This window comes from Oncorhynchus keta, chromosome 12 (genome assembly GCF_023373465.1).
Source record: "Oncorhynchus keta strain PuntledgeMale-10-30-2019 chromosome 12, Oket_V2, whole genome shotgun sequence".
NCBI classification, from domain to species: domain Eukaryota; kingdom Metazoa; phylum Chordata; class Actinopteri; order Salmoniformes; family Salmonidae; genus Oncorhynchus; species Oncorhynchus keta.
The window spans coordinates 11235591-11289733 of NC_068432.1; the positions used below are offsets into that span (position 1 = coordinate 11235591).

Consider the following 54143-nt stretch of genomic DNA (forward strand, 5'->3'; position numbering starts at 1 on the left):
CACATTACTCCCATGGAGAGTTATGTGTCAAAATGGGGGAGGGAACAAACCTTTAAGGTTTTGGATTGAAGTTTACACACCTTGAGTGATGTGTAAGAGTGTATGGAGTGATATGTGAAGGAGTGTATGTATTGTTGTGTTGTTTGTTCTGTTCTATACCCAATGGGTTATAGGTCTAACTTCCTGATCCTGTGGCTCTACGATGAAGCTAACAGTGTGATGGGGAGTATAAGCCAATTTGAAAGAATAGTTTCAATAGAATGTGTTATTCTCTTTGACATATGTTTAGACATTTGTATTAAGAATAACTGGTAAAAGTATTAATTTATCATATAGTTAATGAACTGAACTAAACTGTTGTTCTGATCTGTCCTCTTGAGGTTATCATGAAAAGTGACATCAGACGGCATCTTAATGCATGGAAGAGATAATTGGACCGAACAGTGTGTGTACATCAAACACCCCTCTAACTGGCTGAAGAAGAGTGACAAAGGCGTTCAATATGGCCCTGTCCACACCACTTCTACCGAGAGAAATGAGTCCAAGCCAGCAACCGGTGTACAGCATCCAATCTAAGCTATCAACTGCTTTTCTCTCATGTCTTTTCTCAGGAGTGCGAGAGGAGTCCACGTGGAGTGAGCATGGGGAGAGATCTGTTCTAAACTTCTCTTATGTTGCTGGTATACTGGTTGACAAATGGACAAGACATAATGGGTGGTAAAGGTGATGGCGGTTCAGGTGAGACATTGAAATTGGGACATTATCATGGCCATCCACTTTGAACTGTAAAGCTATCTGAAGAAATCTTGCTTGTTTGTAGTTGACTCGTGTTTGGAGGACAAAGAATGCTGAGTTGCATCCAAAGAACACCATACCTACTGTGAAGCATGGGGGTGGAAACATCATGCTTTGGGGCTGTTTTTCTGCAAAGGGACCAGGACGACTGATCCGTGTAAAGGAAAGAATGAATGGGGCCATGTATCGTGAGATTTTGAGTGAAAACCTCCTTCCATCAGCAAGGGCATTGAAGATGAAACGTGGCTGGGTCTTTCAGCATGACAATGATCCCAAACACACCGCCCGGGCAACGAAGGAATGGCTTCGTAAGAAGCATTTCAAGGTCCTGGAGTGGCCAGTCTCCAGATCTCAACCCCATAGAAAATCTTTGGAGGGGGTTGAAAGTCTGTGTTGCCCAGCAACAGCCCCCAAACATCACTGCTCTAGAGGAGATCTGCATGCAGGAATGGGCCAAAATACCAGCAACAGTGTGTGAAAACCTTGTGAAGACTTACAGAAAACGTTTGACCTCTGTCATTGCCAACAAAGGGTATATAACAAAGTATTGAGATAAACGTTTGTTATTGACCAAATACTTATTTTCCACCATAATTTTTCTGATATCAGCTATGTAAGCTAAAATGAGAATGAAGCAATTTGCATGACAATGTTGGTGCTCTTTCAAAAACAGGGCTAATTCCACACGCACGGCAAAAACACCATTCAGCACCTGTCCCCGGGATAACCACCGAACGTTAGAATGGTACAGAAGTACCTCGAATTCAGAGCCCATTTCTTTACACAGCTCACTGAAGATGCGGTGCCTCAGAGCACTAGTTCGCACATAGTTCACACATTCCACTACAATTTTTTATACGTTTTTGATGCCAACGCATGCCTGTGCAGGATACAATGCGTAACAATGATGTGAAAGCCGATGCACCACACTAGCGCACCAAAACCAGACTTTCTTCCCAGCATGACTGGAGCTCCGTCCGAACAAACTGCAGAAACCATATCCCACGAAAGATTGTGGTCTTTGAAGTCATCCACACGTTTCTTCACATCGGATGCTTTAGTTGTTGTTGTAAGAGGCTTACAAAATAAAAATAAATCTTCATTTATCACATCGTCTTTCACATAGCGCACGAATACAGCAAGCTGGCTTAGATTGGAAACGTCTGTGGTTTCGTCGAGTTGAAGGCTGAATTTTGCCGGACTTGAAATCAGATCTGCAACTACTTGAGCCTAGATGTCTTTGCTCATGTCCTCTATTCTGTCGCTGATGGTGTCATTTGAAAGAGGAATTTGGGATAACTTAACTTCCGCCTCTTTTCCCAGCATGATATTCACCATCTTCAACACAGCTGGTTTTATGAGTGTTTCACCAATGGTGTGTGGTTTGCCCTGCCTTACGATCAGGTAAGCTACTTCGTACATGCTGTGAGGATCGGTTTGTTGTACAAAGCCGAAAACAGGCAGAGTAGCCTTTTCATCGAATCTGTCTCTCTTCACCTTGAATTCAGCGAGCTTGTGTTCTTGTATTTTCCATCTCCATGCAGCTTAAGGAAGTGTTATCTTAGTTTTGCCGGTACTAGACTAGAATTGCTCAACTTGGCATTACAAATCATGCAGTTAGGACGCTGACTCCCATCACTTTCCGTTATACATGTGAATCCATATTGTACATATTTGTCCGACCACTTTCTTTTTTTGCTCGACATAATAAGTATGAAGGGATTCAAATATTAAGAAAGAAATCACAAGACGTACCAACCATCAAGACAGTCACAAGTCGACTACTGAGCGCACCAAATTCCCTGCAGCACAGATAGGCCAAGCGATGTAGCGTGATCACCTGAAGCCAATGATGGCCAAGCGGGGCGTGTCATCACGAATCATATGAGTCGGATGTGTGTCTTAACCTCCGCCGAACCCCTGAGACTGACTCACCGAACCCCTGGGGTTCGACCGAACCCAGGTTAAGAACCACTGTATTAGGGTTTAGTTTCTCTAGTGTTTGGTTCTTAAAACATTTAAACTGGGTGTACACAACATGACCATCAAAATCCTAACGTCATTGAGCCTCTCACATTAAACGACCGTATTTCCTGTATTTTTATGTTGTCTTGCCAACACTAAAAGATGTGGCACAGACGGGGATGACACACTACAAGGTTCTTCGCTTGGTCGTGAGGATTGTCGATTGCACGTTGTCTCGCTAAAACAATGATGTGATACGATTTAATTTAGCTACAACGAGCTGTGGATCAAAGCAGCCTCGTTAACGTTTTCAGCCAGACATTTACGCTTGCCACACAGAGTTGAAATGTCTAGTCAACATTTTGAATTGAATAACATTGCTTGTGCACTTCAGAGCTGTAACGATTTGATGCTTTGGTTATTTTATTTTTTATTTAACTATGCAAGTCAGTTAAGAACAAATTCTTATTTACAATGACGGCCTACCCCTACCAAACCGGGACGATGCTGAGTTAATTGTGCACCGCCCTATGGAACTCCCAATCACGGCCGGATATGATACAGGCTGGATTCGAACCAGGGACTGTAGTGATGCCTCATGCACTGAGTGCCTTAGACCGCTGCACTGGCCTCTTCTCTGGCTTTGGCTGATCACCGTTTTCAAAACGTGTCGTTGTACATCTCACTCTACAAGAGCATTGCAGATTTTTGTCCGATAAAATCAAACATGTTTGAAACTACGGGACATCTAGGCCTGCTCACATAGGAGATCGGAAGCCCTCTGATTGAGTCTTTGACTTGCTCACATTTAACGAGCGTCGGTGACGGCGCAACAACATGGTGATTTTGTCTCCGATCTTAAAAACTTGTCTGGGACAGCTAAATCGGGACAAGATCGTGTAGTGTACTCCCGGTGACAACACACTCCAGTACAGTAGGTGGCGGCATGCACCTATAATGTTTGCCATAATATTCTAGAAGAAGAAGACAACATGGCTGCTGCAGCAGGTCGCTATTACAACGAGGGTGGCAGAGCAACGAAAAGACAGAAAACCGAAGACGGGATGACGACGGTAAGTATTGACTGGCGAATTCGTTGGGGATGAAAAGTGCATGCATCAGTAAAACATTTCCTACCCCCAGCATTTTGGAACTTTCGAGTGTGCAACAACATGAATGCTGAACACTAGCTAGCCTGAACCAGACAGAACTAGCTAACGTTAGCTGAAGGTAACTAGCTAGCCGCACAACCGGTATTTGTTTTCTAACTAAACTAGTTAGCTATGTATTTCTCCAGTTTTGTAAACTGTATTTAACGTAGCCAACATTGCTATCTTGCGTAATTTTATCGTCGAAGATGTACGGCTAATGAGATAGTAGGCGTTAGCTAACTAGGTTCCGAACGTTAGTTAGCGTTGTATGATGGAGGTTAGTTTAGTCACCATATCCAAGCGGGAATACTTGGTGACAAAATGTAATTCATTTTGTGGGGTGGGTATAATTTGTGGAACGTTCCAACAGGAATCTGTTCCGAAAACTTCGTAAATAACAAGGTTACCAACAAACAACGCATACAAAGTTGTATAGCGGCCGAATAAGATACCGGGTAGGGAGTGTGCTATTTCAAAGTTTTTCACTCACCACGTTTATTCCGAAAAATGTCTGTCCTCACTCTGGTAACCTATGGACAAACATGAAGCATAAGCTACGTAGTGAGTTATGCCTATTCGGCAGCGAGTTAGCAAGGTGAATTGATCGTGCTACTTTGTATGCGTTGTTTGTTGAGTAAACCTTGTGAGTGGAAAAACACATTGCCTACTCCTTACCTGGTATCTTATTCTGCCGATATACAACTTTATATGCATTGCTTGTTGTCAACTTTATTTACAAAGTTTTTGGCACAGATTCCTGTTGGAACGTTCCACTAATTATACCCACCCCGTTTTGTGCGCTTGTTTCCGAGTATTTTCTACCTAACTTAGTTAGTTAGCCAGCTAACAATCCTCAGGCTGACATCCATCCTACTCACTTATACACGGGATTGGCTTTTCAAGAAGATCAGGCACTTTATACAAAGCTTTATACACCCTTTAAATTATGTTTATGATTTGGTGTTCTACTTAGTACACACTTTGCTTGCCAACACCATCATTGTTTACTTCAGCTAGCTTGGATTTGTGTTGTACTCTTGGGTGGTTCCTCTGTCGCTCTGTCATCAATACAGGTTGGTTTTAATTGGTAACATACACCCTGGGGATGTCTTTATTGCATTGGTAATCTGTACTGGTTTTCTCAACTTTTTTGTCTTGTTTGTAAGGAGGGCTATGATGACCCCCATAAAACACTCCCTTCCCCAGTGGTCCACATCAGGGGCCTTGTCGATGGCATCATGGAGGCAGATCTAGTGGAAGCCCTGCAGGAGTTCGGGACCATAAGGTAATTATCCTTTTCTTTGACCAGATTTTTATTTTGCACCATTCCACATTCATTGGTGAAGTCTTTTGTTCCTGTAGGTTTATCATGCAGTGCATAGAAACCAAATTATTCCATCTTCCATTCTCTTCACAGTTATGTGGTCATGATGCCCAAGAAGCGCCAGGCCCTGGTGGAGTACGAGGACATGAATGGATCCTGCAATGCTGTGACCTATGCAGCCGAGAACCAGGTCTACATTGCCGGGCACCCCGCCTTCATCAACTACTCCACCAGCCAGAAGATCTCCCGGCCCGGAGACCCAGACGACTCGCGCAGCGTCAATAACGTGTTGCTGCTCACCATCATGAACCCCATCTACCCAATCACCTCGGTAACACACCCACTATTATACAAGGCAGCTGTTTTGTTGCTGTGACAAGGCACAATTGTTTGGCTCCCTGCATTGCATTGTTAGTCATACCATTTGGCTCTTTGATTTGCAGGATGTGCTGTACACAGTCTGTAACAACTGTGGGCCCGTCCAAAGGATTGTCATCTTCAGGAAGAATGGCGTTCAGGCCATGGTGGAATATCCTTTGCTCAAAATCTCATATTGTTGAAAATGTCGTATCGTGCCGGGGATCTCGTCACCACACACAGGTTCACATTCTCCACTGTGCATGCCACACAACCTTACTTCACGCCACAGTCAGCTCCTGTCAGCACCACTGACTGTTGTCATTTGCAAGTGGTGGCTAGTAAATATTTGTGCTTGACATATCTAATTGTGTATCAAGTGCTCATTGTTTCATAAATAGAGCTTTGAATTACAAGAGAAACATATGTGGAAAGTAGGCAGAGTATGCATTTAATACCCATAGTTTCCATAACTTCCCATACATTTGATGCTGTACAAAGTGCCCAGAGGGCGAAAGCCTCTCTAAATGGGGCAGACATCTACTCTGGCTGCTGCACACTGAAGATTGAGTATGCCAAGGTGAGTGGTTACATGCTTATCTTCAATTGTCCATCTAACCACTAAGGTCATTTAACTGAAGGAACACTGCAAATGGGCAAAATAATCAAATGCTCAAATGTCTCTCTTTACAGCCAACCCGCCTCAACGTGTTCAAAAATGACCAGGACACCTGGGACTACACAAACCCCAACCCGAGTGGCCACGGTAAAAAAAACAACACACCCCCGCATCCCTCCCCTCCTCTCTTCCCCTCCTGCTCTTATGGCATTGTGGGATGGGTAGGGTCCCAGGCCTCCGGGCGTAGTGCCTTTGAACGCCCTGCTCCGTGGTGACTTTGGCCATGACGAGCAGTGATGCGGGTGAGGCACTACTTCTGTGACGCATCACGCTCTCTCACAACACGACAGACAGTAAGGGCACAAGGAGTGACCTCGAGGGGTAGCCATTTTGCAGCACATGCTCCTGCACGGTGAATCGTCTGCTTGGCTAAGCTGATGAATGCCTCGTTATGTCACAATGAAGCACCAAGGTTCTCGTCACACAGGTTCACATTCCCCGCAGTGTGTGTCACACCTCACTCCCTCACGTCAAGCTCCTGTCTGCACCCAAGCACTGTGTTAAACCCAAGGTGTCTTGCTTGGAATGCCCCTGCACCCATTAATCTCAAAACCATATTGGAGATTTTTTTGTTGTTGTTGAAAAATAACACTTATGGTTCTTTTTTTAGTCTGACCAATCATGGCTAAAGTCAGGTTTGGCATTCAAATGTGTTCCTTGAGTTTAAAGTGTCTGTAGGTTTTTGTTCCAGCCAGTGTGTGTTAGCAACCTCTGACCCTGTAGCTCGCATGGACCAGCTTTCCCTGCCTTTGGGGTGGCCTTTAATTAAAATGTTTATTTCATTAGGAATCTCTATGGTAACATTGCAGAGGCAAGTGTTAAAGGAATCCATGGTATTCCTGGAACTTTCAAGAAGTCCAGTTTACGACCTGTCAATCAGTTGTTCATTCTGACTATTTGTGGCAGTTTTGAATCCAGGCAGGGTTTCTTGTGGCCTTCTCTCCATTTGTATATGGTGTGCTGCCATGAGTGCCAAAATAAAATCATGGTGTTCCACTAATGTATGAAGCTTGGTAGATACATTAATCTAACATTGCTCTCTTAGTTCAACCTCTTACAGCAGATAATATTTGCCATCCAATAGGACACAGTGAAATTGCAGTATGCCATTTGCCTTGCTTCTAGCTGTATGCCCTGATCCCTTTATGCAAAAGGGAACACATTTCTATTTGAGGGGTTAGTCCATTTGACTATCAGATTCTCATATTTTAGCCACGATGCGTTTTGGTCTTAGTAGTTTCATCCACACCATGGCCACATCTTCATTTCAGACATTTGACATATCGGAGGTGTAAGAGAGAAAAAATACCGGCAGTGTTTAGACAGCCCCTGTTAATGTCCGGTTGTTAAGTGCGGCCGGCGCTGCTCCTCGTGTCCTCACTGTGCACAGTCATACAGACTCACCTAAAGCCCTAAGCAGACACATGCTGTAGCTTAAGACACATCAGCTACAACAGCACCCACCCACAGGCATTCCAAACCAACCAGTTCTTCGGTTAACATCGGACACAATGGGGGCAGCAGACACTGGAATTCACACAACCTGATTTTCTTCCTAATCCAAATTTCCACCACTACTCTCTCCACTTCTGCAAGGAAAACAAAGTTCCTGTTTTTATCCCACTTTTGGTGTGGGGAAAATAGCCATCATGGTGAGGGCCTGAGACTCCCAAGAGTCTGTGAGCAGACACCCAGCATTATCCACCACCACAGACTGATCTGATAGATTGATATCCATCCATCCTCCTCTTACAAGTACAGCATATCCAATCTCCAGAGCGCTGAAGATCTCACCTATTGACACAACACATTTTGTTTGATGGGGGCAGGAGTCTGGTGTGTGGCCGATAAGGCCACTCCTCCCAGCCCTCGGGATCCGACTGTCAGACACCAACCACTAAGCGAGCAACAGAGGAGTTTTCAAAACACACTTAACAGCCCGAGAAGGGAACAGATGACACTACATACTGAGACAATATACAGAGGCAGCGGGAACACTTTTTCCTTTTGATATCACTCTCCCCTCTTGTGCTGAACAAAACACCACCGAACTGAATACTCATGGCAACAACACACCAAGTTGAATCGCCATGACAACACACCACCACGCAGACAATGCCATTCCAGATGATTTTACTGCCAAGCACTAGATGCCTCACTTCGCCATTGGGGGGACCACATCCATTGTACAAAAAAAACAAGCAGCACACTGCGGCCCCTTACATGAGAAGACGCACTGCACAAACCCAAACGGGGACCACGAAGACACAAGCATCAAACACCCGCCAAGCATACAAGCACAGAGGCAAACTGATAGAAACCTCAGCATTTCCCAAACTTCTCTCTGCATTGATGGACTTTGGGTGCTCTGTTTTTTTTCCCTTGTACCCTCCCCTCTTCTCTCTGTGCTGTTGTGTTGATTCTACTACGTTGTTTTTTTCCTTTCTAAACTGGCCTGTAGTGATGCCTCTTAACGCCTCCCGTGTGATGCAGGTTTGGCTCTGTGTCTGACGACAAGACACGCCTCAAACGGTGCAAATGTCCTCTGGCTTTGCGGTCAAAGCACGGTAAGCTGGAAATGTGCCTCAAATGGCAACACTTAAAAAACAAAGCAACCAACTTGGAGCGAAGCTTGGAAGATTGGTGTATACTCTTTCTCTGGTGGGGAAATGTGGAAACAGTGAGTTGAAGCTGGAGTCACAGGTTTGGTGGGTAGGATCCTCACCTACCAGTGCCCCCTACCAGCCTTCTGCATCCTGTGTTCTCCGTGTCTGGTGCTGTAAGTACATGTAAAGAGACGTGACTGACCAGGTGATAGAGAATGATTGAAATGTACATGTCTGCTTGTTGTGATTGACTTTGTCAACCACATATGTAAATTGTTGACTTATCAAATTAGTTCTGGAATCTCCTCACTGAGATTGCTGCTAGTGCTCTTTAGGCTATATTCTGTAATATTGCTTTAGAAATGTGTTGTCTCACAGCAACAGAAAAGGGGAAGAAGGAATTGAATTTCTAGTCTCATATTTTGATGCAGACCACTGTTAGATGTATAAGTTAAAGTAGTTTCTAAAATCACAGGAAATATTTCTGGTTGTTACTCAATATTATAGCTAGCCAATGTAATATATTCACTCACACGTATACAATTCCAGGCCATGTTTTTGTCAAATGCTTTTCAGACTTGTCCATGGGTGGGGTGCTATGCATTTGTCAGGCTATGAAACTTGAGTCATGCTAGAATCAAATAAACATTAAGCTTAGCTACTAAGTGATATTCAATGTATTATTAGTGCTATATCACATTACTACTAACTGGGGAAAAGGGCTGCTCCTTTTAACCAATGTAATGACTGTACATTTTAATAGAATTGTTCTGATTTATAAAAAATCTTAATACATGTAGCCCGTTAGTGTTTGAATTAGTTTATTTGTCAGGGGGTTCTAGTTTTTCCTAGATGTCATTTTATGTTTTGCAACATGTTACTGATTAAATGTTAATTTGAGGTTCTTGCTTTTGGTTAAACTATAAACAAATATTCAAGTTTGTACATGATTTGTTTTGACGTATGTACCTGCACAGATGCTGATGCTGAAGGCAATTGGAACAATTCACAAGGTGTGTGTGTGAGTTCGTATGATAATGATTGAGCAATAATGGAATACATTAGTGTGACTCTGTTCCATTAGCTATGCTGCTGTTAAATCCTTACATGTTGTTTTAGTTATGGTAACATATAGTATGAGGGCCTGCATAAGCTTGTAACGTATGGTTTTAAGACAGTAAATATCTTAACCCAGCTTCTCGTGCATGTTAATCACAACACTGCCCCATAGCTTGTAGTTGTGCCTCTTGATACACTGTCAGTGGCATTCAGTGGCTAACTTTATTGCTATTTCTTGCTCTCAGATCCCAATGCCAACCCCAACAAGCGTGCGAGGCCGCCAGCTCTACTAGGAGACCACCCTCCAGAGTATGGTAAGTATAGGAGTTGGGATGTCTAGAAGGACTCCAGTAGCTATTTGAATCGGTTTGCCCAGTAACCACCACTCTGTCTATCCATTCCTCTCACAAGGCGGGCCGACTGGTGCTTATCATGGCTACCATGATGAAAGTGGCTATGGGCCCCCTCCTCACTATGAGGGCGGGCGCCGCATGGGGCCTCCGATGGGAGGGCGTGGCCGCGGACGTGGTGGAAGCTACGGGGGACCTGGGTACGGACATGGCCCACCTCCCCCCGGTGACTACACTGCCCACGCTGACTCCCCTGTTGTCATGGTGTACGGCCTGGAGGCCGCGAAGATCAACGCCGACAAGGTCTTCAACGTCTTCTGTCTCTACGGCAATGTGGAGCGGGTGAGTCCAGACAGGGGAGCAGTGTATTATTGAGGCAGAGGTTATAGACTGTTCTTGTTGGGGGTATAGACTGGTGAAAAATCTGTTCTGTGGCCATGTTGGAGGTGGGTAGTAGGATAGTGTTTCTGAACCCTGTCCCCCTCCGTCCTCAGGTGAAGTTCATGAAGAGTAAGCCGGGGGCAGCCATGGTGGAGATGGGCGACTGCTACGCTGTGGACCGTGCCATCAGCCACCTCAACAACAACTTCCTGTTTGGACAGAAGCTCAATGTCTGGTTAGTGCTGCTTTCAAACTCTGCATACACATTGACATCCAAAGAAACAGACTAGTAACAGACGCCTCACAGGTTTGTGGTGTTAAGGTACACTCATACTAGTGTTGTCCATCCACCGTCCACAGTGTGTCCAAGCAGCAGGCCATCATGCCTGGTCAGTCCTACGAACTGGAGGACGGCTCCAGCAGCTTCAAGGACTTCCACGGCTCCCGCAACAACCGCTTCACCTCCCCGGAGCAGGCGGCAAAGAACCGCATCCAGCATCCCAGCAACGTCCTGCACTTCTTCAACGGGCAGCCCGACATCTCTGTGGAGGTCTTCAATGGGGTAAGACAACTGGAGAGGATTTGGGGGCTGTGAGCTTTGGATTGGGTTGTTGGTTTTCTTGGAGAGTTGAATGTTACAAGTTTACTTACCTAGTTTGTGTGTGTGTGTGGGGGGGTGATCCTTTCAGGTCTGTGAGGAACTTGGTGTGAAGAATCCATCCAGCATCAAACTCTTCACTGGAAAGAGTGAGTGATATGAACTTTATTTGCATGAATATCTGGTCTTTAAATTAGAGTGAATTCCCATGGGTCAGGTGTTGCAGTGTCAATAAATTAGAATGTGTGTCTCGCCTCGGGTGGCGCGACAGGTGAGAGGAGCTCATCCGGGCTGCTGGAGTGGGAGTCTATAAACGATTCCATGGAGGCTCTGGCCATGATGAACCACTACCAGATGAAGAACCCCAGTAAGTACTCCGACTGCGATAACAACACCACCGCTAATGATACCAACGGTGAGCAAACACACTAGTCTGTCCTTCAGGAGTGACTTTCCCAAAAACATTATCATCTTCAGCGCTAAGATCACCTTAAGGCCAGGATTCATTCAAAGCCACGGTACTACCCTACCGACTATGTTCGCAGAGATCAAATTCATGGTAAACGCTGCAGATTTTGGCTCAAGTGTAAATGTAGGAACTATGATCTTAATGCTAACGATTCTTTGTTTTTGGGAATCCACCCCAGACTAGTTAATGTATTATTCCAGACTGACACAATCTTTCCAGTTGGCTAACCTCCCCCCTCCCCTCTCTTCCAGGTGGTCCGTACCCTTACACACTGAAGCTGTGTTTCTCAACTGCGCAGCATGCCAACTAGAAAGAACTCTGACCCCCCCCACAAATCTGTAATGCTCTGTGTCCATGCATAGTGTATATTGCATTCACATCTTCACTACAAGTCCCCTGTATGAATCAGAAACAACATGTATGAGACCGACAAGTGTTTTCCTTTAACTTAAGTGATAATATTGCGGACAAGATTTTGTACCAGTGAGTGTATTGTTTGATGTAGAATTTTTTTTTTTTTGACTTATTGTTGAATTTGATTTGTTCTGTACATTAGACCTTGAAAAAAAGAACCGCTCCTATTCTGAAATAAAAATTCCATGTTAATACAGCCTGTCTGTTTTAATAAAGTGAATGGTGAACTATAGGGCTGTGATCTTTTCAGTTAGTAGATATAAGGCCTTAAACAGGTTCTTCAAGCCTGGACCACAGCAGGTATACACAATGAAGCAGAAGAGGATTCCTACTACGGTGGCCAGGGTCATCTGGAGGAAGGAAACAACAGTACTGAAAGGGAAGATATGTCATTTGTGGTTATATTCTATTTTAGTCCAAGGTTGCATCCCAAATGGCACCCTATTTAGTGCACTACTTTTGACTAGAGCAAGTTGTGCACTGAATAGGGTACTGTTTAATTTATCTAACCATTTGAAAAATGAGCACAACTTGTAAAAGATATGCAAATAAGAAAAATCAGGATAGCAAACACTATGGATGTTAAAGATAACTATTTGGAACAACCCAGGGACCAGACTTACCAGCACGTAGAACAGGCCTCTGGTGTGGTCCAACGGGAATCCATGCATGTGGAGTATAAACTGCAATGCATAGTCACAGTATGTACTCTAATTCATACCCCTAAAGAATGTAAGGCCATGTCCAATTAACGTACAATCAGATTTTGAGTGCATACTTTCTGACAAATTAGAACCTATACACATGTAACACTTGACCCTTACTTGTTTGAGACTTTGACAAAGTATGTCTGGTGCTTCCAGGATCTGTGCTGCCATGTTGACACAGGGAGCGTTTCCCCTGACACATCCAACTGCACCACACCAGCCAGTGATGAGTATGTAGCCTGTTAGTGCTGTATAGCCAACTCAAGGTTTGGTATTGACAAAGACCACATGAGTTCAGGCTATACAGCACAAACAGGACCAGGGTAGAAACTATGCCAAGACTAAAGATGCACCTTAGTACAGTCAGGAATTCACAGCATTACACAGATGAGAGTGAAAGACTGGGAAGTGTATACTGATTATATGGAGTGTTACCAAATCCTTCCTCAGTGACATTGACATTTGTCCATGTCTTCAAACATCCAAACCAGTGTCCTCTGGGATAGACTGAGAAACCAGGGGGAATCCAACAAATATGCATCTCTATTGGTAGCATATATCACACCAACCTTGTTCTAATATACTAAAAGTATACATTTGGGTCCTCCTGTGTGTTTTCCAGTGCAACTCCGTCACCTGTAGTTGAGGCTGTTGTACATCAGCAGCACCTCTTGAGTGTAGAGGCAGATGTGATCTTTCAAGTAAGCACCTCCACCTAGCTGTCGTGTAACAAATAGAGACGGTATTATATCAAGCCATGGGCAGCAATTCATTCATGTATACATTTTTCAGTAAACAAAAGCAGGACAAGAGATGAGATTGATGTCCTCGAGAAAAGATAGAACACTGCAGACAGATACAAAACAGAGGACATGTAGAGGGCCACAGTGGTAGTAGATCAGTTCAGATTTAGGTTAATGGTCAAAACTTGTCTTTGCAAAATGTAACCATTTCAAAACAGGCTTTGTTCAAGGTCATAGTTTCACAGTCTGTAGTAGAAGCATGATGGGGTTGGAGTAGTTAAAATAGCCCTTGTTGCGGGCACACTGCTCCACGGTGGTGGTGATGTCAAATGCCAGGCAGTTGCCAGGAAGGCAGCCGATGTAGATGGGTACCCTGTGCAGCCCTTGAGTGCTGGTGCAAAGCAAAGGGAATATATTTGTGTCCTTTAACAAAAAACTCATGGTAGGCTACTCTTCGCCATCTCATATCTGTGTGAAGCTGGATTCAGTGCTCTCGTTTGCAATGAAGCCAAATATCGATCTAAGTTGGATGTGACAGCAGAGATGAGTAGCGCACTGTCGACCACGCCCCATGACTTTGAGAAGCTCCGACACGACATGCATCAAGTACACAAATTTCATTAGTGGTGGTGAGATAGGAGACATTATGTCAGACTAATTTTCAATTGACTGCCTCACATTAAAAGTATGTGATGGTGAGTTGAGAAGATAATCAGAAATGCTGTTTTTCAATTGACTGCCATAGCCCCAAATATTGGGGGGAAATCGCAAGAATTTTCAGATATCAAAATGTGGTCGTGGTCCAAAAAGGTTTGGGAACACCTGGCGTAAACTGTTTGACCTGTGTGGCTCAGTTGGTACAGCATTGTGCTTGCAACGCTAGCATCGTGGCCCGTGGGTTCAATTGCCGCTGGGGCCACCAATTAGAAAATGGATGCATGCTCTGGATAAAAACATCTGCTAAATCACATATATTATTATATTACATTGAGCGTTTAGAAGTGCCAGTGAACAACTAAAAATATGTGAAGATTAAACTGTGTGTCAAATGATGTTCCCCCTGGAAAATGTTTCAGAGAAGCATGTTGTAGGTTGTAAAAGAAAAGTGGTGGTGATAAAGTGAAGGACATACTGAGGTATCTAAAGCTTGGTTTTTGCGTGCATTACCTTATATAACATGGCTGTAGTGGTTGTCGGACGATTCAGCCAAGAGCCAGATGTAGTTGTCACAACACATGACGTAAAGCATCAAAGAAATGCCAACAGAATGCTCGTGAACAGTTTATTAGTATTTTGAAATTATTTTCACTGGTGTAAGACCTGGGTTAAAACAGCATTTGTTTTCGTTCAAATACTTTGAGTGTTTGAGCGTGCCTAGAGTGGAAGATGGCTCAACAAGCACAGATGAAGAATTTCAAAGAACTGTCATGGAAATTCTAACCAGAAAGGAAGATAGACTGTAGATTCTTCAAACAACAACCTTTTATTATAAGAATTGCAATTCCGGAGCAGTTAACAGTCACTCAAAAGGTGCAGAGTTAAGAGCCCAATGAACAAGAGTTGGGTCTCAGCTTTTATAACCTTTGTCTACATGGCAGTTTAGCAGGTGTGTGAGATCATGATGGGAACATAGCGATCAAACAAGTGATAATGTCAGTTGTGTTACTCCTTTCTGCTGATAGAATTGTCACTGCTGCTCAAGCTAGCCCCTGTTCTCTTCATATCTCCACACAGCTGTGCGCTTGAAACATACAAAAAGAACAGGATGGATCAAAAACTGGTCACTCTCAGACAGCCCTTTGTCTTTGGCCGCATGACTAAGTTACTCAGAAACAAGAGAGGAAAAACACTGGCTTCTTCTTACATGAGAGAAACAGACAGTGGACATGTACAGGTTTAAAGCTCATTCAGTGCATGAGCATAACAGAGTTTGTATTTGTTCCACCATATTCCTCCCCTTTGAGACTAATCTCAACCTAATATAAAATTACAAATAAGCATGTAAGTAATAATTCATAATGTAAGAGTGGTTGTACATCATTGTCAGGCAGCCAGGCTCTACAATAGCCTGCCATTCCTGTGAGTGTTAACATACAGTCAAAGGTTTGGACACACCAAGTCATGCCAAGAGTGTGCAAATCTGTCATCATGGCAAAGGGTGGCGACTTTGAAGAATCTCAACTATAACATATATTTAGATTTTTTCAACACTTTTTTGGTTACTACATGATTCCATGTGTGTTGTTTCATATTTTTGATGGCTTCACTATTATTCTACAATGTAGAAAACAGTACATTTAAAGAAAAGACCTTGAAAGTCTGTATGTTGTTTTGTAACTGGCTGTGGTACAGATAGAATTGCAGCCAAATGTTCTCGACCTAATTTTCTACCTTTTGATGTAATATCATGTCCTAGATACTTAACGGACTGAGACACAAGCTGCAGATTTTTCTTAGAAACTTTGTGGCCAGTTTCAGAACACAGTAACAGGTCGTCGACATACTGTATGAACATACTCCCAGCAGGGGTATGAAACCCTCTAAATCTAAAATGGTCCAAGCCCAACGCTTGTTTAAAAATGTAAACGCGAATCAGAGCTGTGATTCTGGAGCGACGGGAATGCTAAAGAAAGCATTAGCCATATCAACAACTAAAAACCATTTACCAAACGCCGGCACGGCAGATAGTACTGTAACAGGGTTTGACACAACAGGTGCCCTTGCTCGAACAGCATCATTTTAACTGGTCTAAGATCTTAAATAAAACGGCAATCACCCGAGGATTTCCGGACGGGAATGTCTCCTAACTCAGAGGATACTGGGCTCGGCCGTGTCTGTGTGCTCTCAGGTGTGACGTTAGCGGTTCCACCCTCCTTATTTGCCCAATGTCAAACTTATCTTTAGCCCACAAAGAGTCTGGGAGACCAGCCAACAAGGGTGATTCAGTCTCAAAATAAACCACCTGTTTAGTTGCTTTCACATCAAGGCCATGGACACCTCGTTGAGCAGGTGCATTCCAAAAGAATGGCACACATAATGTACAGTGCCTTCAGAAAGTATTCAGACCCTGTGACTTTTTCCACATTTTGTTACGTTACAGCCTTATTGTATAATTGATGAAATCAAATAAAACAACTCAGCAATCTACAGACAATATCCCATAATGACAAAGTGAAAACAGGTTTCTAGAAAGTTTTGCTAGTTTTTCTAGAAATGTTTTAAAAATAAAAAACAGAAATACCTTATTTACATAAGTATTCAGACCCTTTGCTTTGAGATTCGAAATTGAGTTTCCATTGATCATCCTTGAAATGTTGCTACAACTTGATTGGAGTCCACCTGTGGTGAATATAATTGATTGGACACGATTTGGAAAGGCACACACATGTCTATATCAGGTTTTACAGTTGACAGTACATGTCAGAGCAAAAAATCAAGCCATGAGTTTGAAGAAATTGTCTGTAGAGCTCTGAGACAAGATTGTGTCGATGCACAGATCTGGGGAAGGGTACCAAAAAATGCCTGCAGCATTAAAGGTCCCCAAGAACACAGTGGCCTCCTTCATTTTTAAATGGAAGAAGTTTGTAACCTCCAAGACTCTTCCTAGAGCTGACCGCCTGGCCAAACAGCAATCAGGGGAGAAGGGTCTTGGTCAGGGAGGTGACCAAGAACCAGATTGTCACTCTGAAAAGCTCCAGAGTTCCTATGTGGAGATAGGAGAACCTTCCAGAAGGACAACCTTCTCTGCAGCACTCCACCAATCAGGCCTTTACGGTAGAGTTGCCAAAAGTAATATAATAATATATGCCATTTAGCTGACGCTTTTATCCAAAGCGACTTACAGTCATGTGTGCATACATTCTACGTATGGGTGGTCCCGGGAATCGAACCCACTACCCTGGCGTTACAAGCGCCATGCTCTACCAACTGAGCCACAGAAGGACCACAAAAGGAAGCCACTTCTCAGTAGAAGGCACATGACAGCCCGCGTGGAGTTTGCCAAAAGGCACCTAAAGACTCTCAGACCATGAGAAACAAGATTCTCTGTTCTGATGAAACCAAGATGTAACTCTTTTGCCTGAATTCCAAAGTCACATCTGGAGAAAACCTGGCACCATCCCTATGGCGAAGCATGGTGGTGGCAGCATCATGCTGTGGAGATGATTTTCCAGTGGCAGGGACTGGGAGACTTGTCAGGATCGAGGAAAAGATTAATGGAGCAAAGTAGTGAGATCCTTGATGAAAACCTGCTCCAGAGCGCTCAGGACCTCCGACTGGGGCAAAGGTTCACCTTCCAACAGGACAACGACCCTAAGCACACAGCCAAGACAACGCAGGAGTCGCTTCGTGACAAGTCTCTTACCATTTTCCCCAATTGTTTACACACTAAAACTGGCTCATGAGGCACAATGACCCAGATCTGCAATACTACTGGCACGTTTTGCTTTTCACTCAGATGGCAATTCTATAACAAACATTTGGCAAAACAAACAATTCTCTTTGGCACAACCTTCACAACTAAAATGAAAAGCAACACTGTTCAACAAGCTAAACTCAATTACCAATTGATCACTTTCTCTCTACACATGCAAACACTAATGGCAGAAATGTTCACTTTGCAATCAGACCTCTGGTATGGATCAAAAGGCCACATGTGAATACTCTTATGTTTGGAGAACAATGGAAGCAAACTTGGCAGAGAGAGGTGGAGGTAGAACAAGCAGAGTAATCTCTGATGAAATTTGGGCGACTATGGTGGACCATGTGGTCAACCATGGTTTGACCTTGAGAGGCTGGCAAAGAGTGCTGCCCAATCTGAGCCGCTTCACCGTAGCACCCATCATCTGGATATTCCAAAATCAAAATAGGTATTATAGCAGGCTCAAGGGTGTGGGGTTTCCACATCTCCAAGTTCAATAACAAAACATGCAGTAGCACAACTAGAACGCAAATGGGTAGTTTATTAGGGATTTTTGTACACATGGGGAAAAAGGGAGAATTCATCAATTACTTCACAGTCCACAAGCCGTTCTTATTGTCCGTTCCTTCCTCCAGGGGTAATCCTAAAACTCAGGTCCTCCGCCAATCTGGTTGGGGGGTAATCCAACAGTCCAGGTCACAACAGGTAATCTCACATATATTATTCTTTCTTCCACTCTTCATAACACACATTGCTTTCTCCTTACTCTGCCCCTTTGTGCAGGCTGCTTCCTCCTTTAACTTCAAGCATTCCCTGGCTTAACAATCCACAGCCTCGCCTCGTCGGGTCAGGAAGTCCATATAAGGCTCAGGGGTGGAGCCAGCGGACTGCAAGTTATCTCCCCTCAATAACCACTCCCCTCACCTCTCCCTGCCGTCTGCCACATTATGTACTGCAGACATTGGACCTATCTACTACTTTTACTACTTTACAGTAGTACAACATCAAGCACAGTAAAACTGTAGATTCCAATACATACATTAAGGAGAAAAAAAGTAAATGTTTTAAGTATTACTGTATGTATGAAATTGGGAGCTATACTAATAATAATAATAATAATAACTACTTTGTAACATGTTTATTTTGTATACTTTATTACTGTAGTGTTTACTCTACTGTATGCTATTTAGTTTTTGTAGAACTGAAAGACGTCCACCATGTACGTGGTGGTAGAAAGCGTCTATTTACAGACGAACAGGAGGCTGCCATTGTGCAAATGGTAGTTGAAAATAATGCCATAAGACTGTGGGAAATCCAACAACAGATTATTGAAAACTCTACCATAACATCAGAGCGAGTTTATCAACCATAGCCAGCATCCTTAAGAAACACCAACTCCGGATGAAGCAAATCTACAGAGTGCCATTTGAATGGATTTCCCAAAGAGTGAAAGATAAATGGTAAGAATATGTGCAAGTAAGCAATGTAGTAGTATTACATTTTTTAAACATTAGAGACTCATTGATGTTGCCAGTGAACCTAACTGTATAGCAATTACAGTATTTACAGTTATTTCAGAGAATAATGGAGTTGGATGCAAGTCCTATCCCCCAGGAACTCATATTCATAGATGAGGCTGGATTCAACTTAGCAAAGACAAGGAGGAGAGGAAGGAAGATCATTGGTCAATGCACCATCAATGATGTACCTGGCCAGCGTGGGGGAAATATATGTGCAGTTATGAGCCACGATGGGGTCCTCCACTGCCATGTCACCCTTGGACCATACAACACATCTCCTTAATTTCCTGAACACCTTACATGACAATCTTTTTCAGCCAGAGCAGAAAGGGCCAGGCGATCCTGAGCAGCAAATGTATGTTCTAATTTGGGACAATGTGAGTTTCCATTGGGCTGCTCAGGTCCACAACTGCTTCCATGACCAAACAACAGATATGACAGATTTTCTTTTCGCAATTTAGTATTTGTTTCTTGACTTATGATTTAGATTTTACTGTATTTTGATAGTTTCTTTATCTATTCTGTACAATCTAACATACAGTACAGTAGTACAAATAGGCCTATTTTCTTTCCTTTGCATATGTAAAATATATTAACTGTATGTTTGCATTTTTACTGTATGTTTGCTTACAGTATGCTGTTTGACATTATTGAGTCATGTTGAAATATAAAACTTACATTTTTGTAAGTTTGTCAAGATAATCCATCCACCTGACAGGTGTGGCATATCAAGTAGCTGATTAAACGGCATCATCATTACACAGGTGCACCTTGTGCTGTGGAAAATAAAAGGCCACTCTAAAATGTGCAGTTTTGTCACACAACACAGTGCCACGGATGTCTCAAGTTTTGAGGGAGCTTGCAATGGGCCTGCTGACAGCAGGAATGTCCACCAGAGCTGTTACCAGATAATTCAAGGCTAACTTCTCTACCATAAGCTGCTTTCAACATAGTTTTAGAGAGTTTGGCCAGAGTGGCCAGTTTCTACTCTGTTTGCTTTTTTATTTTACACAAATCACAACACACACAGACAACAGCTGCTTCTGTTCGCATACTCTGTGGTGTCCGTGTAGCCCTAAATCCAGCTGGCTGATACAGCCAAACAGCCGACCAGACCCAACCGCTCCGAGGCGTCCGCATGGTCCTAAAGCTCACAATTCTGCTTTTTGTATCACAGTGCAATGATAAAACTGGGTGGGGACAAAAATGCAATTTGAGAATATGAGGCGTCTCCAGGGAAAGTTGCACCCCTGGTGAGACTGGCGTAGAGAAAACAGGGGAGACTGATGTACTAACACTAATTGCTATTTGCCTTGCAGAGGTGGAGAGCACACCTCACGGTACTAATTGCTGATTGCCTAGGAGAGGAGAAACCACTCCCCCCCCAATAGAGCCATATATTACGAAGACAACAACAGTTGAAAATTGCCCTGCCCCTTAATCGTGGTTGATGTGTCAACAATCATCTGCAAGTTAATAGCAGTCAGCAGTTCACACACCTTGTAGGCTACTGGGAAGACAGGCAAAACTTAAAGTAGATGGCCCTAGCTAGCAAAAAGACAGTAATAGTATAGAATAGAATAGAATGAAGCCATCAGCTGCAGAGTCACAGTGGTGTTCTCCTGAGTTTTGGTCACCGCCGTGAACGAGTCTCCACTGCCTGCACACACAAACAGGCAAACACAAACACAGTTACTATCCTCATTAAAAATAAGTTAATATTTCACAAAATATAATAAATTATTCTAATGTGTTAACTGTGTCACGCTGTCGCTCAACAGTTTAGCTTCCTCATTCATGAGTCCACACTGGTACTTGATCTTGCAAACACACGTGACCGTCCCCTTGAAACCCCTTAGCCAGCTGCACCACTGAAAAGATAGCAATTACAATGGTGTGGGTGGGGGTACTTCAACTTGAGTGAGTTTAAAGCTACTCATCTCGGTCACAAATGCAACACACATGCAAGAGGGGCTAAAAATACCTTTTGGAATATACTTGGGGAAGATGTTGCCAACAACACTGCAAAGATCAGAAACAGCCTTATTATTACATGCCTTACATCTCACACTTCTTTGTTACATTGAAAGGCATCCAAAATGGCATCCTATTCCCTACATAGTGCACTATACTGCCCTGCCAAGCAAAAAGGCAGTAACAGCTCATTTGGTCAAAAATGTGTTAGTCATTTTTGCTACATTAAATACATGCTTAATCATGTGAACAAGTATCCTGCCTCTATTGTATTGTGTTTTGAAGAAAATTGGGGTCATGGTAGCAGTAACTGCATAAAGTTACTGTGAAACCAAGGTAAATAAAATACACTTTTATCAGTTCACGCTATGAGCTGTTACTGTCTTTTTTTCATGGTAGGACAGTATATTAGGGAATATGGTGCCATTTTGAACGCAGATATTAAGATTTTCAGATTTTAAAGTTTCTCTAAATAATCTGAAATAACATGTTACATACTGTACCTAATATGAGGAGATGGTAGGAGTGGGACTGACTGGCTGACTGGTTGATTGATTGTTTGACTAATTGACAGACTGCCTGCCTGCTTGCCTAACTAACTGACTGACTGTAGACCTGGGCCAAGCAGAGGGTGCTCTTCTGCCAGCCTCCTCCCAGGATGTAGAAGTACTTGCAGCCTCGGTAAGGGATGAACACAGGCACGATGCGAGACACGCACACTGAGCGCAGCACTTGCTGCCACGCCTCTGACACTGGGTATTTTTACGTATGCAGCTTGTCCAGAAATAGTTGAATTGAGCCTCCAGGTTCATGGCGGAGAACGCCACCTAGGGGCAGTTCAGGGAGCCTGACCAGCAGCTCTCAATGCCCAACTAAGTGTACACAGAACGGACATACACATACGTACCAGGGTGGGGGTCAAATCCATGTAAATTCAGGTAGTAAACTGAAATTCCAATGTTTTTCTTATGGAGAAGCGTTGAGAAAATGTTCAATTGGAATTTCAGTTTACCCCCTGAATTGGTGGAATTTAAACTAAGCATTTCCTTGAGCATGCCTGGAGAGCCAAATGGGCAGGGTTTGCACTTTTTGACTATTCCATTCGTTCCTTGCTATACTCAGCCTTGTCTCAGGATGGTAAGTTGGTGGTTGAAGATATCCCTCTAGTGGTGTGGGGGCTGTGCTTTGGCAAAGTGGGTGGGGTTATATCCTTCCTGTTTGGCCCTGTCCGGGGGTGTTCTCGGATGGGGCCACAGTGTCTCCTGTCCCCTCCTGTCTCAGCCTCCAGTATTTATGCTGCAGTAGTTTGTGTCGGGGGGCTAGGGTCAGTTTGTTATATCTGGAGTACCCCTCCTGTCCTAATTCGGTGTCCTGTGTGAATCTAAGTGTGCGTTCTCTAATTCTCTCCTTCTTTCTTTCTCTCTCTCGGAGGACCTGAGCCCTAGGACCATGCCCCAGGACTACCTGACATGATGACTCCTTGCTGTCCCCAGTCCACCTGGCCATGCTGCTGCTCCAGTTTCAACTGACCTGAGCCCTAGGACCATGCCCCAGGACTACCTGACATGATGACTCCTTGCTGTCCCCAGTCCACCTGGCCATGCTGCTGCTCCAGTTTCAACTGTTCTGCCTTACTATTATTCGACCATGCTGGTCATTTATGAACATTTGAACATCTTGGCCATGTTCTGTTATAATCTCCACCCGGCACAGCCAGAAGAGGACGGGCCACCCCACATATGCTCTCTCTAATTCTCTGTTTCTTTCTTTCTTTCTCTCTCTCGGAGGACCTGAGCCCTAGGACCGTGCCCCAGGAATACCTGACATGAGGACTCCTTGCTGTCCCCAGTCCACCTGGCCATGCTGCTGCTCCAGTTTCAACTGTTCTGCCTTGTTATTATTCAACCTTGCTGGTCATTTATGAACATTTGAACATCTTGGCCATGTTCTGTTATAATCTCCACCCGGCACAGCCAGAAGAGGACTGGCCACCCCACATAGCCTGGTTCCTCTCTAGGTTTCTTCCTAAGTTTTGGCCTTTCTAGGGAGTTTTTCCTTAGCCACCGTGCTTCTACACCTGCATTGCTTGCTGTTTGGGGTTTTAGGCTGGGTTTCTGTACAGCACTTTGAGATATCAGCTGATGTACGAAGGGCTATATAAATAAATTTGATTTGATTTGATTTGGAGTTGTGCTGGAATTTGGGGGTGGTCATCAGGACAGCCTTGAAACCAGGGATGCCTTGGTTGGGAAAGCTTTCCACCACCGCCCACAGAGGGCGAGATGAACTGCCCAAAACAACCGTGTCCTCCAGTGCTGGCATCTATAGGCATACAGATTGAGAGAGAGAGCAAAAGCATTGACTTCAGAAAGTATTCAGATCCCTTGATTCATTCCACATTTTGTTGTGTTACAGCCTGAATTCAAAATGTGTTGTATTAGATTTGCCCCAAACATAACACCTAGTTTTCAGGACAAGTTTTTTTATGGCTTTGCCACATTTTTTTGCGGTATTACTTTAGTGCCTTGTTTGCAAACAGGATGCATGTTTTGGAATATTTGTACTCTGTACAAGCTTGCTTCTTTTCACTCTGTCAATAAGGTTAATATTGTGGAGTAACTATGTACAATGTTGTTGATCCATCCTCAGTTTTTGCCTCACAGCCATCCAACTCTGTAACTGTTTTAAAGTCACCATTGGTGAAATCCCTGAGCGGTTTCCTTCCTCTCCAGCAACTGAGGTAGGAAGTACACCTGTGTCTTTGTAGTGACACCGTTCAAAGTGTAATTAATTACTTCACCGTGGTCAAAGGGATATTCAATGTCTGCTTTCAGATTTGTTTTTTTTACCCATCTACCAAAAGGTGCCCTTCTTTGCGAGGCATTGGAAAACCTCCATGGTCTTTGTGGTTGAATCTGTGTTTGAAATTCACTGCTCGACTGAGGGACCTTACAGATAATTGTACGTGTGGGGTACAGAGATGAGGTGGTCATTCAAAATTCATGGTAAATACTATTATTGTACAGAGTGAGTCCATGCAACTTATTATGTGACTTGTTTAAGCACATTTTTACTCCTGAACTTATTTAGGCTTGCCATAACAAAGGGGTTGAATAGTTATTTGTCAACATTTTGAAAAACATAATTCCACTTTGACATTATGTGGTATTGTGTGTAGGCCAGTGACAAAAAAAAGCCGGCTGTAACAACAAAATGTAGAAAAAGTCAAGGGGTGTGAATACTTTCTGAATTTTTGCAAATGTATAAAACAACTGAAATATCATATTTACATAAGTATTCAGACCCTTTAATCTTCTCCTTTCCCCCTTCTGATGACCAGGTGGCGAATCGCATCTCTGCATGTCTGGCAGACATATCAGTGTGGATGACGGATCACCACCTCAAGCTGAACCTCGGCAAGACTGAGCTGCTCTTCCTCCCGGGGAAGGACTGCCCGTTCCATGATCTCGCCATCACGGTTGACAACTCCATTGTGTCCTCCTCCCAGAGCGCTAAGAACCTTGGCGTGATCCTGGACAACACCCTGTCGTTCTCAACTAACATCAAGGCGGTGGCCCGTTCCTGTAGGTTCATGCTCTACAACATCCGCAGAGTACGACCCTGCCTCACACAGGAAGCGGCGCAGGTCCTAATCCAGGCACTTGTCATCTCCCGTCTGGATTACTGCAACTCGCTGTTGGCTGGGCTCCCTGCCTGTGCCATTAAACCCCTACAACTCATCCAGAACGCCGCAGCCCGTCTGGTGTTCAACCTTCCCAAGTTCTCTCACGTCACCCCGCTCCTCCGCTCTCTCCACTGGCTTCCAGTTGAAGCTCGCATCCGCTACAAGACCATGGTGCTTGCCTACGGAGCTGTGAGGGGAACGGCACCTCAGTACCTCCAGGCTCTGATCAGGCCCTACACCCAAACAAGGGCACTGCGTTCATCCACCTCTGGCCTGCTCGCCTCCCTACCACTGAGGAAGTACAGTTCCCGCTCAGCCCAGTCAAAACTGTTCGCTGCTCTGGCTCCCAATGGTGGAACACACTCCCTCACGACGCCAGGACAGCGGAGTCAATCACCACCTTCCGGAGACACCTGAAACCCCACCTCTTTAAGGAATACCTAGGATAGGATAAAGTAATCCTTCTCACCCCCCTTAAAAGATTTAGATGCACTATTGTAAAGTGGCTGTTCCACTGGATGTCATAAGGTGAATGCACCAATTTGTAAGTCGATCTGGATAAGAGCGTCTGCTAAATGACTTAAATGTAATGTAAATGTAATATGTAACTTGTCTTTGTTCGCAGGTTCAGAAATGGCTGAAGAATTGCAACATTTACTGGAGCTAACTCTGCAAATAGTAATGCTGGGTGATTTAAAAAGTCATCGTCAATCGATCATTAATAAAATATACTAATACTCTTAAAACAACAATGTGTGCTGTTGAGCGTCTGTAGGACTGGAGTTGGGAAACACTGATGTAGAGTAAGATGATGGAAAGGTTTTGCAAATCAGCCTCAGCCACCTGAAGATTGATATTCATTACAGTTTTCTTGAATGTGGAGTAATTTGTAGAACGTCACATGAACATATTCAAACCCCCGGTATTTGGGAAACATAGATCAGGGGTGGCCAACACTGTTGGAGAGTTAACTTTTGGCAGGATTTTCTATGGCCCAAATGAATTACATGTTTACATGTTTGTTTGCTATGGACAAGGAGAGATTGAAATCCATAATACGCTTAGCAACTGCCACCAACTAATAATATTAGCATTTTCTATCCCCCAAAAAAGTTATTCAATGTTCCCCAGTTAGCTTACTCTAAATGTCATGCCCAAATAATCTCAAAGGTACTTCAAAACAAGTCGTCGAATATTGAGTGTGTATTCAACTGTTTTTTTATTCAGCCCTGGTCAAGGGCCTAAGCCATGTGAAAATATGGAGAATTACTGGAAATTAGATTTAAAACATGTTTTTTTTTCTGGGGTGGCTCAGCCATGCACAATGCAGGTAGGTGATGGCTGCAGGATGAAGTTGGTGAAGAGCAACTGCAGGAATTTACAGTCGACTGCAGTCAAAATGTACGAACTTTGATCACCTGATTTTTGTCAAGTTCATGCATTTGCTCAATGCAATATACTTTGAAGCCGGTAACCAACGATGGTCAAGGACTTGACAAAGTGATCTGCTCGAACGCATCCTTTTACTTCTCTCGCCTTGGTTACCCCACGAGCACTCAATCGGTCACACGTTCAAGCTAGCCAATAATGAGTTAGTACCCTCTTTTGTCGTGTTGGTATCATGCGTAGAAGCACTGGGCACAGAACATTGCATGAATCACGTAGTTAGTTAGCTAAGTATTTTTTCTTAAAACGTTGAATGAGTGTGAGCCGGCCAGCTATCGAGGAGATGTTCCGACTTAAACTACAGCTTCCAGAATGCAACCGCAATGCAGTGTAGGTGCGTATATCCGGTGTCTTAAACACATTGTTACTTCCGCCCAGACAGACCGACACAGGCAGCCCGAAAAGGAAAACGTAGCTAACTTTTAAAAGCACCAATCAACAAGAGCTTTTTGAGCATAGTTTCATATTTTACAACACAATCAGGACATGTTTCTCGACTTGACTGAATATTGACGAAGCCGCTAAAAGCAAAGACAAACGCGTTGGCCGCTCAAGAAAGTTTGTGTGAGGGCCTGTAAACAACATGTCCTCCGCCTCGCAGGCATCCTCTAGACGGCAATGGTGCTACCTCTGCGATCTGCCCAAGATGCCCTGGGCCATGCTCTGGGAATTCAGCGAAGCTGTTTGCCGGGGATGCGTGAACTACGACGGGGCGGACAGAATCGAACTCCTAATTGAGACGGCCAGGCAGTTGAAGAGTAGCCACGGTGTTTTGGATGGAAGGTCCCCGGGCCCTCAGCAAGGCAAACCCAGCTCAGGTGGACCGATGGAAGGAGGGAGGCAGCATGCAGAACGTTTAGACAGGGGGAGAGGAGAGTATGGCGTTTCACCCCGCCTCCCCAATGGTCTGCACAGAGCTGAAGATGTGAGTATGTCAGAGGGGAGCAGACAGAGCCCCAACACTAGAAGGGCTATGGCTGGGGCCGCACCTGCTCTACATGGGACCATACCTCATGCTTTGATAGCCCAGGGGTTAGTGGGGGCCCCTCACGGCTTGTTGGCCCCCGTTTCAGGCACCAGAGCTGGGGGCCAGCAGATGGCTAGTTCCTCTGGCCATATAATGGGTGGTGATGGAAGGCGCCAGGTAATGTCAGCCATGTCGCTGGGGGCTGGTGCCTCCACTCTTGTGGGTCTGGAGGCAGGCTGGAGGAATGGTGAGGTCATGGCTGAGCTGGCAGAGAGTGCCAGGAGCCGGGCAGAGGGCTGGCCCAACCGCCCCAGAGCAGTACGAGATGTCCTGGTGACCCTCTGCGGCTGTGCCCCCTTCAGTGTGCGCTTCAGGAAAGACCACAACCTGGTGGGGCGCATTCTCGCTTTCGAAGCCGGGACCGGGCCTGAGTTTGAGCTGAAGGTGTTTGTGGAATACCCCAGCGGCTCTGGAATAGTCTTCTCGGGCATCCCAGAGCTTGTCAGGCAGATGTTTCGTGACTCAAACAAAGATGCGGGCAAAGCGGTGAACTCAGGGCTGCGTTACGTGGAATATGAGAGGCGACAGGGCGCTGGGGACTGGCGTGCGCTCACGGAGCTCCTTAGTGACGGTGTACGCTCGTTTAAGGAGCCACCGATGCCCGAGATCCTCCCACAGCCGTACACAGATGCCGGCATGCCCATGGCGCCCGCGGGCCGCTCTGCACCTACCAAGGGTGCTGCACGGCGACGCAAAGCATCACCAAGCTCTGAAAACGGAGAGAGTGATGGAAGGCCCATGGGGGATCACCCAGCCAGAGAGCCCTGGTCTCGAGGTGCATATCCAGGCATGGAGCCCCTAGGCTCAGGCATGACCAACCCCCAGGACGGCCTTCCCCGCTCACACAGTCAGCCCTCGCCCATCTCAGCGCTCATGGGAGTGGCCGACAGCCTAAGCTCAAGCCAGATGTCCCGAGACGGCCCCGGCTTGTCCTCAGCCCATTCCTCTGCAGCTGGCCGCCCAACCAGCGGCAGTCCCTCCTCTGCCTCCACCGCTGTCTCCCAGGCAGATATGGGCCAGGGTGCCCAAGGCGGGCCGAGCACTACCAGCGCTGGGGATTCCGGGAGCGGCGCCCTGCTTTGCTGCACCCTCTGCCGAGAGCGCCTGGAAGACACTCACTTTGTCCAGTGTCCGTCTGTCCCGCACCACAAGTTCTGCTTCCCATGCACGCGTGGCTCCATCCGCAGTCAGGGCCCTGGAGGAGAGGTGTACTGCCCCAGCGGCGAGCGTTGTCCCCTGGCCGGATCCACCGTGCCCTGGGCTTTCATGCAGGGAGAGATCTCCACCATCCTGGCCGGAGACGGCGACGTGACGGTGAAGAAGGAGAACGACCCCTGACCCCAATCAAGGTGAAAGGCCCATGACATCCATCTTTGTTTTTCATATATATATTAGAGCAATAGTTTCTGTTTCTAATAAATGTTGTAATTGTCTTTCTCAACAGCGGCTCAAACACTTTGAAAGCGCTTCCCTGATCTATTTATCTCACCCGGAAGTTCAGATTGGCTGCAGTTCATCACGTGCACCGCAGAGGTGCAGCAAGATATAACTGAATCACCACGCAACCCAGGAGGGAATAGAACCACCTTATTAAACAAGTTAGGAGGGCACCAGAACCATCAGTCCAAAAGTGGGCCACATGTCGGTCTGAGCTAGGCTCATCTGTTAGTAATAATTAAACTAGAGAAAATCAAGTCATTCTCCATGTCCAATGAAGCAGCAGAGGCTATTCACGAGGCCTTGTTTTAAAAGCCCAGGATTGAAAGCACAGGTCTGTTCTTTAATATGACAATCTCTCAACGTTTCATGTGTTTCTATATAAAACAATTTAGTTGCATACTGTGTCATATGTGAACGATACCAATATTGAAAGTCCATGGGTAGCCAGAAGCAGGCAATTATTTGGACAGGACAAATAGATTTTTAAAACAATGGCAAAACCAGTAGGTCCTTAAAACCAAGGTTTAAACATTTTAATCACACGTCTCTTCAATGTATGCTCCTTTATTACATATTTTATGTCAGAAATGTGAATTTACTTTAAATGACTAATTTCTATTTTTGATACAATAAATTTATGTATGCGTTTATAGTAAGTGATAAGACCAAAGATGGCTTTGTGCTCTAATTTTACTGTAGCTTTGTATGCTGTACTCACTGATAACTTTGTCAGTCACTCTGTTTCTTAATCTACCACAGAAGTAAGCTGGTTGTTTGTCTCTAACTTTTTTTGAATTCCCTGTGTGTGTGTGTATACACACACACACGCTTCAATGGTGAAACAACATACTCAAATGTGATCTTAATATGGGGTCAACTAATAAATTCCAGAATAGTCATTGCTCTTGTGTATTTTTTGTCTTGCTCCCTTTTTGCTAGTGCAATTCCTACCCTTTTGTTAAAAAAAAATCTATGGCACACACAAATACCAGGAGAAGTGAAGCATTTTTCAAACAATTAATCTTAGGAAAGGTATACAGTTGCACTTTCCAAAGGAGGAAAGTTCAAAACTGTTTCAAATGCTATTTTTACCCTGTTGAGAAATTATACCGTTAACCTGATTCCAACCAAATTAATTTGAATTTTGTATAATTTAGTCCAGGCCATTTGATGTTGAAAAATAAATTCCAAATCAAACGAACACCAAGTCCTAAATTACAATTTATTTAAGAAGAAAGTGAATTGTGAAAGGGTGCCAATATAAGACAGGCACATATTTAATAACTTTTTCCATGATTCAGCATTTTAAAACTTAATGAAATTCCAATGATACCACAGTAAACTACCTCTAACTGTAAACAATGTATTTGAGCAGCGAGATAGGGTATAAAAAGGTGACAGACATTCAATAAATGTCAAACGAGCTCACATTTCACATGCCTTGTATGCATAGACTGGTACCAAGCATCACAACCAATTTCCAGGATTAGAAATGGGCGGTATCTAGATTTTCAAACCGCTAAATGTTCACACAAGTGGCACCCAAAAGATGAATTGACAAAACAATTTAGGCACTAGGGATCTTGATCCATGAGGGGATTGAATGTCTCTGCTATAACCAAGAAGCTTGATCATGAGATCTAGCCACTTCACTAGCAAACCAAATGCATAGCTGGAGCCCTACGCTGGATATAATTTGACATCTTAGATTTCTTATAGCTAGCTATAAGTAGTGGCGTAGCACGGTATTGAAAATCATACCGTCGGTATTTGGCAATATCCCAGTATAACGCCCAAGCCTAATTAGAAAATATAAAACATATTGTAAACAAAACACCCATAGATTATGTATATTGTAATAACATTTTCATAAACAAAAAGGAAGCCTGAAAAATATAAAATTTGGTATTGATCTGGTTCATGAGGACCATGTTAATATTCCATTGACAAATATCAAGTGATAATGAGCAACTTGATGGTTAGCCATCAATGCTTTACATTGGAGTCACCCAGTGAAACCTCGCAAGGGGCTTTTTGATCCAACAACGTGACCCCTCAGAAAGGGCTTCCTGTGTCTCGGAGGGCCTCTTGGGCCCCTTTCAGTGTCTCCCTCTTCACACACTTCCAATAATCTAAGATGCCACGCTGGGGCTGCACCTGGGGAAATACAAACATCACATAATAATTAGAGGTTGACCGATTCATTGGCATGGCATATTTAGTTAAAATAAATTCACGTTAGCAGGCAATATTATCTAGGGAAATTGTGTCACTTCTCTTGCGTTCAGTGCAAGCAGGGTCAGGGTATATGCAACAGTTTTGGCCGCCTGGCTCGTTGCGAACTGTGAACTCATTTGTCAGAATTGTACATAATATTGAAGGTTGTGCAATGTAACAGCAATATTTAGACTTGGGGTTGCCACCCGTTCGATAAAATACGTAACGGTTCCGTATTTCACTGAAAGAATAGACATTTTGTTTTCGAAATGATAGTTTACGGATTTGACTATATTAATGACCAAAGGCTCGTATTTCTGTGTTTATTATATAATAATTCAGTCTATGATTTGATAGAGCAGTCTGACTGAGCCGTGTTAGTTAGCAGCATGCTCATAAGCATTCATTCATACAACACTTTACTGCAAGTATCTCTACTTGCACATCATCATCTGCACATTTATCACTCCAGTGTTAATCTGCTAAATTGTAATTATTCGCTCCTATGGCCTATTTAGTGCCTACCTCCTCATGCCTTTTGCACACACTGTATATAGACTTTATTTTTTTCTACTGTGTCATTGACTTGTTTATTGGCTTGTTTATTGTTTACTCCATGTGTAACTCTGTGTTGTTGTCTGTGTCACACTGCTTTGCTATATCTTTGCCAGGTCGCAGTTGTAAATGAGAACTTGTTCTCAACTAGCCTACCTGGTTAAATAAAGGTGAAATCAAAAAAGAAAACTGCCAGCAGCTCTTAGCAATGCTTGAAGCAAAGCGCTGTTTATGACTTCAAGCCCATCAACTCCCGAGATTAGGCTGGCAATACTAAAGTGCCTATATGAACATCCATTAGTCAAAGGTATATGAAATACAAAATGATAGAGAAATAGTCGACGCATCAAAATTCCTATAATAAGAACTACAACCTAAAACTTCTAAACTGGGAATATTGAACCACCAGCTTTCATATGTTCTCATGTTCTGAACAAGGAACTTAAACGTTAGCTTTTTTACATGGCACATATTGCACTTTTACTTTCTTCTCCAACACTGTGTTTTGGCATTATTTAAACCAAATTGAACATGTTTCATTATTTATTTGAGACTAAATTGATTTTATTTATGTATTATATTAAGTTAAAATAAAAGTGTTCATTGAGTATTGTTGTAATTGTCAATATTACAAATATATATATTTTAAAAAAGCGTCCGATTAATCGGTATCGGCTTTTTTTGGTCCTCCAATAAATCAGTATCGGCATTGAAAAATCATAAATCGGTCGACCTCTATTATTATTATTATTATTATTATTATTATTAATGTTAATATTACAGCCACAGAGTGGCTGTGTGAATTCATCACCAGGACACCTTTTTATATGGACTAAACAACCCCCCCAAAAATGTTACGCAATCTCCGCTGCATCCTCCCTTTCCTAATCCTCACTTCTGAGATTAACATTCTGGAAAATTTGGACAACATGATCAGCGTGAGGTTCTCCCCCCAAAAAGGTGCGTAAAGTAACACATCGCGGAACGTTTAAAAGGTTATTTAGTACACTGGAAAAGGTGTCCTAGGGGGCAGGGCGGTTCGATTAGATTGTGTAGCCTCGGCTGAAACGTAACTTGTGTAGCACAATTCATACAGAGACCTCACAACACAATGATTATTAACAAGTAAATTGGAGACTTGCATGAAAGTTTGACTGAAGCACAGATCTCAAGATCAAATAACACCCTGACATACTTTTTAATGTGATTGCTAACTGGTAAGTACACCCTTTACCTTCAAGCCACGTAGTACTCGGTCCTCCATCACTCCGATAAACTCCTTGTGGCTCAGGCAGTTATCGCCGTCCAGGTCAAAGATCTTGAACACAGTGTCCAGCACGTTCTCCGAGAGGTCGTGCCCTGTGGCGATCTTCACAGCTCGCTTAAATTGGACTGTGGAGTATCAAAAGAAAGTCAAATTATCAGGATAATGTCATTGGTTGAAGTGATTTGACTGTGTCAAATCAGAAACTTTCATACAAAATGCCCTTCCTACTTAAAACAAGGTAGAAATTAAAATTACCCATTCCAATAGGTCGGTTGGCTTCACTTATCATTTTCACAGAGAAGGCAAAGTCTTCCAGGTTGTTGGTGAATAGGCAAAACGCTTTGAACTCATCAAATGTGATGCTCTACAAAAGAAGAGGGACAAATGTCCAAGTTGTATACTGAGAAGTCAACTCTTGAGACCCCCCCAGGAAAATGGGTTTATTTCACAACTTCTTAAACCTGAAGGTACATTGACCAGACTTCCTATTATCCCTGGCCCTGTTTGAATAGAAAATGCATCCTTTCTACATTAAAGTAACCCCACATCAGAATTGGTTGGATTGGGGAAAATAATTGGGTGGCAATTCACAACCCTTAATAATCTGTGGTGACCAAGGAAGGAATGGTGGATTTTTCAAAGCATTGGAACAGGGCCACATTCCTTTTTACCTGGCCAGCGGGGATCCTCTTCCTCATGTTCTCCCAGTAGGCCTCGTTGGCTTCCTCGTTGGTGTAGTGCAGCAGCCACTCTGCAAAGTCCTCCCGCCGCATGGTGTCCATGCCCTTGGAAAACTGCAGGAACTCCATCTCCTGCACCTCTGCCTGCAGGTCTTCCATGAACCTAGAAGAGAAATCCAGAGTAAAGACACTGAATGTGACAAGGTCGGTTCCGGGCCCATACTCGTGTCTCAGAGTAGGAATGCTGATCTAGGATCAGGTCTCCCTGTCCTTATAACTATATTATGATCTAACAGGCAACACTGATCCTTGAGCAACAATAAGTACAGTGCATATGAGAAAACATGATTTTACTAGGATTAGGTACACCTATATATGCAAAATGTGGACACCCCTTCAAATGAGTGGATTCTGCTATTTCAAACACACCCATTGCTAAAATCAAGCACACAGCCATGCCATCTCCATAGACAAACGTTGGTCGTAGAATGGCCTTACCGAAGAGCTCATTGACTTTCAACTTGGCACAGTCATAGGATTCTACCTTCCCAAAAAGGCAGCCCTGCTAGAGCTGCCCCAGGCAACTGTAAGTGCTGTTATTGTGAAGTTGCAATGTCTAGGAGCAACAACGGCTCAGCCGCAAAGTGGTGAGCCACACAAGCTTACAGACCGCCGAGTGCTGAATTGCATTAAAAAAATTGTCTGTCCTCGATTGCAACCATCACTACGGAGTTTAACTTCCTCTGGAAGCAATGTTTACAGCACAATATCTGTTAAATCGGGAGCTGAATGAAATAGGTTTCCATGACCGAGCAGCTGCACACAAACCTAAGATCCCCATGCGCAATGCCAAGCGTCGGTTGGAGTGTTGTAAAGCTTGCCACTCTACTCTGGAGCAGTGGAAACATTGCAATGAATGATGATGAATCACACTTCACCAATTACGGCTGTGATGAATCACACTTCACCAATGAGGGCTGTGATGAATCACGCTTCACCAATTACGGCTGTGATGAATCACGCTTCACCAATTACGGCTGTGATGAATCACGCTTCACCAATGAGGGCTGTGATGAATCACGCTTCACCAATGGGGTGGTTTTTCATGGTTCGGGTTAGGCCCCTTAGCGTTAAGATTTCCCTTCACTGGAACTACAGCATACATTTACATTAGAGACGATTATGTGCTTCCAACTTTGGCAACAGTTTTGGGAAGGCCTTTTCCTGTTTCAGCATGACAATGCCCCCTGTGCACAAAGCGAGGTCATACAGAAATGGTTTTTCAAGATTGGTGTGGAAGAACTTGACTGGCCTGTACAGAGCCCTAACCTCAACCCCATCAAAGACCTTTGGGATGAATTGGAACACCGACTGTGAGCCGGGCCTAATCGTCCAACCTCACTAATGCTTGTGGCTGAATGGAAGTCCCCGCAGCAATATTCCAACATCTAGTGAAAAGCCTTCCCAGAAGAGTTGAGGCTGTTAAAGCAGCAAAGTGGAGAACAACTCCATATTAAATGCCTATGATTTTGGAATGAGATGTTCGATGAACATGTAGTGTATTTTACCTGCAGAATACATTGTACTGAAGCTTGTTTTTGCCATTCCTGCCAAAGAAGAATGCCTGCAGTGTAGTGTTCACACCATCCCCCTCTACGACTGGTTTCTGTGAAGATGACATCAAGTTTCAACACTTCCTGCCTTTGTTATTACTGCAAGCCCCATCACGCTTAAAATATGAGTAAACACAATCAGTTTTCCAGCCGGTACGCAATGGTTTACGTCACCGTACAATGTGTTGGCAAGGCTTAGTGCTTTCAATGTGCATTTCCACATGTAATTTAAAATACATTTAACAAAAAAAAACTTTATTTAACAAGGCAAGTCAGTTAAGAACAAATTCTTATTTACAATGACGGTCTACTGGGGAACATTGGGGTAACTGCCTTGTACAGGGGCAGAACGACAGATTTTTACCTTGTCAGCTCAGGGATTCGATCCAGCAACCTTTGTTACTGGCCCAACGCTCTAACCCCTAGGCTACCTGCTGCCCATATCAAGTATTTTGAAAACTTTTCACATTAAAAAAACAATTCACATAAATGACTAAGGAGTTCAGTCTTAAAAAGGTTTAGATTGTTGACTCACCACATCTGTGGCACCTTCCATGGGCACTTTCTCTTTTCTTTTCCCAATGATTTTCTTGAGCTTCATCATAAAACAAAGCAGCAACAATTATTCCTTGTATTATAATAAATGCAGATACTAAACTACAAAAGATTAAGCTACAAACATTTACTACTAGTGAGAGCATTTCTTAGCTAGCTGTCTAAAAATTCAGGAAACTACTAATTCAGTTATAAACCCACTAATAACACATACATACCTCTTACTCATCTGGATTATCCAATAAATGTCAGCAATAAGATAATTTTTCATTAGTCAAAAAGGTTTACTACCCTCAATTACTCACTAATATTAAAACTGGAGCCAGTTTGAAACAGCAAACAGTGTGTGTTTGAGATCGACTGAACAGCAGATGGACCGGATAGAACTACTGATCTACAAATCATCTTGTAACCCAAATACTACTCATGATGTGACCAAAGCGATCACTTGCCTTGCTCACACTGATCCTCTAAAACACGCTGAATGATTATCCATGCTGCTCCTCGATCTACTTTGTCAGGTACATAAACATGCTTACATGTAAGATGTTTTGGACCCCATATTCCCAGTAGGAACACACAACAGAGGTCTCTTAACGCTATCTAAACCCTGTGGTTCCCAGTGTTGCTGAATGTCTACACCAGGCTCTATTCAAAATAAGGGAATCAACTTTTCATTGGTTTGGTGCAAAACTGTGTCAGTCACATGCATTTTTGTAGCAATGTATGCATACTGCATTGTGCTAAAGCCAACTGGCAAATACAGTATGTTTACAAGCTACATTCTGTAACATACAGTGCATTCGGAAAGTATTCAGACCTCTTGACTTTTTCCACATTTTGTCACGTTACAGCCTTATTCTAAAATTGATTGAATTGATTTTTCCCCTCATCAATCTACACAGCGAGTCAGAGTCCTTTAGGTGCCTTTTGGAAGAAACTGGTGCAGACTGGCCATACAACATGTGACTGAGTTAGTATCAAGAGTATAGTACTCACTTGTTGGAGCATTTATTTTAAAACCTCCAACTGGGCAATGTCCATGTAAGGGCTGGTAATATTTTGGAATTTAACAGTGTGGATACTTGATATAGACATACATGACTGTATACTTTGATATACAATCAGACAATACAAATTACTATATGCAACATGAAGATACAAATCCATCAACTCCTTGATCGCCTCCATCGCTGTCTGATGAAAACCTCATCCTCAAACCACAAATGTTTCAGTAAATAAAATTTAAAAATTCCGCATTAACGAACATGCAATTATGAATACATTTTCTTGGTCCTAGAGTCACGAAATGTTCAGAGTACATTGAGGGGAATTACTGCTTTCAATCAATAAAAAAAAATTGGCCACAAATGCAGTTACAAGGTTTTCATCAGAGAGCGACGATATAAAAAACAAAAATGTGAGGAACATTATATAATTCACATTATAAAGCATACCTTGAGAAACTCCTTTCTGTCCACATGCTCATTGCCATCAATATCAAGCATTTTGAAAGCTATATGAAATCCTGTGTGTGGCTCTGAAATTACACAATGCATTTTCTATTAGAAAATAACATCACAGGCTTATCTGCAGTTGAAGTCGGAAGTTAACATACACTTAGGTTGAGTCATTAAAACTTGTTTTTCAACCACTCCACAAATGTCTTGTTAACAAACTATAGTTTTGGCAAGTCGGTTAGGATATCTATCTATCTATCTATCTATAATCTATAGGATATCTATAGATTATTTCACTTATAATTCACTGCATCATAATTCCAGTGGGTCACAAGTTTACATACACTAAATTGACTTAGCCTTTAAACAGCTTGGAAAATTCCAGAAAATGATGTCATGGCTTTAGAAGCTTCTGATAGGCTAATTGACATAATTTGAGTTAAATGGAGATGTACCTGTGGATGTATTTCAAGGACTACCTTCAAACTCAGTGCCTCTTTGCTTGACATCATGGGAAAATCAAAAGAAAAAAGATACCACGTTCATCTGTACAAACAATAGTGCGCAAGTATAAACACCATGGGACCACGCAGCCGTCATACCGCTCAGGAAGGAGAAGCGTTCTGTCTCCTAGAGATGAACGTATTTTGGTGAGAAAAGTGCAAATCAATCCCAGATCAACAGCAAAGGACCTTGTGAAGATGCTGGAGGAAACAGGTACAAAAATATCTATATTCACAGTAAAACAAGTCCTATATCAACATTACTTGAAAGGCTGCTCAGCAAGGAAGAAGCCACTGCTCCAAAACCGCCATAAGCCAGACTACGGTTTGCAACTGCACATGGGGACAAAGATCATACTTTCTGGATAAATATCCACTGGTCTTATGAAACAAAAATAGAACTGTTTGGCCATAATGACCATCGTAATGTTTGGAGGAAAAAGGGGGAGGCTTGCAAGCCGAAGAACACCATTCCAACCGTGAAGCACGAGGGTGGCAGCATCATGTTGTGGGGGTGCTTTGCTGCAGGAGGAACTGGTGCACTTCACAAAATAGATGGCATCATGAGGTAGAAAAATTATGTGCATATATTGAAGCAACATCTCAAGACATCAGTCAGGAAGTTAAAGCTTGGTCGCAAATGGGTCTTCCAAATGGACAATGACTCCAAGCATACTTCCAAAGTTGTGGCAAAATGGCTTAGGGATAACAAAGTCAAAGTATTGGAGTGGCCATCACAAAGCCCTGACCTCAATCCTATAGAAAATGTGTGGGCAGAACTGAAAAAGTGTGTGCGAGCAAGGAGGCCTAATGACCTGACACTGTTACACCAGCTCTGTCAGGAGGAATGGGCCAAATTTCACCCAACTTATTGTGGGAAGCTTGTGGAAGGCTACCTGAAACGTTTGACACAAGTTAAACTATTTAAAGTCAATGCTTCCAAATACTAATTGAGTACATGTAAACTTCTGACCCCCTGGGAATGTGATGAAATAAATAAAAGCTGAAATCATTCTCTCTACTATTATTCTGACATTTCACATTCTTAAAATAAAATGGTGAATCTAACTGACATAAGACAGGGAATTTTTACTAAATGTCAGGAATTGTGAAAAACTGAGTTTAAATGTATTTGGCTACGGTGTATGTAAACTTCCAACTTCAACTGTAGGTACTGCATGGACCGAACAAAGCAGCGACAAAATGAGCACTTAACAGCAGGGTCTTCTGAAATAATGATTCTAGCACAACATTGATGGTGACTGGGCAACATTTTGAATGAGAAAGTTAATTCGCCAAAACACTACCACATGAGCTGTGTGTTCAGTATCTAAGTATGAGAAAAAAATACTATAAATAGAAAAATAAAATGTGCGTTCTATTGGACTGTTGGAATATGTTATTTATATTTTTGTGCCTACTGAAAACCACCACCCAGGTTGTCAGTCCAGCCACATACGTTTTAGCCAGCTTTTCAGTCACTGCACAAACCTTGAGGGCATAGAAAATCCCACAAAATCAAGTAATGCATACATAATCTTATTATTTTCACAATGTTACAGTAACAGGCTACACAATGTACTATCCTAAACATGATAGATAGTACATTAGATTAGGCTACGTCAAATTAAGTTAACCTATTGTGCAATAAGATGAGGGGCCTGAAAATATCATGAGCAACGGAAACTCGGCAATTCATAAATGAGCCAGCTACTGTACAAAGGTGTTGCCACACATTCATTATGTTTGCACGTCTATATGCTACATCTGTGCTAAACCAGAGCCGGGTTCATTAGGCACCCAACGGTAAAAAAACGTTCTGAAACGGGAAGGTATCATCTATCCTTGTGTAACACTGTTGTTTCCGTTCTTCTCCCTGCCCCAACCTGGACTCAAACCAGGGACCCTCTGAACACATCAACATCTGTCGCCCATGAAGAAGCCGCGACCCTTGAGCAGGTGATGTCACTGATTGAATGATAAGAGGCTACACTCAAACCCTTTGACCTCCTCCACAGCAACCCCAGCAGTCGGGCAGAGCTCAACTGAGTAGATACCACTAACTAGCTAGCCAATTGATATCGACTAAACTTGTCCAAAAAACACATTTTTGTTTTCAGTTGCAAACCATTTTGCTAATGGACATGACCCAGATGAAGTAAGATGTGCTGTGTAAGCATGAGAGGATGCAGGTTCCAATGCATGTCATTGAAAGGGAGGGCTGTTTCTACGGTATGTCATGCTGAGTCTATAACTTACTTATCAGAATAGTCAACAGGAACAGGTACTCTGTGTAGGATATCAGACCTGCAAGACACAAAACATGCCATCGTGTATCACACAAACATTTCAGTGAGTGTTCATTTAACCCGTTTAGATTGACTCCAACATCAAATACATATTTCCTGCCTGAAGTATAACTAGCCAGCATCTTCTAACTTTGATAACACACGTAGAACCACCAGTGAGGTTGCTTGACCATGGCATGAAAACGTACCATTGTCTCCAAAGTTTCTGAACAGACTGTTGCCTGCCTCGGCCCATGAGGCAGCATCCAGCATCTTATCCACCTCCTGCAAGTATCATCAATTATGCAAAGAGAAACAACAAAAAGTCATCTCGTGCTGTAATGCTCATGTTGGTAAGACTATAGTAAATCCAAAACAAGTTCTGACAATGTGTTAACCCAATCCCAACACTCACCTTTTTGGTTAGAGCTTTATTTTGCAATTTACCTATAAGCAGAAGGAAAAGTAAAGAGCAGTTGTTGCTTTGAACAAAATGTAATACACTTACCCAGATGGAGCTTGTATCTAGTCAATGAAGCCATATGCCAAACAATTACATTCATTACATAATGCAGTATTCCTTTTCAACCACATAGGACATTTCACAACATGGACACTATCATTTGATACTACTGTACTTACGGTCAACATTCTCCAGCATGATTGAGAAGAGGAAATCCCTTGGTGTCATGTAGAGCTCCTCATCGTACATCATTGAGGCAAACTGGTTGAAGCGCATCCGTCTGGCAGACATCTGGGATACTGGAAGCACCTATAATACAGAATGAAGAATTAGCATTAAAAGGAGGACAAAGTCTAAACTAAGGGGCAGTGCAAAGCTGAACATTTGATAAAATAATGGAAATAGAATGGTCAGTACTCCTGACCAACTATTTTGGCACATAGACATTCATGCAAACAGCAATTAGCTAATGGATACATTTTATTTGCTTGCTTATTCTATCAATGTATCAACTCATGGCACAATTTCCCTATACATAGAAAATATTATCCCATAGGCCTGTCCCTCTCGGTCACCACAATCACACCGTTATTCAACTGGTCGTTCAGATCGGCACCGTTTCCTTTTTATTTAACGTTGCACACCGCTTTCTTCATACTGAAAGCAGCCCTAATCAATCTGGTGTGACCATCAAATAGCAAAACTTGTGGAGCAGACATAGATCATAGCTGTGTTAAAATACCCATACTAACATACTTCATACTTCACGAGTATAAACTACATACTATTAGTTCATTTTAGTATACTGTAAACAAACAGTATGCTTTCAGTTGAGCATACTAGTGCTTCACCTGTCTACCGGAAGTTGATGCTGTTGCTATGCAACCTCTTGCTAGCATAACAAATTACTAGCTAGACATTTTACTAATTTGGGTGTGTTCTTAAATTCAATCTGGAGTGCCAGAGTGTGCTCTGGGCGTTGGTAAATTCAGAGCGTTTCGCTCTGGAAGCGTTCAGAGTGCACACTGGACGCTCTAGCCGAGGAGGAGGGTTGATTTGAGCATTCTGACCTTACAACTGGCTAGCTACTTCCAGACACAAATGAGAGAACACCTCACTCTGACCATTTCACTCACCCTAGCAGAGCTGGTTAGGCAGTTTTCATGTTATCCAGACAGGTGGTGACAAACTGCTGCTGGCAACAATTTAATTAAGCTATTTTACCAACATTTAACGACACCGGCAAAATTCAACAGGTGTTGAGCATTCGTAAATTCAATTATTCTGCGTTACTCTTGTACACTCAAACGAGAGTGCTCTCGGACTAACTCAGATAGCCAGAGCAAATTTACTATCGTCGTTAATGCTGTTAGAAAGCAGCTAGCTAACATAGCATATCTTTATGCAACTTCTCCCTCAATGTGATCAAGACAAATGAGATGATTGTGGACTACAGGAAAAAGAGGACCAAGCACACCCCCATTCTAATCGACGGGGCTGCAGTGGAGCAGGTTGAGAGCTTCAAGTACATTGGTGTCCACATCACCAACAAACTAGCATGGACCAAGAACATCAAAAGTCGTGAAGAGGGCACGACTAAACCAACTCCGCCTCAGGAGACTGAAAAGGTTTGGCACGGGTCTTCAGATCCTCAAAAGGTTCTACAGCATCTCCATCGAGAGCATCCTGACTGGTTGCATCACTACCTGGTATGGCAACTGCTCGGCCTCCGACCGCAAGGCACTAGAGGGTAGTGCTAGCGGCCCAGTGTATCACTGGGGCCAAGCTTCCTGCCATCCAGGACCTCTATACCAGGCGGTGTCAGAGGAAGGTCTTAAAAATGGTCAAAGACTCGAGCCACCCTAGTCGTAGACTGTTCTCTCTGCTACCGCACCGCAAGCAGTACCGGAGCGCCAAGTCTAGGTTCAAGAGGCTTCTAAACAGCTTCTACCCCCAAGCCATAAGACTCCTGAATATCTAGTCAAATGTCACTAATTCAATTTGATTTCCAGCAGTATGTAACCGGTATGTGGTTCGTAAGGGTAGGGTAGCTAACGAATTGTCAGCCAATATAACTAAGGTAACTTATTCAAAAAGTAACGTTCATTACATTGCCCAACATTTGTATCAGCTCTCGTTAGACTTCGGCTGCATAAGTCACACCCATTTCCAGAAGAATTGCATTATGGACCCTAAAATCACGGCAAGTGTCCACTGTTTGAATACTTCGTATTTTGGCGAATGTAGTACGAGATCCGGAAACTTTTGGCATACTAACTATATCCATACTATGACCAATAACCAATCCATACTATGATCGGACCTCGCATCCACGACAGTGCGTGTGCTTGGCGGGTGAGCGCGTTCCTGTAAGACGTAGAGTCTCAAGCTAGCGCGAGGACGTGCTATTTGAAAGGAGGGAGTAGTGTACAAGAGTAGCGCGCCGGACCTCGGGCTCCAAGGTCGAGGGTTCGAGACCTGCTCACTGCTGTTCATTACAATGTATAAAGAACACACAAAACAATATCGCCCTCTGAGCCACCGTAATCATCATGCACAGTTTCCGTCTAATTAAACGTTTAACACCGTTCTGAATACACCACAATACTCTCAAAATGTTGATTGGATCAACAACAGAAAAACATTGCGATAACTAGCTACCTAACGTTACCATATTATTTGTATGCAGAGCCTTAGCTAAATAGGCTACTTGTTGTTTACTAATAGGCCTACTGTAATATATATGGCTGTTTACTTGAGCATTGTACTAACATTAATTTGTGATAATGCCTGGTAGAAAAGTTTAGCATACAAATACTGACTCCCCAGGCACTTAGCAAGATTCCTGGCAAGTTCGGAGATCTAGTTAACTCAAACTTCGTTGCTAACTTTACAGACAGCTAGCTAGCTGCGCCACTTCACCAAAGAGACTCGAATGTTACCTTTTCCTCCTCGGCATGGACGGTGAAGGGCAAAAACCTCTTGCTCGACTCAAAGTGAAAATATACCAGCCCGCTTCCAACGGCAGACCCCAAAATGCCAGGTCTCAGGGCACTATGCAGCGTTCTGTATGACCAAGGTCTCCTCCAAAAGTTTCTCAAAACTCCAGCAACCCTGCCAAAGCTGGCCATTTTCCGTAAACTTCTTCTTAGGTACCTTCTTCTTCGATGACGTTTAATGGCGGTTGGAATCCAATACATGTTGCATTACTGCCACCAACTAGACTGGAGTATAACACCTTTATACTTTGCTTGAAAAAATATCTATATATAAAAACAAAGAATACAACAAAGAAAACATCACTTGTTGGACTATCCCTCTGCACTGGTACAACTCTACAACTCACAAGACTCCTCATGATCCCCCCCTTCACCCATGTTCCTTTACTTTCTTCACTGCCTCAGCATAGACAGCTTCTGCAATACTCTAACTCTGGAAACCTCAACCTGCCTCTCTCGTGGACATTTCTGATCTCCAGCCCCATGGGTATCCCTACAATTAACACATACCACCACTTTCTCCAATGCTACACATGCCTTTGTCTCAGGCCCTTGCACACACTTTTCACACCTAGGAACCTCCCTCCTACACATGTGTGGCAGCTGCCACATGCACATAAGGTTGGCACCTGTAACCACGTAATGTATTCGGCACAAAAGCTCATACGGGATAACTTACATCACTTCGTTGGGCAAAGACTGAATATCAAAACTCAAAAGGACAGACAACTCTTCTGTTCCACCACTCACGCCACCCTGTCTGGGTCGCATCAAACTATGAGCATCGCAAACCCCCGGAATCTTCACCTTCAGTTGGTAATTTTTCCCATTTACCTCTACCCCAATAATCACTCCTTGCAATGGCACCCTTTCCTTGAGAACAAAACAATTCACCTCTCTTGTCCCCAATCGTTTAATGTGGAGTGCCTGCTCCCTCTGACCAGCAGAAACACACAATTATCAAAAGACCACTTCTGATTACCTTCACGGATTCCAAAGCACCCAAATCGGTTTTCACCCAGCCTGAAACCACAAATGGATCTGCCAAAAGGCAATGGTTCAATTTTTCTATTTTTTTTACTCCTACTGTCACAGACACATCTTGATCCTGACCCTTGGTGCAAACCTCGGGCTCCGAAAACTTAACCACATCTCCTTATGATAATACTGCACTTCTCCTGACATACATCTTGTTCTTGCCCTCTCAAGGGACGGCAGTTACAATCCAACAGCAAATGCAACCTTCCTGTCTGCTTGTCCAAATCTCTTCTTCGGTATCATGGCATTCACACATTTTGTTTGTGCATGCCGCCACCTACTGTGCGGAAATGTGTGGTCGATCACATTACATTATGTGATACAAACATAAAAACGATGGGCGAAAGGAAAATAATTGCACCACCAACTAACCCCACACTTACATATCGCTATTTAATTTACCCTAAATTATCTTAGCCAGGCCGATGGCCTGGGAGAACGGGACTCTCGTTCAACACACCCTGTAACTCTTCTGCAGTAAAACCTTCTACACCAGTAATTCTCTGCAGCTGCCACCATAACATCTATATTCTGTGATTTACATTCCATTTCTGCAATACAGTTATTAACCATGGCAACGAATGCTAAGAAGCCAAACTTACTGAAGCACAAATTTGTATTACTCTGTAGTAGAGGTCGAGCGATTGCCGATTAATTAGGGCCGATTTCAAGTTTTCATAACAATCAGTAATCGGCATTTTTGGACGCCGATTATGGCCGATTACATTGCACTCCATGTGGAGACTGCGTGGCAGGCTGACCACCTGTTATGTGAGTGCAGCAAGGAGCCAAGGTAAGTTGCTAGCTAGCATTAAACTTGTCTTATAAAAAACAATCGATTTTAACATAATCACTAGTTAACTACACATGGTTGATGATATTACTAGTTTAACTAGCTTCTCCTGCGTTGCAAATAATCAATGCGGTGCCTGGTAATTTATCATAGAATCACAGCCTACTTTGCCAAACGGGTGATGATCTAACAAGCACATTCGCAAAAAAAGCACTGTCGTTGCACCAACGTACCTAACCATAAACATCAATGCCTTTCTTAAAATCAATACACAAGTATATATTTTTAATCCTGCATATTTAGTTAAAAGAAATTAATGTTAGTAGGCAATATTAACTAGGAAAATTGTGTCATTTCTCTTGCATTCTGTGCAAGCAGAGTAAGAGTATATGCAGCAGTTTGGACCCCCTGGCTCATTGCAAACTGTGTGAAGACCATTTCTTCCTAACAAAGACCGTAATTAATTTGCCAGAACTTTACAGAATTATAACATAACATTTAAGGTTGTGCATTGTAACAGCAATATTTAGTCTTATGGATACTACCTGTTCGATAAAATACGTAACAGTTCCGTATTTCACTGAAAGAATAAACGTTTTGTTTTCGAACTGATAGTTTCTGGATTTGACCATATTAATGAACGAAGGCTTGTATTTCTGTGTGTTGATTATATTATAATTAAAGTATATGAATTGATATTTGATAGAGCAGTCTGACTGAGCGGTGGTAGGCAGCAGCAGGTTCGTAAGCATTCATTCAAACAGCACTTTCCTGCGTTTGCCAGCAGCTCTTCGCAATGCTTGAAGCACAGCGCTGTTTATGACTTTAAGCCTGTCAACACCCGAGATTAAGCTGGCAATACTATAGTGCCTATAAGAACATCCAATAGTCAAAGGTACTGTATATGAAATACAAATGGTATAGCGAGAAATAGTCCTATATTTTCCTATAACTACAACCTAAAACTTCTTAACCGGGAATATTGAAGACTGATGTTTAAAGGAACCACCAGCTTTCACATGTTCTCATGTTCTGAGCAAGGAACTTAAACATGAGCTTTTTTACATGGCACATATTGCTCTTTTACTTTTTTCTCCAACGCTGTGTTTTTACATTATTTAAACCTAATTGAACATGTTTCATTATTTATTTGAGACTAAATAGATTTTTATTTATGTATTATATTAAGTTAAAATAAGTGTTCATTCAGTATTGTTGTAATTGTCATTATTATAAATATATGTATAAAAATTGGCCGATTAATTGGTTTCGGCTTCTTTTGGTCCTCCAGTAATCGGTATTGGAGTTGAAAAATCATAATAGGTCGACTTCTACTCTGTAGTGGCCTTGGCCTACTGCTCACCCTTGACCCATCATCCTCTGCTCTCTTAACTTCCTCGGTATACAGCACCTTCTGTTATAATCTAACCCTGGTAACCTCAACTTGTCTCTCCTGCACTGGGCACTTCTGATCCCCAGCAACATGGCCACCCCCTACAATTGACACACAGTTTTTTCCACTGATCCTACACATTCCTTTGTCCCATACCCTCCTGCATACTTCTCACATCTCGGAATCACTGCTGCAACATGACCATAAGTTTGGCATCTGAAACACCTTAATGTGTTAGACACAAAAGCTCTGACAGGATAATTGACAGATTTTAACATGCCTTTGTCAGGTGAAGACTCTGCTTCAAAACTCAAAAGGACAGACAGTGTCTTCTCAGTTTCATCACGCTAGCCACCGGGTCTGCGTCGCACCAAACAGCAAGCGTCACAGACACAGTGTCATGTTCTGACCTTAGTTCTTTTGTTATGTCTTTGTTTTAGTATGGTCAGGGCGTGAGTTGGGTGGGTTGTCTATGTTCCTTTTTCTATGATTTGGGATTTCTGTGTTTGGCCTGGTATGGTTCTCAATCAGAGGCAGCTGTCATTCGTTGCCCCTGATTGAGAACCATACTTAGGTAGCCTAGTTTCACTTTTGAGTTGTGGGTGATTATTTTCTGTGTCAGTGTTTGTTCCAAACGGGACTGTTTCGTATGTTTCATTTATTCACGTTGTTATTTTGTGCTTTTCAGGGTTCTATTAAAAGTAAGCAATATGAACACGTACCACGCTGCGCATTGGTCCTCCGATCCTTCCTACTACTCCTCCTCGTCTGCCCAAATGTATTTCTGCAGGCATGGATGTTCCGCAGGGCCAAAAGGGCACAACATGGAGGTGTCGCTGTGTTCTTTGCAAAATGAAGTCCCCCATCACCTGCACCACATGCTTGGTGACCCTCTGCTTTACAGCAGAAAGAGACTGCTATGGCACCTGGCATCAGCAGCACAATATTGTGTAGAGGACTGAGGGTCTTCCAAATATTGAAAGTGTTATTTTGTAAATGTATATATATTTGTATATATATTTTTTCATGTTTTTTTCTCAAATTTTTTTTTGGGGGTGTGTTACAATACCGTTTTGGTATTTTGTATATACAGTGGGGGGCAAAAAAGTATTGAGTCAGTCACCAATTGTGCAAGTTCTCCCACTTAAAAAGATGAGAGAGGCCTGTAATTGTCATCATAGGTACACTTCAACTATGACAGACAAAACGAGAAAACAAAACCCAGAAAATCACATTGTATGATTTTTTATGAATTTATTTGCAAATTATGGTGGAAAATAAGTATTTGGTCAATAACAAAAGTTTATCTCAATACTTTGTTATATACCCTTTGTTGGCAATGACAGAGGTCAAACGTTTTCTGTAAGTCTTCACAAGGTTTTCACACACTGTTGCTGGTATTTTGGCCCATTCCTCCATGCAGATCTCCTCTAGAGCAGTGATGTTTTGGGGCTGTTGCTGGGCAACACGGACTTTCAACTCCCTCCAAAGATTTTCTATGGGGTTGAGATCTGGAGACTGGCTAGGCCACTCCAGGACCTTGAAATGCTTCTTAGGAAGCCACTCCTTCATTGCCCGGGCAGTGTGTTTGGGATCATTGTCATGCTGAAAGACCCAGCCATGTTTCATCCTCAATGCCCTTGCTGATGGAAGGAGGTTTTCACTCAAAATCCCACGATACATGGCCCCATTCATTCTTTCCTTTACATCAGTCATCCTGGTCCCTTTACAGAAAAACAGCCCCAAAGCATGATGTTTCCACCCCCATGCTTCACAGTAGGTATGGTGTTCTTTGGATGCAACTCAGCATTCTTTGTCCTCCAAACACGACGAGTTGAGTTTTTACCAAAAAGTTATATTTCGGTTTCATCTGAACATATGACATTCTCCCAATCTTCTTCTGGATCATCCAAATTCTCTCTAGCAAACTTCAGACGGGCCTGGACATGAACTGGCTTAAGCAGGGGGACATGTCTGGCACTGCAGGATTTGAGTCCCTGGCGGCGTAGTGTGTAGGTTTTGTTAATTTGGTCCCAGCTCCCTGCAAGTCATTCACTAGGTCCCCCCGTGTGGTTCTGGGATTTTTGCTCACCGTTCTTGTGATCATATTGACTCCACAGGGTGAGATCTTGCGTGGAGCCCCAGATCGAGGGAGATTATCAGTGGTCTTGTATGTCTTCCATTTCCTAATAATTGCACCCACAGTTGATTTCTTCAAACCAAGCTGCTTACCTATTGCAGATTCAGTCTTCCCAGCCTGGTGCAGGTCTACCATTTTGTTTCTGGTGTCCTTTGACAGCTCTTTGGTCTTGGCCATAGTGGAGTTTGGAGTGTGACTGTTCGAGGTTGTGGACAGGTGTCTTTTATACTGATAACAAGTTCAAACAGTTGCCATTAATACAGGTAACGAGTGGAGGACAGAGGATGCCTCTTAACATGTTATCAGAATTCTAATGTTAAGTGCATCAATACATATGGCTTTCTGGGTGATTCAGTACAATTGACTTGAGCATGTTTTAGTATGTTTATAGCTATATAAGTAGAAAAGCAGTAGTGACTAATGTGTTATTGATTAGATGGAATGATTTATGTGCAAATGTAAACTGCAAAAAAAAGAAAAATAAATTTTTCAGTACCCTGTCTTTCAAAGATAATTTGTGAAAATCCAAACAACTTCACAGATGTTCATTATAAAGGGTTTAAACACATGCTTGTTCAATTAACCATAAACAATTAATGAACATACCTGTGGAACGGTCGTTAAGACACTAACAGCTTACAGACGGTAGGCAATTAAGGTCACAGTTATGAAAACTTAGGACACTAAAGAGGCCTTTCTACTTTCTCTGAAAAACACCAAAAAAAGATGCCCAGGGTCCCTGATCATCTGCATGAACGTGCTTTAAACATGCTGCAAGAAGGCAGCAATAAATTGCAATGTCCGTACTGCGAGACACCTAAGACAGTGCTACAGGGAGACAGGACGGACAGCTGAACACCTGCACAGGATTCGAACATCACACCTGCGGGACAGGTACAGGATGGCAACAACAACTGCCCGAGTTACACCAGGAACGCACATTCCCAGTCCCCATTCTCAGTGCTCAGACTGTCCACAATCGGCTGAGAGAGGCTGGACTGAGGACTTGTAAGCCTGTTGTAAGGCAGGTCCTCACCAGACATCACCGGCAACAAAGATGCCTATGGGCACAAACCCCCGTCGCTGGACCAGACAGGACTGGCAAAAAGTGCTCTTCACTGACGAGTTGCGGTTTTGTCTCACCAGAGGTGGTGGTCAGATTCACATTTATCATAGAAGGAATGAGCATTACACCGAGGCCTGTACTCTGGAGAGGTGGAGGGTCCATCATGGTCTGTGACGGTGTGTCATAGCATCATCGGACTGAGCTTGTTGTCATTGCAGGCAATCTCAATGCTGTGCGTTACAGGGAAGACGATATCCTCCCTCATGCGGTACCCTTCCTGAAGGCTCATCCTGAAATGACCCTCCAGCATGACAATGCCACCAGACATACTGCTCGTTCTGTGCATGATTTCCTGCAAGACAGGAATGTCAGTGTTCTGCCATGGCCAGCGAAGAGCCCGGATCTCAATCCCATTGAACATGTCTGGGACCCGTTGGATCGGAGGGTGAGGGCTAGGGTCATTCCCCCCAGAAATGTCTGGGAACTTGCAGGTGCCTTGGTGGAAGAGTGGGGTAACATCTCACAGCAAGAACGGGCAATTCTGGTGCAGTCCATGAGAAGGAGATGCACTGCAGTACTTAATGCAGCTGGTGGCCACACCAGATACTGACTGTTACTGACCCTCCCCTTTGTTCAGGGACACATTATTCCATTTCTGTTAGTCACATGTCTGTGGAACTTGTTCAGTTTATGTCTCAGTTCTTGAATCTTGATATGTTCATCCAAATATTTACACATGTTATGTTTGCTGAAAATAAACGCTGTTGACAGTAAGAGGACATTTCTTTTTTTGCTGAGTTTATTTGTAACCGTAGGCTAAGTACATACAGGGCATCTATTTGAGACAGAATGTTTGCATAAGGGTGTTAGTTGCAGATTCTAACAGAGGCAGTGTTGTCATTTCAGACAATATTGTCAACTTTCAGTGTCTGTTATTAAAGAAGGTACAATTCTTGAAAGAATAGCCACAGATCCCTGTATACAGGTCACCTCACCGGAAAGGAAGTTTGCTGTAGTAGTAGCACCACATCTCCTGCAGAGGGTGCCAAATGATAAGTGACCATTGCTTTATATTCAGACCCCAGGGTGAAGGTAACTTGACTATTGTAGTGGAACATTTGAAAGGGCTCTCGCAAATATACACCGAATTGAATCTGTTTCGATGTTTTTTTACATTTATTTAACGAGGCAAGTCAGTTAAGAACAAGTTCTTATTTTCAATGATGGCCTAGGAACAGTGGGTAAACTGCCTGTTCAGGGGGAGAACAACAGATTTGTACCTTGTCAGCTCAGGGGTTTGAACTTGCAACCTTCAAGTTACTAGTCCAACGCTCTAACCACTAGGCTACCCTGCCAAGTAATTGTTTGGTGTTATGGGAGCTATAATATTTCATTGGTTGATTTATCTTAGTTATCTTTTTTGCAATAATACTTACAGTGGCATATGCACATTTCGCCAGGGATCTACAAATGGCATTGTAGTTTGAAGGGTGGTCAGACATGCTGTTTTTATTCCAGTTTGTGCTTTCCTGTGTTATGGGCTTTGTTTTAATGCACTCCATTGTGCTTTGCACTCAGCATAATCCACAAGTGTGTTAAGAAATTGTGAAGCAAAACCATTGACTATTGACTATTCCATGCCATTATTGACCCCTGAAGGAGACGCCCCAGAACCCTATTTACTTGATTTATTTCCTATGCGTTATTACATGTCTGATGTAGACGATGGTAATCCATAACACCAAGATAAAACACTGAGTTAATGTTGCAGCATGTCCATAGGCCATGTCCACAATGCAGGTCATGTAAATGGTGCTCCCATGGCAATGTAGACAGTGTCAACGGAGTGATTGCCTTGTGTGTGGTGATGAAGCATGTACTGATGTTTAATTCATTTTTATTGTCTGTTTCCTTTTTGGATCCTCTTAAGTGCTTGTTGGAATGTGTGTGTTTATTTATGTGTTTGTGAGTATGTGTGTGCCTTGTGATTAAGGCTGCTGAGCTTTGCTGCCTGAATGGTGATCTTGATCGGGTCTGTGTCCTGTAACCAATCAAGATAGACCTGGAGAGAGGGAGCGGGCAGAAGGTACTTGTTAGAAACTGAGATTACTCCCTCCACTTCTGATATTTAGACTTCCCTTCTATTTTTTTGTATAATAATTACTTTACTCTAAAGTTGAGAGATACACAGAGAGAGCTACAGAATGAGCTACAGAGATACAACGAGAAATATAGCAAGAGATACAGCAAGAGAGATAAAGGGAGGCAGGTAGTATAGAGGTTATGAGTGTTGGGCAAGTAAGCGAAAGGGGAAGAGTGATACAACAATTCAAAGACATGATGAGGTGGGATGATTGAGTTCTCACCCTGGTCTGTCATGGTTCCACCTGTCGCCAGAGGGCGGCAGAGACCGTCCTAGAGACTACACTCAACTACACTCAGGTGTGTCCAATTTACTCATTATGATTTCCCTGTTAAAAGAGTTGTGTTTTCTGTTATCTTTGGCAGAAGCTTGAATTATGTGCTGTGTGTGGTTGTTGTTGATGCCTGAGAGAGGTTGAGAATGAATATTTGTTGGTTTTTTTCAAGTGTGCTGTGATCCTGTGGCTACCGTTCTCAATAAAGTATTATGTTTGTCCGTAACTGCTGATTCCTCATCTGGTCTCTTCTCTGCACCTTGGTCCAACCTCATCATGTCACATGGCCAGTGAGCAGAGGCAGCAGGTCAGTGGAGTAGTTCTAGGAAGGCAGTTTGAGGGACACCTTCAGAAGCTTAAGTGTCATGGAGAGGTGCTGAACAAACTCGGCCTTCAGGCTCTCCTCCACCGTGGAGGAGATAGCAGTGACCTCATCAGGGAGAAACACAAACATACTGACATAATCCTGCATCTGAACAATCAGCAGAGAGAGAGAGAGAGGAAGGAGAAATAGGCAGGAAGAAAATGGGGAGAGATCAGATCAATAGGAAAATATGTTTATGAACAAGTATTTAAAACCTTTTATACCAGACTGTGAGAACAAATTAACTGTACTTACTGTTCTGCCCAGGTCTGAGTTGATATCCCAATTTCACTTGGTAATGGTCATGGGTCATCATGGCAATGCAGTTGAGTGTCTTCCCATCTAGCTGGAATTCCTCCATCCCTCTACTTTGACTTATCAAATAAAACTGTATTTGTCACATGGGCAGAAAACAACCGGTGTAGACCTTACAGTGAAATGCTTACTTACAAGACCTTAAGAAGCCTTTTGACCCTAGACTTGGCACTCCGGTACTGCTTGCTGTGCGCTAGCAGAGAGAACAGTCTATGACTAGGGTGGCTGGAGTCTTTGATCATTTTAAGGGCCTTCCTCTAACAGTGTCAGGTATAGAGATCCTGGATGGCACACAGCCTGACCCCAGTGATGTACTGGGCCTTACACACTACCCTCTGTAGTGCCTTGGGGTCAGACACCGAGCAGTTGCCATACCAGACAGTAATGCAACCAGTCAGGATGCTCTCGATGGTGCAGCTGTAGAACTTTTTGAGGATCTGGAGACCCATGCCAAATCTTTTCAGTCTCCTGAGGGGGAATAGCCATTGTTGTGCTCTCTTCACGACTGTCTTGGCGTGTTTGGACCATGATAGGTTGTTGGTGATGTGGACAACAAGGAACGTTAAGCTCTCAACCTGCTCTACTACAGCCCTGTCAATGAGAATCAGGGAGAGCCTTTGTCTTGATCACATTTTTTAATTAAATGTTTTTATTTTTTTATTTCACCTTTATTTAACCAGGTAGGCTAGTTGAGAACACGTTCTCATTTGCAACTGCGACCTGGCCAAGATAAAGCATAGCAGTGTGAACAGACAACACAGAGTTACACATGGAGTAAACAATTAACAAGTCAATAACACAGTAGAAAAAAAAGGGGAGTCTATATACATTGTGTGCAAAAGGCATGAGGAGTTAGGTGAATAATTACAATTTTGCAGATTAACACTGGAGTGATAAATGATCAGAT

At 43.1% G+C, this 54143-nt stretch overlaps 3 protein-coding genes across 6 annotated transcripts; 2 read left to right on the top strand and 1 right to left on the bottom strand.

Annotated features, from left to right (window-relative positions):
• Nucleotides 1–3599: 3599 nt before the first annotated feature.
• On the top strand, nucleotides 3600–12344 carry LOC118390976 (heterogeneous nuclear ribonucleoprotein L-like). 4 transcript variants are annotated; one of them, XM_035781856.2, is made up of 14 exons: nucleotides 3600–3833; nucleotides 5078–5196; nucleotides 5329–5566; nucleotides 5679–5764; nucleotides 6076–6172; nucleotides 6286–6358; nucleotides 9855–9890; nucleotides 10182–10250; nucleotides 10348–10628; nucleotides 10781–10902; nucleotides 11028–11229; nucleotides 11357–11414; nucleotides 11537–11680; nucleotides 11986–12344. In XM_035781856.2, the coding sequence occupies exons 1-14, from the start codon at nucleotides 3753–3755 to the stop codon at nucleotides 12042–12044; spliced, it is 1665 nt and encodes a 554-aa protein (XP_035637749.1). In that variant the 5' UTR covers nucleotides 3600–3752; the 3' UTR covers nucleotides 12045–12344. The 4 variants fall into 4 exon arrangements, with proteins under 4 accessions (XP_035637749.1, XP_035637748.1, XP_035637751.1 ...); XM_035781855.2 differs by having other exon boundaries at nucleotides 3601–3833; nucleotides 11525–11680; XM_035781858.2 differs by having other exon boundaries at nucleotides 3601–3833; nucleotides 11537–11632.
• A 14544-nt stretch (nucleotides 12345–26888) lies between these two features.
• Nucleotides 26889–30009, top strand: LOC118390977 (interferon regulatory factor 2-binding protein 1-like). The gene is made up of 2 exons (XM_035781859.2): nucleotides 26889–29019; nucleotides 29115–30009. Exon 1 carries the CDS (start codon nucleotides 27227–27229, stop codon nucleotides 29006–29008), a length of 1782 nt encoding a protein of 593 aa, XP_035637752.1. The 5' UTR covers nucleotides 26889–27226; the 3' UTR covers nucleotides 29009–29019; nucleotides 29115–30009.
• A 304-nt stretch (nucleotides 30010–30313) lies between these two features.
• LOC118390978 (calcium uptake protein 2, mitochondrial-like) lies at nucleotides 30314–44063 on the bottom strand. The gene is made up of 12 exons (XM_035781860.2): nucleotides 43654–44063; nucleotides 40891–41020; nucleotides 40664–40695; nucleotides 40458–40533; nucleotides 40220–40267; nucleotides 37455–37537; nucleotides 35978–36037; nucleotides 35398–35495; nucleotides 33821–33992; nucleotides 33405–33513; nucleotides 33117–33274; nucleotides 30314–31267 (listed from the first exon to the last, which is right to left on the bottom strand). Exons 1-12 carry the CDS (start codon nucleotides 43909–43911, stop codon nucleotides 31166–31168), a joined length of 1326 nt encoding a protein of 441 aa, XP_035637753.1. The 5' UTR covers nucleotides 43912–44063; the 3' UTR covers nucleotides 30314–31165.
• Between the last annotated feature and the right edge of the window lie 10080 nt (nucleotides 44064–54143).

What these genes read in the sequence shown, in the direction of transcription:
- LOC118390976 (XM_035781855.2), top strand. Translation starts at nt 3,753, where the DNA reads ATGGCTGCTGCAGCAGGTCGCTATTACAACGAGGGTGGCAGAGCAACG. An exon ending in CCGAAGACGGGATGACGACG is followed by an intron (nt 3,834 to 5,077) that starts GTAAGTATTGAC and finishes CTTGTTTGTAAG; the next exon opens with GAGGGCTATGATGACCCCCA. An exon ending in CTGTGGAGGTCTTCAATGGG is followed by an intron (nt 11,230 to 11,356) that starts GTAAGACAACTG and finishes TGATCCTTTCAG; the next exon opens with GTCTGTGAGGAACTTGGTGT.
- LOC118390977 (XM_035781859.2), top strand. Translation starts at nt 27,227, where the DNA reads ATGTCCTCCGCCTCGCAGGCATCCTCTAGACGGCAATGGTGCTACCTC.
- LOC118390978 (XM_035781860.2), bottom strand. Translation starts at nt 43,911, where the DNA reads ATGTATTGGATTCCAACCGCCATTAAACGTCATCGAAGAAGAAGGTAC. An exon ending in TCCATGCCGAGGAGGAAAAG is followed by an intron (nt 41,021 to 43,653) that starts GTAACATTCGAG and finishes TCTGTATTATAG; the next exon opens with GTGCTTCCAGTATCCCAGAT. An exon ending in AGAGGATCCCCGCTGGCCAG is followed by an intron (nt 33,514 to 33,820) that starts GTAAAAAGGAAT and finishes CTTCTTTTGTAG; the next exon opens with AGCATCACATTTGATGAGTT.